General features: G+C 34.9%; 2 long non-coding RNA genes and 1 pseudogene across 3 annotated transcripts; 2 read left to right on the forward strand and 1 right to left on the reverse strand.

The window, feature by feature from the left end:
* Window positions 1-13,534: 13,534 nt before the first annotated feature.
* Window positions 13,535-40,959, forward strand: LOC111097211. Its single transcript, XR_005362851.1, has 4 exons — window positions 13,535-13,688; window positions 15,483-15,539; window positions 40,606-40,696; window positions 40,920-40,959. It is a non-coding gene; the product is annotated as an uncharacterized LOC111097211 (long non-coding RNA).
* LOC111097210 lies at window positions 32,421-35,344 on the reverse strand. Of its 2 annotated transcripts, none has more exons than XR_005362849.1 (4): window positions 35,207-35,344; window positions 33,729-33,948; window positions 32,743-32,809; window positions 32,421-32,592 (listed from the first exon to the last, which is right to left on the reverse strand). It is a non-coding gene; the product is annotated as an uncharacterized LOC111097210 (long non-coding RNA). The 2 variants fall into 2 exon arrangements; XR_005362850.1 differs by having other exon boundaries at window positions 33,729-33,870; window positions 35,207-35,338.
* Window positions 40,960-64,161: 23,202 nt separating the features above from the next.
* On the forward strand, window positions 64,162-64,485 carry LOC106559156 (annotated as a pseudogene).
* The last annotated feature ends 2,152 nt before the right edge of the window (window positions 64,486-66,637 follow it).

A 66,637-nucleotide genomic window follows, 5' to 3' on the forward strand; every position in this document is an offset into this window, starting at 1 on the left:
CTGCAGATGGCACTGGTGTTACTTAGATAAGAAACATTTTGTGTTCAGCAGCTTTTAGTTCATTGTGCACAATGGAAAGGCTCATATGTACTAGGAAATTAAGTAAATGTCTTGCAGTTAGTAGTCACTTATCTGTGCATGATTGAACCCCAGCATAGCTCAACTGGTCATTTTGGAGGTCTACTTTTCAATTAATGCATCACATGACAAAATCCAATAGAGTACTCTTTTTGACCAGGGAAAGGGTCTACTACTAAAAGCACATTTCAAACTTCAGGCCCATCCTCCCAGTTGCATCTACATGAAAAATCCAGCCTTGTCTGAAAATGCATAAATAACAAGGAGTTTAGAGGGAGGTTATATGATTTTTTAAAGTAAAGAATCCTAGGAGATTTATTCTGAAAATGTTAAGAAATTCAACAAAGACTTATTGAACGCTTATTTGAGGCAACGATTGTACCAGACTGTTATGGAGAGTTCAAAACTAAGTATAACATGCATCTTCTCAGGTCTCTCCAGCTAATTGCAAAAATAGATATTTGCATAAATATGTGAGGTATAAATGTGTAGGTCCATTCAGGCCATTATAATAAAATACCACTGATGGGTAGCTTATAAAGAACAGAAATTTATTTCTCATAGTTCTGGAGGTTGGAAGTCTGAGATTAAGCTGTCATTATGGTCAGGTGAGGGTTCTCTTCTAGGTCACAGACTTCTTGTTATATCCTCACGTAGTAGAACGGGCTAAGGGTCTCTTGGGAGCCCCCTTTATAAAGCACCAATCCCATTCTTGAAGATTCCACTCTTATGACTTAAGCATGTCCCAAAGGCTCCACTTCTAATTCCACCCTCTTTAGAAGTTAGGATTTCAACATATGAATTTTATAGGTACACAAACATTCAGGCCGTAGCATACAAATTAGTTTTATAAGTGCAATAGGAATAGGGAAGGAAAGAGTAAGGAAGGAATGTTGAAGTGGACTTGAGGTGGACCATGAAAGGAGGGCCTGCCTTCAGCTAAATGTGAAATGGGAAGGAGCAAAATAGAATTCCCAGTGAGAGAACTGTAACAGCAAAGCAGTGAGCAAAGCAGATTTAGAGAATGGTGTTCTTTTTGGATTTATTGATTTATTCAAGGACTGATATTTTCTATGCTCTGTATTAGGTGCTCTAAAACCTAACTGTATGCCACTTTTGTCTCAGTTAAGGCTTCTATAACAAATATACCATAGACTCAGTGACTTAAACAATAAACATTTATATCTCACAGTTCTGGAGGCTGGGAAGTCCACAGTCAAGGTGTTGGCAGATCCCATGTCTGGTGAGAACCTGCCTGCTGGTTTGCAGATCTTCTCATTATATCCTCATAGTTGAGATCAGAGAGAAAAGAAGAAAGCTTTTATATATATATATTTTTTTATAAGAACACTACCTTTAGGGGATCCCTGGGTGGCTCAGCGGTTTAGCACCTGCCTTTGGCCCAGGGCGCGATCCTGGAGTCCCGGGATCAAGTCCCACGTCGGGCTCCTGGCATGGAGCCTGCTTCTCCCTCTGCCTGTGTCTCTACCTCTCTCTCTCTCTCTCTCTCTCTCTCTATCATGAATAAATAAATAAATATTAAAAAAAGAACACTACCTTTATTGATAAGAGCTTCTCCCTCATGAGCTAATTATCTCCCAAAAGCCTTACCTCTAAATACCATCACAGTGAGAATTAGGCTTCAATATATGAATTCTGGGGGGACACAAACATTTAGTCTGTAGAGACGTTTTAGTTCAGTGCTCTTGGGTTATTTGAACTCTTTGTGCCTTTGTTTCCAATCAGTAAAATGGGGTAAGAGTATTTACCTGAAAGGGTTTCTGAGGGTATTAAGTGAGCAAACACATATATAGTACCTAGCCATAGTAATAAATATTGCTTTAATCATAAAAATAAATGTTAGATGTTATTTGTGTTTTATGCTAGTGATTCTCTAAGAAGAATTCTAATTCTCTCAGAAAACTTAGAATTAAGTATCCTTACAATTTAACATACAAGAAAATTTAGGCTTAGAAAAATTAATTAACTTGCTAAAGATAATACAGGGTACTTTCTTTAAAAATAGAAGTATAACTGACAGTTTAAAATTGTATATATTTAAGGTGTATAATTTGATGATTTGATATACAGTGTATTTGAAATAGTCACTATAATCAAGCTAATTAACATGTCCATTGGTACAAGCTGCATTTGAAACAAGGCTAAACCTATTCTTTTTTCTTCTTCACCATTCACTTTTTCATAATTAAGTTGATTGTAATCAGTCTCAGTGGTGAGTGGATGGCAAGAAGCTACAGTAGGATTTAGAGATTGTAGAGACTCAGAGTTGAGGCTTCTAATGCTTGGTTGAGGGTTTAAACTTTGTTATGCAATGGAAAATAATTTATGGGCTATCATGGACATTGCCTGTCTCCCCTGGAAATAATGAAAGCCAGTTGAAGTCTTCAGAAATCAATTAAGTGAGGTTGAAGGGTAATTTAAGAAAAAATTATTCCAATACCAAATGTTCAACAGCCATTCCTTTATCATTTGGGGTTCTGGTCTAGGTGAATGTTCTTAAGATATCAGGCTGGTCTTATCCAGGGATATAGTCAAGAGATCTGAACATGAGAGAATATTTAACTTTTAGATAGAGGCTGAGGTAGAAGATTAATCTGAGTGGTTAGGGGAGAACCAGGAGATATTTTGAGAGCCATCGATTCAGATAATAGGAAATGTTCAGCAAAGAACAAAGTGTTGACTTCTGTAAGTGATTGAGCAAGCAAAAGACCTGACATGATTAGACTTCCTGAATAAGTGAACATCTGTAACAGTTGGCAGAACAGATTTAGTCCAGTGTTGGGGTTTCAAACTGATGGGTGAAGTAAAGGGAGATTGAGAACAGTAAGTGCGGACAAGTATAGATTAGACTGATAAGAACAAAGTTTGGAGATAACAGAAAGATAGTTGTAACAAGAGAGAAGCATTATTACCCAAGGGGAAGTAATATCACTGAGGATTTTCCTTTATTAGAGAGAAGGGAGAATGGTAGTAATTCAGGGGATAACATAGCAAAAGAGACTAAAAAGGGACAGCTGGAGAAGGAGAAGAGCAAACAATTGGTTATTTTTGGATGAGTATGAACATGATGGTCACAAGAGCATCAGAGGAGTGATGAGTAATGTCAAATGCAGAAGAGAAATCAACTAAGGTATCAGTGGAGGAAAGAAAACAGAAGCTGTGTGGAGAAACTTCTTTTGAAGAGCTTGAGGTGCCTAGTTCTGAAAAGAGATGAAGCCTCAGAGGTGATGGGTTTTTTGTTTGTTTTTGTTTTTAAGGATAGGAATGTGTATATAGTTTTTAAGGAAGATGCCAATAAAACTGAAGCCAGAGGAAGAGATTAAATGACGAAGTAAGGTCAGAGAATGATAATCAAGAATCAGGGAAGGTTTAGTCATCCAGTGCAATGAAGATTGGAAAAGAGAAGAGTGACATGGATATATTTATGAACAAAGGTAGAATATTGAAGGAGCTTTTTTTTTTTTTCTTCACAGAGGAAATCAAGTGACCAGGGACTATGAAATACACTCTGAATTCTCATATATAACACATTAAACCCTGACTGATTCCCTAGCTTTCATCTCCTGCTCCTTTCAGATTCAACACAACACCATCTAGAACTCTTACCATGCTATTTATATACTGTGTTTTTACATGTGATGCTCCCTCTATTAGAAAGTTCTTCAGATAATTTAACACCACTTCACCAGTTCTTCAGATGCCTCTGCTGTTCAAGCAGAGTTTAATGTCTCTCTTGCCTCTTGAGCTCTATAAAACTCTCCCAAACAGACTTTATTAGATTGTCAGCACCTTAGGAACAGGGACCATTTTCCAGTTACCTTATTGTTTCTAGCTGCTGGCACACAGTAGTTGCTCAATCAATATTTGTTGAATTTAATATATTTTCCAAACAACACATTTGTGTGTTTTTAAAAGTATTTTGTTAGCAGTTGGAGATGATTCCAATATATATACTTCCAATTTATAAAGCTAAATTAGAGGCAGATTTGATTTTAAAACTGGTGGAAATGGTAATTTACTGGCTAAATCACTTTTAGGTGCATACTGTCTTCGTTTGACTCATGTGTAGCTGCCATTTTGTGTGGATCATGGGACATTAAGTGGTGTTAAATTATCAAGGGCAGAATTTAATTTCTGAATCTAAAACTTAGGCTTGCCAGAACTATGTTCAATAGATACCTATCAAATAGCTAGTAGATTTTATTAAATAAATAGACGTGCATACTCTTTATGGGTAGACTGTCTTTTTTTAGGAAGTCATTTTACATCCCTCTGTCTCATTTACTTCTCTCTCAGTGAAGTGATTCCATCTGTTAACTTCTTTTCTACAATATAGTTCAGAATTGATCAGGTTACATTTGATTAGTAATTTTTACTTACAGAAGAAAAGTACTATATAAATAATTATTCAGCCAAAGGAAAAGTTCTTAGTCATGTGCTGGCCTTTCCAGTGGATGACTACACATGGATAATACCTGCACGAATCATCTTTGTATGCAGTCCTTTAATAAATAATATAACAGGTGCTTTTGTTTTGATTTAAATTAATATGCATGTATTGTCTCTGTTCTTTAAATGATCAGTTCTCTCTTCTCTCTTATTTAGATCACTTTAGATGCTTCCATCTCCCTTCTTCCATAGTTTGTTCTACTTCTCATCTCAGTCCAAGATATTACTTCCTGATCTTTGTATTTCCTTCCTCAGCTCATAGAGTTTCTCACCACCTGGAGTGCAAACACTGTCAACATGTATTGATGGCTTTCATATTATGTGTTGACAGTGCTACTACTCAGGAGTGGGGATGTGGTCAAAAAGACAGATATGACTGTTAATCTTTTCCAGAGTATATTGCTGATAAGAAACATTCACAGGAGACTTTTCTGTTCTTGTTCTCAAGGTAACTTTGGTGTGTACACCTCACTTTTTTTCCCCAAACATATACTTTTGCTAAGTTTCTGAAAGCTTTGCTTGATATCATATCCTAGTGTTTTGCTTCTGTGAGTTTTACTTAGCAGGCATGCAAAGAAATAGTGGTGTTGACATTATCTATCTTATTTAGAATATTTTATCCAGAGCCCAATCTACTGTGTAATTTAATTTAATTTAATTTAATTTTTTTGTAATTTAATTTTAAATAATAAGTTGAATACAAATGGAAATAGTGTCCTGTCTTATAAAATATTTCCTGGAGCCCCTTTCTTGAGATTGCTGTGACTATCAAAGTACACTATTACAGAAACATAACCTTATGTACCACTCCATGTTTGAATGTGCATTGGGAGGGCAGGATCCAAGATAAAATGCAGTCACATTGTATTTTAAGTTTTTCAACCATAAAAAATTATGTCTGTAATGTGATTTTATATAAAGATTGTACCATGATATTAAATAAAATTGATTTCTTAATTAATATATATAAATACAATTACTGCTGTATTCAGACTATAGAGATCATGAGCAAAGAAAAATGGATTAAATTGACTAAGCATGAATAAAGTAGGAAAAAGTAGCATAGAATTAGAGGAAAATAAAGGAGAATATGTTTACAATCTTTAGTTGAAATAATTATAAGACACACTGTAGAATATTTAGCAGAATAAATAAATATAATCATATTGAAGTTTTAAAACTTTTGTTTAAATTGGACACTATAAAGTCAAGACAAGCACTACTGAAAAAAACGTTTACAACTTCTTTATCTCTTCACTTTCTTATTCATTCTTCCAGCAAACATTTATTGAACCTACAATATGTGCCAGATGCTGTTTTAGGCCCTGGGGATCTAACAGTGAACAAAGCAGATAAAAAAATCTTCTGCCATCACAGAGTTTACAGTGGATCATATTCAAAATATATAAAGAACTCCTCCAAACAACACAGCACAAAAACACAACAGGAAAATGAGCAGAGGAAATGAGTAGGTAATTCAAAGATAAAGTGCATAGAACCAATGAACATTGCATGCCTAAAACCTCATTGTACCTCTTAAGTACAAATTAAAACAATGAGATAGTAAATGTTCCTCAGAAAATTGTAAACAATTAAGAAAGATTGAAAATCCAATGGCAGTGGTGTTGGGCATAGGATAGTTTCAAGCATTTTGGTATTCGGGTAAGTTAGTAGTCCTTTCAGGAAACAATCTGGTAGAACCTTCCACGCAACACCTCCCAAGTATGTATCTACTATGTACTGAATGTTATTGTGTCTACAAAATTCATATCTTGAGATTTTTGCTTCTAATGTGATGATATTAGGAAATGGGGACTTATGGAAGTAATTAGGGTTAGATGAAGTCATGAGGGTGGATCCTTTCAAAGAAAGACATGAGGGAGCTTACTTTCTTTGTCTCTGCTATATGACATCACAATAAGAAACATGCTCTCTGGGATCCCTGGGTGGCGCAGCGGTTTGGCGCCTGCCTTTGGCCCAGGGCGCAATCCTGGAGACTCGGGATCGAGTCCCACGTCGGGCTCCCGGTGCATGGAGCCTGCTTCTCCCTCTGCCTGTGTCTCTGCCTCTCTCTCTCTCTCTCTCTCTCTCTCTCTGTGTGACTATCATAAATAAGTAAATAAATAAATAAATAAATAAATAAATAAGAAACATGCTCTCTGCAAGCCATGAAGAAAACTCTCACCAGAATCTCACAAGATAGCACCCTGATCTCAGACTTCCAGCCTCCAGAATTGTGGCGGAATAAATTTCTCTTCTTTAAGCCACTAGTCTATAGTATTTTGTTACGGCAGTCTGGGCTAATATAATATCCTAGGAAAAAAAATAGTGTATAGTCATGTTCATTGAGTTTTATGGCATTTTTTCCAATGGTAAAAAATGGAAGATGACCAACCAGAAAACAATAAACAAAATGACAGTAAATACATACCTATCAATAATTACTTTAAATGTAAATGGTTTAAATACTCTAATAAAAAGACATAAGGTGGCTAAATAGTTAAAAATCAAGACTCATTATATACTGGGGACAAGAAACTGAAGACCTAAAGACAAATGTAGACTGAAATTGAGGGAATGGAAAAAGGTATTTCATGCACATGGCTGTGAAAAAAAAGCTGGTGGAGCAATACTCATATCAGACAAAATAGACTTTAAAACAAAGACTGTAACAAAACAAAGAAGGGTATTACCTAATGATAAAAGGATGAATTCAAGAAGATATAGCATTCATAAATATTTATTCACCCATTACAGGAGCACCTAAATATATAAAGTAAATATTAATAGACACAAATTGACAGTAATATTAAAAATGGAGGATGCATGAGGGAAGATGAATAGATGGACCACAAAGAATTTTTGTGACACTGAAAATACTGTGTATGATATTAAAGTGGATACATGCCTTTATATATTTGTCCAAACCCATAGAATGTGCAACACCAAAGAGTAAACTCTAATGTAAACTATGAAATTTGGGTGCCAATTATGTGGCAGGGTAAATTAATCAATTATAAGACATATACCATTCTGCTGCAGAATGTTGAGAATAGGGGACACTATGCATGTGTAGGGGAAGGGAGTATAAGCAATATCTCTGTGCCTTCTGCTCAATGTCATTATGAACCTAAAACTGCTGTAAAAAAATCAAGTCTTTAAAAAAACAGGAGAGAATAAAACAAAACAAACAAAACAAAATGGAGGTAACTCAAATATCCATAGTGGGTGGATTTGTTAAAAGAGAATAAAATAACGCTGAACTGTTATAGCAGATCTCTATTACTGACATGAAAAGATTATTAAGAAAATAGTTAAGGAAAAAATATCATTGGTGTATAATTCTATTTATGTAAAATAAATATAAGTACACAAAGGTCACATATTTTATATGTATATATGTATTTATGTATTTTATATGTGCATATATCAATACATATTAACAGTAAAGCTAACAGTGATTACTCATTTGGAAAGAAAAGGGGAATTGGATAGAAATCCAAGGAACATTTACCATTATTTGAAATTCTATGCAAGGATTAATTTAATAGTTATATAATTAAAATTATTTTAAATAAAAACAAATTCAGAAAACTAAAAAAAGTCAATGAACGAAAAAGAAAATTGGCAGCTGAGAGTAATATGGGGATTGAGTGCTCCAAAGTACAAGAACATAGTGCCTAGTCAAGTTTTTCTGATGTACAGATTATATATTGAAGAGTGAGAAGAAAAAAACCTGAAAACTGTGCTGGAAATGTTTGTGTAGGCTTTTTAGGGTTGGACTACAATGTGTGGATTAAGTGTAAAGCAGAAGTATGAGGTTATTGGACCTATATTTTATGAAGTTTTACCTGTTGTACAAGATACATTGGAGACTAGAAATGAGGGCTAATGTGTGTGTGTGTGTGTGTGAGAGAGAGAGAGAGAGAGAAAGAGAGAGTGAGAGAGACAAATTTATTACATCTTACAAAACAAACTTACAAATACACTACTAGTGGTCAAATAGAAATAACTGGACACACACATTTCTGTGTCCACATAATTTTTCCATCTACATAATTTTTCCATCTTGGCTACTGCTATATTTTATATACACTTAAGGAGAGACATTTCATTTATGTCCAATTATGCTTATTTCAAGATGTCAAAATTATTAGAAGTTAGCAAAACTTTTATTTAGTTTTCAAGAACACTTGTGCTTTTTTCAATTTCCTTGACTTCACATTCTTAAGAAACCATGAACCTTATATCAGGTCAAAAAGACAGATGATACCTACTTCAGCATCTATCTCAAGATATCTTTCTGACTTCTTTAACTAAAAAAGATGGGTATTGAGAAAGTCATCAGTCACTACTGCCTTTCCTCTACTGGTGATAGAGATGGAGTCAGTCAACCTGAGCACCTGCCTGATCAGAGGACTAAAAGGGACTTTTGACATGGGAACAAATTTCACAATATAGTTCTCCCTCCAGGATGCATCCTTATTTTAACTGTGAACTCTCCTTATTGTTTTTAAGAAGGAAGTTGATGTTTCTATCTCAGGGGAACTGTCTACTTTTTTCTATGCTGTTTTTCATCACCAACCCTTTTTAAGGTTATGTCTTATAATTTTAACACAAAACCGCATTTCCCAATTGCATTCTCACCTCCTATAACATGATTTTATACTTAATTAATTAATTAGTTGGTGCACAGTGTTACATTAGTTTTAGGCGTGTAACTTTGTGATTCAACATCTCTATTAGTTACGCCATGCTTGCCACAAGTGTAGCTGCCATCTCTCACCATATAAGGCTATTAGAGTATCATTGACTATATTCTGTTTGCTGTGCCTTTTATTCTCGTGACTTACTCATTCCATAACTGGAAGCTTGTATCTTCCAGTCCCCTTCACTCATTTTGCCCAATTCCTATAGCTTCCTCCCCTCTGGTAACCATAAGCTTGTTCTCTGTACTTATAGGTCTACTTCTGCTTTTTATTTATTTATTAATTTGTTTTTTAGATTCCACATATAAGTTAAATTATGTGTCTTTACATAATTTAAGACAAATTATTGTCTCTGTTTCACTTATCTCACTTAGTATTATACCCTATAGGTCCATCCATGTTGTTGTAAATGGTAAGATCTTATTTTTAATGGCTGAATAATATTTTATTGTGTATATATATTATATTTTCTTTATCCATTCATCCATTGATGGACATGTAGGTTGCTTCCATATCATGGCTATTATAAATAAATAAGGCTGCAATAAATATAGAGGTGCATATATCTTTTCAAATTAATGTTTTCATTTTCTTTGGGTAAATACCCAGTGGTTGAACTATTGGATTATATGGTAGTTCCATTTTGAATATTTTGAGGAACCTACCTACTGTTATACACAGTGGCTATATCACTTTACATTTCCACCAACATTGCACAAGAGTTCTTTTTCACCACATCCATGCCAACACTTGTTTCTTGTCTTCTTGATTTTTTAGCTGTTCTAACAGGTGTGAGGTGATATGTCATTATGGTTTTGATTTGCATTTCTCTGATGATTAGTGATGTTGAGAATCTTTTCTTAGGTCTTTTTTGGCCATCTTTCCTTGGAGAAATGTTTGTTCATGTCTTCTGTCCATTTTTAATTGCATTATTTGCTTTTTGGTGTTGAGTTGTGGAATTCTTTATATATTTTGGACATTTATCCCTTACTGGATATATAATTTGCAAATATCTCCTCCCATTCAGCAGGTTGTGTTTTTGTTTTGTGGATGCTTCTCTTCACTGTGCAAAAGCATTTCATTTTCATATGTGAAAATATATGAATAGTTTATTTTTACTCGTTTCCTTTGCCTTAGGACACAGATCTAGAAAATGTTACTATGGCTGATGTCAGGGAAATTATTGCCTATGTTCTTTTCTAGGATTTTTATGGTTTCAGGTGGCACATTTAGGTCTTTAATCCATTTTGGGTCTATTTATGTGTACAATGTAAAGAAGTGGTCCAGTTTCATTCTTTTTCATGTAGCTCCCAGTTTTCCTGGCACCACTTATTGAAAAGACTGTCTTTTGCCCATTGTATATTCTTGTCTATGTTGTCTTAGGGTAATAGGCCATATAAAAGTGGGTTTATTTTCTGGGCTCTGTATTCTTTTCAATTGACTTATGTATCTTTTTGTGTTAGTACCATACTGTTTTGAATTTGACAGCCTTGTGGTATATGTTGAAATCCAGAACTGTGATCACTCCCATCTTTGTTCTTTTTTCTCAACATTGCTTTGGCTATACAGGGTCTTTTATAATTCTATACAAATTTTAGAATTATTTGTTCTAGTTTTGTGAAAAACACTGTTGGTATTTTGATTGGGATTGCATTGAGTAGTATGAACATTTTAATAATATTAATTCTTTCAGTCCATGAACATGAAATATCTTTCTATTTATTTGTGTCATCTTTAATTTATTTCATCAGTATTTTATGGCTTTCAGAGTACGGGTCTTTCACTTCCCTGGGTAAGTTTATCCACAAGACTTTTATCCTTTTTGGTGTAATTATAAATGTAGTTGTTTTCTTAATATCTCTTTCTGATACCTTGTTATTAGTATATAGAAACACCACTGATTTCTGGGTGTTAATTTTGTGTCTTGAAACTTTTCTGAATTCATTTGTTACTTTTAGTTTTTTTTGATGGAATCTTTAGGGTTTTCTATGTATAGTAATATGTCATCTGCAAAGAATGACAGTTTTACTTCTTCCTTGCCAATATGGATGCCTCTTATTTCTTTTTGCTTTTTCTCTAAGATCAGGAACAAGACAAGGATGTCTACTCTCACCAATTTTATTCAACATAGTACTGAAAGTCCTAGCCATAGCAATCAGACTAAAGCCTGATGTTAAAAGTTAAAAAGGGAAAAAGAAATCTGTTTTCTGTAGCACATATTTGCTGCTACATACTTGCCAAGTTTTCAAAAGTGATATTAAATTGGGGATGGTAAATGAAAATAGTGTTCTATTGATCTTTTTTTCAAGTTCACTTAATTTTCCTTCTCCTCTCCATTATCAGCCTCCTACCTCCAACAATACCAGTTCCTGCTGCTCACACTGTATTTAATTGGACAGACATTTGTTCAGTGCCTACTAAATGCAAGTCCCAGTGTAAGAGCGCCGTCCTGTCTTAATTATAGTTGGCAATCCACATTTAAAAACATTAAAAAAGGAAAGCAATACAGTGGCCAAGAGTTCTTAAGCATAGGATACTTTCATCCAACAAATACTGAACACTAGGTACTATGGACACAAACATGCTTTAGATGGCAACTCTGCCTTTGAGGGGCTCAGGTATACAGGGAAGCCTAAAAGTAAACATGCCATTTTAATACAATATCATAAGTGCTGTAACAGAGGTTTTTAAAGATTCTGCATGAGTTCAGAATAAAAGTAGACTCAATTCATGTGGAGAGAGATCAAGGAAGGCATCATAAAGGAGATGACACTCAAATGACCAAGGAAAAGTGCAATGAAAAGGGAGAAAAGGCTATTCCAAGCAGTGTGCGTGTCATGTGTCAAAGTAGAGAAAAGGAAAACATTTATTACTTAGGGAAAAGAAAATTGTTCAGTGTAGTTAGAAAATAGAGGTAATAGAGGGGAGTTTGGGGAAAAACTGGGGATGTGGAAGGGCTGAGTGAGGTACTCTGCTGGTGGGAATGACATCACTGTTTTTAATGTTTTACATATATGTTCTCTAACATTTACTTATCGCAAAAATTCTGAGTATTATTACCCCCATTTTACACAAAAGAAATCTAAGCCCAGATAAAGTAAAAACAAAACCAAAAATATCTCAAGTTATGTAGACAGAAAATGGCAGAGGCAAGATTTGAATTTAGGTATAACCCGGCCTTAAACTTTGTATTTTGATTCATGGAAGAGAGGACAGTAAAGGGAAGTCTACTTGTGAAGAGGCTTGTATGCAGTGGAGATTTAAATTTTTTGTACATGTAGTAGGAAGCCAAAGAAACATTTTAAGTAATAGGATGAATAGTCTATCATATAAAAAGAGGAAAACATGGTTTTTCCAGGATTTCTTTTGCTAACATTAGTCCTATACAGTCATTGGTATTAGTTAAAGATTTTACTAAAGTCATATAATTGGGCAGGAACAAAATATAATTAAGTTGTTCTATGGTAAGTAGATGTAGTCATCTACATAGAACTAAACTAAAATTATCATTTAATTTAGGAAAGCACCCTGGAAAGGACAAAAAAACTAAAGCTAGCTGACTGCATGATTTTCAGTATGAATATTCTCAGCTCCTTGAAATTTAAATGAATTCAGAACAGAGACCAACTCAAATAAATGTGTAAAAGCACTGCTTCTGTAATTATTTAGGGTTAATGTCAACACAAGATCCAAATAAGCCCAGTATGATATAATGACTGTCTTAGCCAGGTTTTTCAGACTTGGTGATAAATTCAAAATCTGTATAAATTTAAAGCAATCTATATAAATTTGTTAGCATCAGATGGAAATCAGTAATTACTTCCTTATATGTACTGATTTTTATCTGAAACAAAAGGCATACTATAATCTCTTGTGCTATAGGAAATAAAGTATAAATCAAGAAGGGTCCCTATATTAGGCCCTATGATGTCCTTGAACTATGTACAGAGAAATTCAATTGATGTTAAAAGCATAATGGTCTGTTATGTGACAAATGCCTTTCTTTTCTTTCTTTCTTTCTTTCTTTCTTTCTTTCTTTCTTTCTTTCTTTCTTTTTCTTTCTTTCTTTTTTCTTTTTCTTTCTTCTCTTTCTTCACTTTCTTTTCAATAAGTGAAACCATTGATAAGATTGATACATTAATCTTTTCATATTATCCTCTATTGCAAAGTATGTATGTTATAAAGGAAATCTTAAAATATAAATTGACTTGAAAATAATTTTTTCAAAATGCAAAAGTGAGGAAATAATACGTTTTTTCTCTGAATTTCAGATGATGATTGTAGGTTGAGTAGACTCATTCAAGCTGATTCTTCTACTTTGAAATCTGAGTCTTCCACTTACTAACTAGGTGATCTGAACAAGTTAACAGCTCTGAGGTTGAGTTTCCCCAACTGGAGAATGGGAATGAAATTCCTTTCCTTTTAGACCTGGTAAGAAGGTTAAATGTGTTAATGTGTAGGGGATGGTAGAAGCTCAGTTCATGCATGGATGCTCCCCACCTCCCTGTTTATGGAAGGCTATCTGGTTGTTATCAAAATATGCAGTCTTCTGAGAAATATATTTGTTTGTCCAAAACAAACTAAAGATGATTATAGGTGTGAATCTTAGACTTTATCTGAATATTCAAATACTGTTTCATATTCATACTACTTATTCGAAAGTCAGAGTTCTGATGCTTCTTCCTTCTTTGAAGCAGTTACAGTTTATCAAGAGATTTTTAAAAAGATAACAGCTGGACAGGTGGTCTGCTCACGAAGAGATCCTTACATGACACATGACTTATGAAGATGCCTTCTTTACTCCCCAAATCTAGTTTGAGATTCTTGTTATGTATAGACAGCTTGTCTAATTGCCAATCTACAAGAATAAAACAATCTTACTGTCACCCTTATGACAGTTTTGAAACCAAGCCAAAAATGTTTCAAAGATGCCCAGGATAACTCTGCCAAGAACTAGGATGAAGGTCTGTCTTTTTCTTTAAATTTATTTATTTTTTCCCTTGCAGCTGACTTGGGGATCTGCAATTTACTGGTTGCCATGGAAATGAGTCACATGTGTGAGTTCCCGTGGCAAAAATGCCATCCTGTGAATGGTGAATATTCACGGTGGCACCAGGCTGGATCATCTCTGCTGAGAATAGTCCAGCTCTAAAATGACCAGAATCTTAGTAGTCATAGCTGTAGCAAAGGGCACTGTTTAAGTGAGTTAAAAAACAATTGCCTAATAAATTTTTCTACTGACTGGAATGGGCCTGGTTAGACAGTAAGTTCTCCAGTGCTGGTGTGTCATGGTACATATTTACATTTTTACCAGGACACATTGGTTTCTTTTTTCAAATAACAAATGCACTATTAATAAGAATACTGACTTGATATATTAGTATTAATTAGTTTTTACTCAGTCAAAAGTCACCTTTGCAATTTTTAAAGCAATCATGAAATAAATCTCTTTGTAATATACTTGGTTAGAAACCAATATTTGTTTAGTTTAGTTGAGCTGTCCACAGAAAACCTCACACTAAAGGAAGATTAATATGTTAAACTGTTTTCATCATCCTGTGGGTTGTTTTTCAAACTTTACAAAGAAGAGCTTTTTAAGTTTTACTTTTTAACGTATTTCTCCAATCCTCATTCTGCTCACCTGTTTTCTTACCTCTTTTACTTATTAAAATAGATAGCAGACAGTAGAATGGATGAAATAATAAGGAAATTGCCAATGGTATACATTCTGAGGATGTACATTTAGAGGTCAAGACATTAAAGAAGTCACATTTAGATATTAATTAGTATTTTTATCATGTTTTAATACACTTTGCACTTGGCTTTCTCTGATATGACTAATAAAATAGATTTATTTTAATGGCTAAGAATTTCTAGTTATAGAAACACAAGAAATTTCCTATTGCTTTGACAATTTCAAAAAAATTTTTAAACTTTACTATTTATATGTATGGCTGGAATTCCCATTCTGGTTCTGTTACAATATTTCAGATTTCAATTCAACACCTTTTCCAAGATTTATAAATCTAGATAGTTATTTTCTACTGTACTCTGACCACTTTGGATAACTATGCTTATATGCCTTATCTTTTGTATAGCATTTTCATAGGTACAACTTCTTTTAATTCACCACCCACATTGTATATGTGGTATACGTGTATGTCTATCAATATATTATCTTTCAAAGATTACATATGAACAACACAATTTTTTTCTTGTTTCTAGCTGCCTTGATCACAGAAGACCTAGAGATTCCATTTGAAGTTCATAGATTTGTCTTAAGTAAGTATGCAAGACAAGTGCTAACAGGAAAAAGGTAGATTCACTAACCCTCAAAGATAATATCCCTAATCCCCCATAGTAACATGAAAAACAACTCCATTCCCCAGCTCCCTACACTACTTAGTTTGTGCAGAAAAAAATGTCATGATGAACAATTTATAGGTTTTTGCCGATTGCATGTATATGAAACCAGAGAGTAACTGGGTAGAATCTCAGCGGAATAAGGTAGAACAGACCAAAAACAAAACTGACACTGGGAAGAGGGATAAAGGTGAGAACTTAAGGGAAATGCTAAAATGAAACCAGAGGGAAGTATTGAAGAGGGAGAGAGAAACATTACAGAGTGAGAAAAGATGTAAAAGAAAATGAACAGATTGCAGACAGAATCATTCTAGAACTGAACATATCCAAGTGTCAGGCAATACATTTCTAAAAATATATTTTGGAGTGCAGTAATTTCTTTTTAATACTGGGGTATTCTCAAGTGTAATGAAAGATGCATGAGATTGAGTGTCACTTGTACTCTTAGTGTTCATTCTTTCTGTATAGACGCAAAGGAAACCACAAGGCTGAAAAAAAAAGGTAGAAGGCAGTTTTTATAAAAGGGACAAAAAGAAACAATGTATTGGTGTTACTGGAAAATGTATTTTAGGAATACTACTCTTCCAATTTCTTAAGCATCTGTACTTTGAATTGTAGGCAGCTTTGATGACATTGTTGCCAAACATTGATTGGAAATCAAATGTCTTGCAGCCTTCAATTATATTTCTTTTTTTTTTAAAGATTTATTTATTTATTCATGAGAGACACAGACTGAGAGAGAGAGGCACAGGCACAGGCAGAGGGAGCAGCAGGCTCCCCGCAGGGAGCCCAAAATAGGACTTGATCCCAGGTTCCGAATCCTGGGATCCTGGGATCATGACCTGAGCCACCCAGGCATCCCCTTCAATTATATTTCTAAAAAAGCAGAAGAACTAAATGTTGTGACCTAGTGAGATTTATTCCAGATGTGCCAGGCTGGTTCAACATTTGAAAATTAATCAATGTAAATTGTCATATAAATTGACACAGCAAAAGCATTAGACAAAATCCAGTAGCTATTCATTAAAAAAACAAAAACAAAAACTCTCAACAAATAAAAAAATAAGGGGAAAATTCTCAATTTTCTTAAACAATCTACAAAGGATCTACATAAACATCATACTTCCTAGTAAGAAACTGGATACCTTCAAGATCAGTAAGAAAGCAAGAATGTATTCTTTCACTACTCCTATTCAGCATCTTACTGGAAGTCCTACATAGTGCAATATGACAACAAAAAGAAATGAAAAGGATAAAGATAGGAAAAGAAGAAATATAATCATCTTTATTCACAGATGATATGGTTATCTATGTAGAAAATATCAAGCAATCTACCAAAAAGCTCCTGGAACTAATAAGGAATTACTGAGAGATAGCAGTATATATGTTTATTATTATTATTATTTTGGAAAAAAATACCCTTATCTATTAGAACAGTTAAGAGTAAAAAAAATAAAAGATTTTATTTTACTTTTATTTATTCTTTCTCTGATGTTTTTTCCTATTAGAAAATGTAGATCTGAATTTCTGACTTAAGCGTTTTTCTTTTCTCTGAACTTTTAACATTTCTTTTTTGGGCAGATCTGCTGATTATGAATTCCCTCAGTTTTTGTTTGAGAAAGTTCTTATTTCTTTCTCACTTTTGAATTGAGTTCAAATGTTCTTTTACTTTCCCCTTAAGTCAAACCTTGTAATTTTTGCTGGAATCTGGACATGGTATATTGGGTAACAGAAACTAAAGTAAATAGGCCATTTGTGTGTGGTTTTATTTTAATGTGACAGCAGTTGGACTATGTTCATACTTTCTGTGGCTGTTGGTATCAGAGATTTTAAATTCCTCCAGTGTCCTTGTTTTTGTCTCCTCTGTTGTTTTTGGGTTTCCCTAAGATCTCTTTCTTAGAGTCTGAGCCTTGCAGTTCTTTCAACTCTAATTCACTATTATTATACTATTGATGTGGTAGTAAGGACTGGTGGAGAGTAGCACTCTATACTCTTATGATCAAATCTTAGTCTTTTAGTGGACTTATGTTCCTGGGGTGACTTTTACAGGTGTTTTATCTCTCCCACTTAGGTGAGACAGGAAGACTAGAGAGGGCTGAAGTAGGGTATTTCCCTTCTGCCTATGTGAGATTGGACTCCAGTAATTTTTCATTAGGGATTAAGCCTTTGTTATAGTATATTTGAAATAGATGCTTTCCCCCTTCCCATATCAAAGACATGAGATGAATATTCTTGGTTCCTCACTGTGAGAATCTGGTGGCATTCCTGGAGAGAAAATGCGTAAAAGTGTGGTGGCAGGATACAAGATTAATATACACATGTCAATTTTTTCTCTGTATACAGAAATGAACAATTGGAATCTATAAATATATTTTGAAATGTAGAAAATACCATTTATAATAAGACCAAAAATGTACTTAGGTATATATTTAACAAAATATATGTAGGATGTGTATACAGAAACCTATTAAACTGGTCAAAGAAAATTTAAATGGAGAGATTTTTTAAATTCATGGATTGGAAGCAATTCCACTGCTGGATGTGTGTTTGAAGGAAATGAAATCAGTGTCTTGAACAGATAATCTGTAGTCTTGTGTCCATTGCAGCATTATTTACAAGAGCCAACATTGGAAAGAATCTAAATAACCATTGACAGTTGAATGGATAAAGAAAATATGGTGCCTCTATATACAATGGAATATTATTAGTCATAAAAGGTGATCCTTCCATTTGTGGCAACATAGATAGACCTGGAGAGCATTGTGCTAAGTAAAATAAGTTAGGGAAAAACAAATACTATATGATCTTGGCTTATATGTGGAATCTAAAAAAACCTGAACTTTTAGAAACAGAGAACAGATTGGTGGTTGACAGAGCATGGAGATGGAGGAAATGAATGAAGGTGGTCAAAAGATAAAAACTTCCAATTATAAGATAAATAAGTTCTGGGATTTATAGCATGGTGGCTATAGCTAACAATACTGTATTGTATATTTGTAAGTGGCTGAGTAAATTTTAAAAGTTCATATCATATAAAAAACTGTCACTATATGGGTGAAAGATGTTAACTAAAGTTATTGTGGTGATCATTTTGAGATACATATATATACACACACACACACACACACACACACAAATATACACACAAGATACTCTCATATAAATATATGGTCAAGGGCAGCCCCGGTGGTGCAGCAGTTTGGCGCCGCCTGCAGCCCAGGGTGTGATCCTGGAGACCCGGGATTGAGTCCCACGTCGGGCTCCCTGCATGGAGCCTGCTTCTCCCTCTGCCTGTGTCTCTGCCTCTCTCTCTGTGCCTCTCTCTCTTTGTGTGTGTGTGTGTCTCTCATGAATAAATAAATAAAATCTTTAAAAAAAATATATGGTCAATATGTTGTACACCCTAATCTAATGCAGTGTTATATGTTAATTATATCACAATAAAACTGGAAAAAGAAGTATGTGCTTTTTTACTATAGTTAGCCGAAGTATAATTTTATATAACAGAGACACTCTGATATTGATTTCTACATCATTAGAGAACTAATAAAGTTTTAGCTCTGTGGGACCAAGACAATTAGTTTTGCTCTCCTAGGCCTGATTTCTCTTGATGTGAACTACAACGTTTAGACGTTCTCTTCTGAGTGCACCCTGAACTTCTTGAAAAGATTATCCCATTTTAAGGTAATGGTAGCAGACATTTTTACAGCATTCACCATAGGACTGTTTAATGTGTTTTAAGGTGTTAGTTAACTGACTTAATGCTCACAACAACTCTACTGGATGGTTTTTATTAATATTTCTGCCCACAAAGGTGGGAAATTATTTTTACATTCTGTAAAGGGCAAAGTAGGGCCTATGTAATGAAGTGCTAACTATAGGGTTCTCCATAAAGATATGACTCTGATTTATTGGTGTCCATATTACTAATTTACTACATTTTTAGTTTGTATATGATAGTGCTCAATGCACAGGCTTTAAGTAGCAATTATGTTCAAAAGAAAGCTTTGTTTCCTCCCAAGTGTTCAAAATAATGCCGCTTGTCTGCTTCACAGACCATTTCAAAGAATGACCAACTTCTGCTTGCCACTGTCTCTTTGCTGTCTGACCTCAGCTTTCAGTGTTCTTCAACATCCTGCTCTTTGAATGTTCTGCCCCAGCTTCTATGGAGGACAGGAATTCTAACCTGTTTCCTGTTATTGGAAGAACAACTTCTTGATTGAAGCCCAAGAGGAAAACTGATTTCTCAGGCCACCCCCACCCAGGCCAATAGACATCAGTACTCCTTAGTTGTGTCCCTGATACAGTTTTGAACTTAAAAATTTTGACTTATCTAATGAAAAGTGTTTGAACACAGATTTCTAAGATACCAAATGTTAATAAGAACCATCAAATATCTAATAATGATTTCTTTGCTTGATAAAAGATCTCCACAGGAAGGAGATTGGCAATTTAGTACGTGGCACTTTTCCCACTGAGCCAGAACTAAGCAAAACCCCAGGAATTCAACCCACCTTGGGAACAGGTATCTTTCCACTGAGAAAAAGGACAAAGGAAGTATTTATTTATGGTATTAAAACTATTTTTTTTGAAATGCTCAGGTGTTCTGGTTAAAATCCAGTTTGGATAATTACATTCTTTTCACAGAAATTCCACCTACAATTATAACTGCCAACTACAATTTTACCAACAGTTTGAATTCTAAGTGGTCGCTTTTTGACACACATTGTTTTTGAGTTCCATTTTGCAATGACTGGCCAATTGCCCGCCCCTCCTCTGTAGCTAACTAAGATGAAACACTACAGGAAAATACTTTGGGATATAATTAAATGATTTGAAATGAATGGCACTATATTAAAATGATGTAGTACTTATTACAACACAATCTGATTATGTAAACTCTCATAGATTTTGGAATCTTTCTGATGATGAATATCTTTTGACTTTTTCATTAGTGATAACTTACAAAACTTGAATTTTATGTACTATATTTTTTTGTTCTAAAAATACTTATGTTTTATGATTCTTCTTTTAAAAATGTAAGTCTATCACCTGCCTGACGAAAACATATTCATGTTGTTGATATTCATTCCATGTAGCATGACATAATATACTTGAAAGATAAAGCACTTTACATGGAAAACACAGAATACTTCACTACACATATCAAATTCCTTCCTTAAACTGAAGAATAAGTGAAAGAAAGTTTGTTTTTGTTCTCAAAGAACTTATGATTTTTAAATTGAGGGAATCAAAAATACCAGCAATTTTTCTTAAACCTAATATTCAGAAGAGATAAGTTATATCTTAAAGGTAAAAGCAGTTTTGAGAAATAATCTCATTACTGTCCCTCTGTTTCTTCTGTTCTTCTATCCTTTTGCATGCCATTCTTATCCCTAAATTTCAGAGAAACGCATTCTAAATTTCTTATTCTTTCTTCCTACCAGTCTCTTCTGCATTAGTATTCATGTTTTCCTTTCCTTACCTCGCAGCCTCCTCTAAAATTGAATGTATGTAATGAATTTCAACTTTCCATTAATGCCTAGACAATGGATAATAATCACTATTCAGATAAACCAAACTAAATCTTTTGGAAACACTGAGAACTTTAAAAAGTACAAAGCATTAGTCATTCAGTGAAACTTATTGTGTACTCATTTTAAGATAGATATTTAGAAATGTTAGATGCAATAACTTACTTTACTTTTATTTTACCAAGCCCAAGCCTGTGTCAAAGGGTGAGCTTGATCCAAATACCTTCAATCCTAGCCTAACACAATATGAAGCATCCACCACCTTTATGGGTAGTTTTTGAGTGGTAGACTTTCAAAAATGCAAATATATAATGTAATAGGAGCATGTATTAACATCTGTTTTACTTCAGTAGAATATATAAGGGGTGGGACATGTGACAGGTAAATTTTAATCAGGAAGGAGTGTTCTGGAAAACTACTCTGAGATTAGGAGTTTATCTGATGAAAGTACATGTTTGCCTAAAACCACAGTGGGGGATCTTAGCAATTTGGCTTTGAGGTGAAAGATAGCTCACACATGAGGCACAAGGTGTTAAAAGGGGAGAAGGGAGGAAGGCTATAAAATCAGAAATGTTTGGACACTGGAGATGGCAAAGATATAATTGAAGTGGATTTTGCTGCCTCAGGTTTGTCTATTTTTACAATAAAATAAGTTCTAGCAAACACCTTAGATGGCAGTGGAAAAGAATAAGTCACAGAGGGTTCCCCTCATAACTTACTGAGTTTTATAAATGAAGGAAAGCTTCATTTCTCTCAATTCTGACTCAGGGATCTTAGCTGAAAATGTTGCTTGTCTCTTTTAGGAAATATAGAGACAGGATGGAACCATACTGTATTGTTAAATACTGAAATTTTAACAAAAAAGGCAAATAAGAGATTTATTTTTTGTAATTTATAAAACATTTAAACATTCTCATTTTTTGAAGATTTTATTTATTTATTCACGAGAGACACAGAAAGACAGAGACATAGGCAGAGGGAGAATCAGGGAGCCCCATTTAGGACTGGATCCGGGACTCCATCCGGGACTCCATCTGGGACTCCAGATCACTCCCTGAGCTGAAGGCAGACGCTCAACCACTGAGCTACCCAGACATCTCTAAACATTCTCATTCTTTACATACTCTCATTATCAGTAGGATATGGCATTTAGATTGATTTTCAAGGATCATGAGTTATTTGCATTGAGCCACATATATTCCTTTCCCTTATCACTTTTAAGGACAAGATCATGCATCAACAGCAGGTAACTGATTTTCTGAGGGCAACCTTTGACATAGAAGAAAAGCAAAACTAATTGATTTGTGAAGGCATTGAACCCAAGACCTTGACCAAGTTCTGATCTATAACAAAAAGAAAGCATTGAGAAAGACAGCTATTTCAATTATTCTCATTATAGACAGTGGCTTCAAAATGTATTTTACAGAACCCACTCCATTCTCTAAAGATGATAATACCTCTCCAAACTCATAGTACAGATACTGAAAGTGCTAGTCCCCAAAGCTTTAGAAATAACTGTTTCTTTTTCTATCTAGGGAATGATTGTTCTCATTCTAATAAGTACCTGATGATTTCATTAATTTTATTAAAGGAGATGATATGATTCCTGGAAGGGATATGACTCTCTAAGTTGTGTTGACTGGTGAATTTTTTCCCACATATTTATAAGGACACATTACTATGATACTTGGTTTGAAAAAAATAATCTTCACAGATCATTTTATTTGTTTAAATGTGGATAACACTAACCTACTCAGATTAGTAGGGGGAAAAATACTGACAAGAGTGGTGTTAAATCCCTTTATATCATCTAAAAGGAGATGATAAAAAGGTGAACATTACCCTTAAATTCTAGTGGTATATTTGCTTTGGCAGAAACAGAACTAATCTTTATGCATTGATTTTATCTTAGATTATGTAAGTATGTACATCAGAATCAAAAGCTGCTTTTCATGGCTCCTCCCATTAAATTTACAGGGTATTGTCTAAATGTGTCAAACTGGTCAGATATTGCCAATTCCATCAAAGAATCTGATGAGATTCTGACCATTTGAAAGTAATTAAAACAGAGCAGTAAACACAAAGTTCTTCTACTCCCACAGCAGAATGCTACTTTTCTGAATGTAAAGTGGGTATAAAGGACAATTGTGTGGCATAGGAGAGTATGAATAGAGTTAGGAAGTCACCACTTTTATGCTCCTGCCCAGCAAGCACTGGCATCCAATAAGAGGTCATCCAATAAGAAATTACTCAGGAAGTCTTTTCATCCCTGCAGGAATATGGTTAATTATAAAAACTGAGGCTGACACTGAAAAAGGCTAAAATGTTCACTGTTTTCCGAGCAATGCCTTTGAGTGAACACAATTATCACATGAGACTTCCCACTTTACAACAATAACGTTTTAGTCTAACAACTGTCATACACACAACCTAATGCAACCTGATTCTCTAATGGACAAGTAAGTTCTCCTTCATTGCTCCCACAAATTTGACAGCTCAACATAAACAGGAATTTTATTGGAGGATTGCCATCTTGTTCAGTTACCAGACCCGTGAAACTGCTTTAACAGATTTGCAAGAAGCCTATTGATCTGCTCAGATTCATCTTCTGGAACATGCACAGCTTCTGTCTTCTCTGCCATCTTTTCTCCAATATGTCTTTGTTTCATTTTCCTGGGGGTTTCCCTTTTCCAAAAATATCCATTATAAAAATGACCTTCAATAAGTCCATTTCAGCACTTTGCCATCCATACAAAAAAATCCATTATTCATAGCTCTAAAACTCAAGGTTAAATCTTCATTAAGAAAGCCAAGCACTTCAAAGCACGGCTGCCTTACCTTTGTATTCTTGTTTATATGTTGTTTTTGTGTTTTGAAAAGATTTATAACTTTCACCTTATTTTACTTCCTTAAAATTAAAATATCCATTAAAAAATAATGTAAGTTTGACTCTAACCATCACCTTCTAGTTTCTTCATCTCCAAATACATATATATACACACACACACATACATACAGACATACAAATATCATATGAATTTTATTACATAAGCATTCATAGTAGATAAAAAGCTAGAAGACAATAAACCCTACATGCATCTAATAAGCACATGTTCGTTCTACTTGAACTGTTAGATTCAAAAGCATTTTCTTGCTCCTCAACTATTGTTTATAGTCCTCAAATGAAAAAAATTCTTGAGAAAAGGGAACTGTGTGCACTGGTGGTAGGAATATAAATTTGTGCAGCCACTATGGAAAATAGTATGGGGGTCTCTCAAAAAATTAAAAAGAGAGTTACCATATGGTCCAGCAATTCTACTGCTGATTATTTATTCAAAGTTAAATGGAATCACTATCTTGAACAGATATCTGTGTACCTATATTCATTGAAGTAGAAAAGACATGGAAACAACCTAAGTGCTCATCAATGGATTAATGGATAAAGAAAATGTGGTACATATATACACAATGTATTCAGCCGTAAAAAAGGAAATCCTACCATCTGTGACAACATGGATGGACCGTGAGGGCTTTATGCTAAGTGAAATAAGTCAGAGAAAGACAAATACTGAATGATTTCATTATATGTAGACTCTAAAAAATCTGAATTTGCAGAAACAGAACAGATTAGGAGTTGACAGAGGGGTAGGGAACAAATGGATGAAGGTGGTCAAAAGGTATAAACTTCCAATTATAAGATGAGTAAGTTCCAGAATATAATACAGTAGAGGGACTCTTAAAAGTTCTCATTGTAAGAAAAAAATTTGTGAGGAATTACTTTGATTAATCCATATTCTGGAGTCAACAATTGTTGGGTTAAAAAAAAAAACAATTGTTGGGTTATTGATTTTACAAACTTTTCCTAGCCATCCTGCTTAGCTGGAAAATCTAAGACACTAACAAAATATATACTGTTGATTGTTAGAAAACAAAAACAACCAAAAAACCAAGAAAACTTTATAATATTCTTAAAATGCCATTTCCATAAAGCTTCAATGATAACCTACCACCACCTATCTGAGATAACTGAATGTATTTTCTACTTTGAACTGTCAAATAAGTGTGTATCTCAACCATCCATCTATTCACCCATCTGTTTTCTTATTCATTCAATTCAATCCAATTCTAGTTCATGCATTGCTAGAACCATATCCAGCATTTAGGAAAACATGTACAGTCCTGGCTCTAAAAGAGCTTGTGGTCTATCACTGGGGATGGATAGCCATTCCACAAAATCAAACTTATTGTAATTATAGAATTGGACATTATTCTTTTTGTTCCTCTGCGAGAATATGAGGACATTAAGAGCAAGTACTGTGCCTTCTTCATCTCTGTATCCTTGTATAGTCTAAAATATTATTTGCACCAAACAGCTATTCAATTAAATATTAAAATTTAGAAGGCTTTGTATCTAATTCCAACCTAATTTTAATGAAAATTTTTGACTTAATGATTTTTATTCTTCCAGGACAATTGTTCTGCTTGAGAATTCTAGTTGTTAGGAAATTTTATTAGATAGAAACTGATTTGGCCTAATTTTAGCTAATGTATGAAAGATTTCTGGTGATGACTATGGACATCAGAAAAAAACCACTCAAATATAATTAAACTTCCAAAGAGTTATATTTTCTGTGGAGATTTATTTTATTTTATTTTATTTTAATTACTTTTTTTTTTTCAATTTATCTATGATAGTCATACAGAGAGAGAGAGAGAGAGAGGCAGAGACACAGGCAGAGGGAGAAGCAGGCTCCATGCACTGGGAGCCCGACGTGGGATTCAATCCCGGGTCTCCAGGATCGCGCCCTGGGCCAAAGGCAGGCGCCAAACTGCTGCGCCACCCAGGGATCCCATCTGTGGAGATTTATTAAAAAAAAAAGTAATTGTTTCATTGTAGAATACAAGTATTTATTTTTATTTTTATTTTTTTTTTAGAATACAAGTATTTATAGAGAAATTTTCTCATGAGTATCCAGCTTGATGATGAAAATTCCACAAAGCAAATATCTGGAATAAGCATTCAGAACAAGAAATTGAATTGTAAATATCTATGCAAATACAAAATCATGTGATGATTTTTATCCTAGTTGGGATCAAATGACTATCACACTGCCCTTCATAGATAATATTTTATAAGATTGTTCTAAATTTTTAAATACAATCTGCCTGAATTTCTTGGGCTATGCTCATTTTAATGCTTGTACTATTACGTAAAGTAAAAATGTGCTTCTTATAGTATGTGCTTTCCCACAAAATCAGTTGAACACTTAAATCTGTGCTGGAATCCTTTGCCCTCTTGGCCTTCTGTTACTCCTATTTTGTCAACTCTCATGACTGAGTGAGCCTGAGTCTGATTCTTTTTTCAGAGCTTTTGACTATTACTGGATCCACCACAATTTCATGCTGGGTATTCACCATGCTGAGAAATTCTTCATTTCATTTTTTGTTGACTTCTATTTTGTTACTGAAAATGACAGTTTCCAGTTGGTTTGAATTCTGCTTCAGCTCACAACTCTAACTTTTAGTAATTTATTTGTTTTGTATTTACTGAAAAGTGTGAATTCTAACTTTTACATTTTATTCTCATTTAATTTTTCTTCTAGGTGTTAATATTCAACTTGTCTGTTTTATTCCCTAATTACGCAGCAATTCTAGTTCTTTACTCAATTCTAGTTATTTTTGATGTTTTGCAGTATTCAACATTGTTATGCCTCTACAGCATGTGGATATATTGGGTACAGAATGACGTGCTCCTCTTTTCTTTCCCTCTATTCCTTCTTGCATGTTTCTCCGTCCTTGGCTTCCATCATACTTCATATATCCTGGTTTTTCTGCTAATTTTCATAGCTCTGAGGATCTATGAAAGCTCCAGGGCACAGCTCTGAGGAGGAAAAAGTGGTGCGTTTATGGACATTCTTAGGATTCACAAGGAAACCAACTATGTCCTTGGATGACATTAAGATGAAATCTAATGACTTTTGGAGAAGTTTTCTTCTGTCTTCCAAACTAAAATATCTATAAAACTTTTAAACTCTATAACACATAGTTGGTGCTTAACAAATATTTTTGGCTTAATAAATACACTGAGATTCTCTCATTTTTCTGTCTCTTCATATTCTTTTTCATTACTTCATTTATTTTTTTTTTCCTCTCTCTTTCTTCTCTATCTTAATAATATTTCTCTTTTGGCAACTTTCCCAAGATCCATAAATAGGCTTAAATCCCCTTCCTTAAATGTAAAGGCACAGAATAAATGCGTGTAGTTAAGTTTTTCAGTTGCAAAATAATGGAAACCAATTCTGGTAATTTAATTTGATTGATTGATAGGGAGTGCAAGTGGGTAGAGGGGCAGAGGCAGAGGGAGAGAGAGAATATTAAACAGGCTCCACAGCCAGTGTGGAGCCTGATGTAAGGCTGATCTGAGGACCCTGAGATCATGACCTGAGCCAAAATCAAGAGTTGGTGCTTAATCGACTGAGCCACCCAGGTCCCCCTGATTAAATATTTAAAAAATTACCTATGAGTCTCCAGAAGTCTCATAAAATCAAGGGGAATCATGGAAGGCTGGAATCTGGTTGAAAAAGACTTATTTACTACCCATAAAAAAGGAGTACAAAACATAAAACAAGTAATGTAAAATAATTTTCCTTCATACACGTAGATATAAGCTTATTTTCTTTTTTCTTTCTTTTTTCTTTTTTTGCTTCTCACTTGGAAATTTTATTGGTCAGGGAGAAAGGAGGTCAAGCAGCCCCCCAGCTTCCCACCCAGGGTGCCACAAGCTCTCACTGCTTCCTGTTGCCATTGATGGAGCGGTTCACGTGCTCTGGGGATGCCAGGAACGCCTTGAGCTTGGGCCTGGTGCTGAGGCATGCCACTCTAAGCTTACTTTCTACTCAATATTTCATACTCCATAAACAGACAACTTCAAAATCTGGCTTATAATCAACTTCCCTTTAGTTCTGTTGTGATTCTACCTTGATATTCTGCAACCTATAGCCCAAGTTGTTAAGTTTGTAATCCAAATAACTTAACGTAAAGTGGCAGAAGAAAGAAAAAAGAAAATTACACATATAAAATTATGTACTTTTAGATTAATTAATTTTCAATTACTACTTAATAAATTTTAATGATTAAATATACTAACTATAATATATTAACATATATATTTTAATCTGTATAAAATGCATATGTATATGTATATGTACATAAACATTTGACATATTGAGGGACACAAACACATTTTTCAGCTTTTACTCTTATAAATAGTCATGAAATTACAGATGCTTTTGTGATTTCTTCCTCTAACACCCTTGATGTTCTCCATGATTTCCCGAGAAATGTTTTGTGGTTTCTGGCTTATATCTTGGTAGAAAGAAGAAGCTTTTATAATAGCCTTTAGAAGAAACATGGATTCACATCAGAATCATCAGAGATGAATCTAGAATCTGGCACTTACAAGCTTTATAAACTTGGGCGTTACTTAACTTATCTGTGTTTTAATTTCTTTATACATAAAATGAAGATAATAGTAGCACAAGTTTGCTGTGAGGATTAAACAAGTGAATGCATATAAAAATTAATAACAGTGGCTGACACATTGCAAGTACTCAAGTGTTAGTGATTATTATTAGTAGTAGTAGCAGCAGCAGTAGTAGTAGTAGTAGTAGTAGTAGTAGTAGTAGTAGTAATTCTTCAAGGTTCAGGTAGCTAACGGGGATTAACAATATGAGGGGTTCAGAGTGTCACTGGCCAATAATGAAATAGTCTCAACTAAAACTTCTTTTTATTTCTTTATTTGGGGACCATTTTGACAAGTGGACCACTGTAACAATATCACTTTCTATGAATTTGTGTTGACTCAGAGTAAATGGTAAATATCTGAATGTTTTGGAGATGTTCCTTTCCTTAGTGCACTGTAACCCTAGTGAATGGGTGCAAGCTCCATCAAGAAAGGCCAGAAGAAAGATGGCAGAACATACTTTGATGTTATTTCAAGGGCCTTCCTCAAGTTATAACCTTCCCTGCATTCAAGGGGACTATAGGAGTGTAAATTGCCTTAGGTCTCAGAATTGGTTGAGGAGTCATGGCTCTCAGTTGTGTTATGGATTAGGTAGTATTTTGTTCCTAAAAAGCTCATGACCCCAAAAGTTCCTGTTGTTGAAATGTTCTGGTTACCACAGTGGCCATACTTCTTATCATAGTAGCAAGCTCACTTGGTTTCCTCTGGTTAAGTATCATTACTGGGTTCCTTTCAGTACAAAATCTTTTATATCACCTTGAAATTCTTTTCTATACTTTTATTCTATTATTATTCTCACTAAATGTCTTTTGTTTACTGTTTTATAGTGGCCATTATTTTCTTTAGGAGGCCAAATTATTTCTTCAAATTTTCTTCTGGTTTCGTATATCACTTTTAGAAATCCACCATTCCTCTGAGTCTTCATGCTCCACAATAGACTTCTTTGCTTTGCCCTTTTGTTTTATCCTTTTTGAAAAAGGAATAGTTTTTCCAGACACTGTGCTTATCAAATTGGCTTTTCTGACCACTTGAGTGGTGGTCAAATCCCCTTTTAGATCTTCAGCCAGTCATCAAGTTGATACAAATGGTATGTAGTCCAACTCCTCCTGTAAGTGAGTTTTAATTTCTTGTGGTTCTGCTGTGATGTTGACAACTGCTGAATTGGACACTCTCAGCATGAAAATGATAATCCCCAGAATGTTCTTTTAAGCCTCTTTTGATATTCGTTCCCTATCTACTAAATTAGTCGTAGGAAATGTGCATCCTGGAATGCCAAATGGTACTTCTAGTCATTTCTCCATGCTTAACCAGTTTTCTGGGAACTCTATCTCCCCTTGGACATATAAAGGGAAATATTATCTGAGGTGTGGGCACAATTCTTGATGACTTGAAAAGCTACAGCTTGGTCAGTTTCCTAGTTAGTAGAGACCCTGAGTTTCTGGTCTAGGGGCAGAAGGTGAGGCATAGCTTGTGGATTGGCATAATATAACATTTAAAAATTTGATCCTGTGAGGCTTGTAGTAGGTAATGGGAAATCCTCCTAGATTCTGACATTAAGCTGAGCATCAATCCTAATTTGAATGGATGGTGTGAATTTCCATTATTTTGGTCTTCATAGATGTTTCAGTGAGAATTTAGGAAAGGCTAAATCAGTCACATTTGCCACTTTAAACCAGAAGCCTTCATTCATTGAAATATTTGGATAAAATTTCTCAAAATATACTTCAGATACACAATTTTAAAAATTACATTAAAAAGTGTTTTGCACGGTGCCTTGGTGGTTCAGTGGTTAAGCGTCTGCTTTCAGCTCAGGTCATGATCCCAGGGTCCTGGCATTGAGCTCCAAGTCAGGCTCCCTATGCAGCAGGGAGTCTGCTTCTCCCTCTGCCCCTGCCTTTCCCCTGCTTGTTCTCTCTCTCTCAAACAAATAAATAAATAAAATCTTAAAAAAAATGTTTCACAAGGTAAGCTAGGACATTTGAGTTATATTGAAATAAAGTTAAACATATCTGTTTGAAATGAAGCTTCCCTGGGTGGCTCAGCGGTTTAGCACCTGCCTTCAGCCCAGGGTGTGATCCTGGAGTCCCAGGATCGAGTCCCACATCAGGCTCCCTGCATGGAGCCTGTTTCTCCCTCTGCCTGTGTCTCTGCCTCTCTCTCTCTCTCTCTCTCTCTCTCTGTCATGAATAAATAAATAAAATCTTTAAAAATAAAATAAAATGAAGCTTCCCAAAGCTTTCGCCATGTTAAGGTATATAGAGATGTATATAGGGAATCCCTTGGCTAGGGATAGAGTATGTATTTTTTGTTGCCCCAACTTATTTGAACACAAGTCCCTCCCACTCCTTATTTTCCATAAGTCATCTTCTGAGAATAGTGTTTTATAGAGCATATTTGGGAAAAGACAGTTAATAGGCTGTTTTTGTTTTCTGGAAGTTGCCTACATCTTACTGGAGCTCTTTACTTTGTTGTTGACTGTCCTTGAGAGGAGAGGGAGTTGAGACCAGAGGGCATGAATTCTCAGCCAGAACTTCTCTCTTCTCAGGCTTATCACTTCAAAGAGTTTGCCAGTAAGTGGAGTAAATATCTAAACAGTTCATGTCCAGCAAAAAGAAATACATTTTTTCCATTTGCAAGTAAATTTACTCCTCAGATGTTTGATTGCAATGGAAGTTCATACACATATACTTCACTTTGTATCACCTTGTTTGTGACCTCTATTAAATTTTCTCTGCTGATTTTACTCAGTTGCCAAGTCAGGATAAAATTTTGGTTGTTGAAGGAAAGGGAGTAAAATATAGATAGATTAGTATTATTGTGTTTTGTTTTCTGATTCCTTTTTTCAGAATCCTAGTAGTCTGTAATTAGCTATGACTAGACTGGGTAGGTCTGTTTCAGGAGATCTAAATTGGATCTCAGCTTTACTGCCTTTGGAGGCTGCACATCTTGAGAACCAAAAAAGATTCACTGTCTAGATTAGTATTTCTCTACTTAAACTGTACTGTGAGCTGTTAGTCTCATTAACCAAGAGTTGCAAACTTTAGGGAATACATAGGTAATAACACTTATGGTGAAAAAGGCTTTTTTAATTCTCTGACCAAGAATAATATCTGTCTAAACACACTGCCTTTTAAAACATTGTGTGAGAAACAACAAAACGGCCCTAAATCCCCTTTCCATGCCACCTCCTGCCCTTGCACACCATGGCTAAGGCCCAGAAGACACCAGTTGACAACTACTGATCTGAACACAACACAGTGAAATGGCAAGAACAGGGAGAGAGGAGATGGGTAGTAATAGCTATAAAGTATAAGGAGGAAGATGGAGGAGGTGGATGAAAATGGTAAAAGCTTACTTCACCAACTACTAGGAACTGCCAGTATTGAATGCTCAGAGTAACTGTGGACCAGTTGGATCTTGCTGAATGTGAGTCTGTAACTTTGGGAACCTGGCCAAGACTGTAGTAATCATTATATTTAAAAATATTTACCACAAGGTAGACACCATCATTGTAGTGCTAAAATGTTTTCCAAGTGCTGGTAGGTTATGTTTGAATTCTGTTTCTTAGCTCAAGCTAGTATACCTAATGTGTCAAAATCTGATGCTTTCCAGGATCTTTAACAAGATTATCAGTAGCAAATATTTTATCTGTTATTTATGTAGTAATTATAATTAATTTGTAAGCTTCCTGTGAAGGATTGTATTAGACAAGATTCTTGGTTGCAAGCAAAAATTCAAAGCAGCTTTATTTCAACTAGAACATATTTTGAAAAATACTGTGGTAGATCACAGAGTTGAGTGAAAAGCTGTAAGAACCAGGAAAGTTCTAGTAGGCTACAATTGGATTTCTACTAGAATTCCCTTTGTCATCTATCTTCTCTGATTGATGTGGGCTTGGTCCCATACTTATCTTCAACTAAGAGAGAGAAAGAGAGAGAGAGTATTAAAAAATAATGAAAAAGAGATGTAGAAAATAAAAAATTATAGATATTATATATTATTCAGTTTTAACATAGTATTGTATACATATGGCCCCTCCATAAGTATTAATTTGATTTTTTTATACCTCTTATCGAGAGAGATGCCATTCTTGAAAATGTCTCATCGAAACTTGTGTCAAATCTAGAGGAATCCTGGAAAGATGCAAGTGGTCATAGGATGACTATTTTAGTTGAGTGAATTTTGGTCTCTGGCAGTCTGAAAGCATGGCTTATGTTTTAGGTGAGAGTCATCACTGTCTGACCTGGCATTGAGTAGGATGGGTACATGGGGAAGGGATCTAGTACCTAATATCATTATGGTGCCTCCAAAGATAGTTACTAATTTCTACCTAAGTGCTTCTAGTAATAGAGGCTTCTTGTTTTAAGGAAGTGCATTTTCTTTAATAGCTATATTGTTACATTGCTTCCATATATTGAACCATATTATTATCTCTTAGATTTCTAGGGGCTTTATGTAATCAAACGTTCTTTTATGATAATCATTCTTCAATATTTGAATATTGCTCTCAAGTCCTTTGAAATAATCTCTTAAGGTCATTAACCTTCTTTTTTTTTTTGCCAACCAATCATTTGTGAATGACACTTTAAAATTTCTCCATAAGTACTTAGCAGTACACATTGAAACCTTGATAATATTTTGCCTTATTAATCCTACTTCTAAGAGTTTATCCTAGGGAAACAATTACGTATACAAAACTATCAGACTTAAGACACTTTGTGTGGAAAAAAGAAAATAATTTATAACAGTTGAAAGTTATAATGGCTTAAATGTTAAATAATAATGAGTTGGCTAAGGGAGTTTTGAAATGCTCATATGACAGAATATTATAATGCCATTAAAATACTACATAAATAGATCTATTGACAGGTGATAATATTCATTATATAAGGTTGTTTCATTTATCTCTTCCTGCATAATAAATCTCTCTAAATCTTAGTGGCTTAAAATAAAAACAATTTATTTCTTCTGATTCTGTGTGTTAGCAATCTGGGTGGTTCTACTTGTCTTGTCTAAAATCACTTACACATGTCTAATTATCTATTGGCTTACCTGGGCTAGAGAATCCAAGATGGCCTCCCTCATGAGCAGTAGTCCATGCTGTTGATTATGGTGCCTCAGTTCTCCAAGGCTCTAGATTTTACAGTGTCATGTCTACAACATTCTCTGGGTTGAAGCAGGTCACAAGACCAATCTAAATCCAAGAGATGAGGAAATAGACTATACCTCTTGATGGATAGAGCTATAAATAATTTATGTCCATGCTTGTGATCTATCACAAATAACACATAAAAGAAGCAGGTTATAAGTAGCTTGACTCAGATTTTCTAATGTTATTGAAAAACTCATAAACATAGGGATAATAGTTCTTGAATGATATATGTACAAATATAAAAAGTGAATTTTTAATGGATGATAGGATTATGGCTATTTTTTGTGGGATTTTTCTATGAGTAATATTATTATGATTATCTAATATTTTCTACAACTAATCAATTGTGTAATGAGTTTAAGAGAGTCATCTTAAAATACTATTGTTATGTTTTTTTATGTTTTTATCCCTACTCCTCTGCTCTCTCATCAGTGCTTTTAGGGTCATTTTTCTCTTCCTCAACTTAAAAAAATCTCTGCAAAAGAGGAGATTCAGATACAACTTACAGATAAAAATGGGGAGAAGAAGAGGTAGAGGGCAACTTGAAGAATGGAGAAAGAAGTGGAAGGTTTCTACAGTGGAAAAAAGAAGGAAGGTTCTTCACAGGAGCACCTGAAAAGCCCTAAATTTGGACCTTTCATGCACCTGTCATGTGTGGACAACCATCTGAGATACTTACAAATCACTTAATGAACAGTATATGGTGGAAAGAAGAGGGAAGGTCAAACTGTGCTCCCAATCAAGGGATTAGTATGTAAAAAGAATTAGAAATTTCCCTGTGAATGAGACAAAAGAGGAGGCATAGGGGCATGGGGGCATACAGCTATTTTACATATATGCTTAAATTATTAAAAAAAAGAAATCTGTACCTAGTCGTGACTCTCCAGTAATCAGATCAGAAGAAATCATTAAGATAGCTTCTATTTCTTCCTCCAACTATAGTCTTCCTGTCTAGAGGCTAATATTACTCCATAATCAATGTTAGATATAGTTTAACTGGGCATATCAAATTGCCAAATTATACTATCATCTAGTTCATTTTCCCCATCTTCAGTAAAACATCACAAAAGTGATCTTTGTTAAATGCCTTGTAGAGATTGATATGTACTCTGCTTATGGCTTTCCTTTTGTTAGATTACTAGACCTACTTAAATAGAATGAGGTTACTTGCATATCTTTTTCTTTGTTGTTTCATTCTGGGTTTCAGTGATCACCACTTCCTTTTCTAAGTGTTCACAAATCACTTTAGTGCAAATCTCTTTAGTAATTTTTATTAATCTCTTTAACAGTTCTTGCTAGAATGTTGGGAGTCATGTTAGGCTCACCAGATAGCAATGAACAAAATTATTATGTAAGTAGGAGGACCAAACTCACCTACCTGAAACAATTGCTAGTACCTATGAGTTGTCTTGGTATATAAGGTCTCCCTTTCCGTCCTGTCCTACTTCCAACTTCATGTGTTTAGGTACTCTCCATTATGTGGGCCAGCTTTAGATCCATTTCCTCTTGAAAGCCCTCTCAGCTGTTGCTAGGCAACACTGATCTCTTACTTTCAGAAATTTTGATTGCCCTTAATGTCTATACTCTCCAACTTAATATTTGATATATTTTGCAGTGCCTCATAAAGTAGGGGCAAAGTCCTTCTACTATATCTGTGTAACAAGTTTATTATACACTACAAGGGACCCACCAATAACTAGCAAACACTCATTGACTTGACTGTTAAAAATTATTGTTTTCACTTAGAAGTTTACTTTTTTCTGAAAATGTTTATCACCTTCTGAGTTCTGTAAATTCTCTCCTTTCTGATTATTCTGTACTGTCCTCTTAGCCCTTCTTGCCCTGTGTCTGCCCTGAATTTGTACTTAGAGGTCCTAGAGTTTTGCCTTAGTTTTTTCTTCTGTAAATATATTCTTTTTTTTTTGATATTGATAACTTTATGAGAGTGGAGTAATATCTCAGCAGTTGGTGATGATGTCCAACATCCATTCTGAAACTTTAAATATGATACTTTAGGATTTGAAAATTAAGTTAGCTTGCTATTTATTAATCTCAGCATTCAGGAGCTTATTGCAAACGATACCAGTGTGTATTTCAAGTGCTTACAGGCAATACTCTGAGGAAAAGCATTATTTAAATTGAAGTAGCCTGACTATGGTTGAGGTACCATTTAATGCTTACATGTTTCTTTACCAATCATATTCACTTACCTCAAATATTTAATGCATCTGTGTAGGTATGTTTTATATCGTTTGTGTGTGTGTGTGTGTTTATCTTCCTTTTTGTCCTCCTACCCACTCTTTTTTAGGCGTATGTTGTCAATACTTTGGCTGATAGCCATAGTGGCTATTGACCACCTGAAAGGTGGGTAGTCAAAATTGAGGATGTGTTTTAGGTGTAAAATACACACTGGAATTCAAACTTTTTAGTAGAAATACGTAAAATGCCTCAATAATTTGTATATTGATTACATGTTAAAATAATATTTTGATAATCAATTTAAATAGAACAAAATATATTAAAATTAATTCTACATGTTCCTTTTTACTTTTTTAATGTGTCTGTTAGAAAGCTTAAAAATTCAGATCACATCTGTGGCTCAAATTAAATTTTTGTCAGACAGTGCAATCTTAGCTTAAAAATTAGGCTAACACATTTCCTTCCTTCCTTTCTTTCCACTCTCCTTCCTTCCCTCCTTCCTTCCCTCTTTCCTTCTCCACTGTGACCAGAAACACCCTATGCATAATAGTACAATGAAAGTTAAATGGTCAAACTGGTCAGAATTTTGAAGGAAGATTATTTGAAATAATCTTATGGGGATGAAAGTGAATGTTTCCTCAATGAACAGAGGAAACTGTTCTGTTCAGACTTTTCATCTCATATTTTAAAGTAGGTCAAAAACCAACTAAATTATTTGGTCAGGATCTGCAAAGTTTATCATATTTCCCCTTCCATTTGGAAAGTTGTCTGCTTACAAAACATGTAAATCTGAACAAAATGTAGCTGAAGCTCTCAACAAATATTATTCACTACAAGTTCAAAATTATAGCTGAAGTTTCAAGGACCAATTTAAGTATAGCTATTATGAGAGATTATTTACTGGATCAAAATGTTTTATCTAGTACTGTGCTATCTGGGAGTTACACAATCCTTTTAGTGTGATCAATGATGCACATAAGTTTGCTACTTTGGACTCTGTCCATTTTCCTTAACACCAAACAAAAATAAAAGCCTTCAGCCAAAGGGAGACATAAAATAATTATAAAAATGTATCTTTTGGTCAAATATTATACCAACAAAATTCTTTCAAAATTTGTCATCTAGCAGTTCAAAAAATTGTATACTGAAATTCAGAATTGTTTTGTTTTTATGAAGAAGAATTGGTGCATTAGTATCTGATTTTACAGCTTCTAGGATAACTATTCAGCAGTGTTGAGAGAAAATAAGAACGACTGAATTTTAGCAGTCTCTGTTCAGCCTTCACTGACAATTGATCCACAACGTATAATTTTCTCCAATATGCTATACAAAAGGCCAAACCTGGGAAAAATAGGATTAATTCATCAAAGGAGCAACAAGTGGAAATATTTCTACTTCAATAATAACAAAAAACAAAAAAAGGCATTTATATTTTTTCCAACTGTTTCAAGCAAATTAGTTTAGTTTGACTGTGAACAAACATAACACCTTTTCTAATAATTTTTAGAATTATTTTCTTTAATGACATTTCCCTATCTCTTCCAAAAGAAGCTCTTGGGAACCAAAAGACATGAATACTATTTGGGGATTTTATTCTTGCCTATAACTTTTCTTTTTTTGCTAGAATATATTTTTTTAATAACCTGTTTAAAGATGAACTTCACAGTGTCCCTTTGGGACTTTGTCTGCAGACAGGGTTCTGGACTGGGTTTGTCAAATCCCAGCTCATCTATTCTCACAACTCATGGAATTAGCCATTCTAAATAACAGATACTAAAAACAAAACAAACAAACAAAAACCAATTAGTCTTATTTGCTGGGTGAAGTCAATAAAGGATTTGGTGATTTTACCCTTTTCCTCCACCATGGGTTCTCTCACTTAATGCATAGGTGGGATGATGTATCTGATGATAGATGGCAGTGTTAATGGCTCTCTTTGGTCCACTGCCCTGCTTTCTATGGGATTCAGATGAAGGTGACAGAATTGGTTTTCAGGATCTTTTCTTCCCAAAGTATGCGAAATAAGTCAATTGCTGCAGTCCTCTTCTGTGAATACTTGTTCCTTTACTCCGTGGGAGGATTTATTACTTAGGGTATATTAGAGTAAGCCAAAGTAATGAATTCAGCCCCAAATATCAGTGGTTTAATAAAACAAAGATTTTTTTTCTTGTTCACATTTTTGTCCAATGAAGATCAGTGGTGATGGTGTGGGATTCTACTCCATGCAGTTGCTCAGGGATCCACTTTGTGATATTTCCATTTCAAAATGTGGTTGGCTGTATAATTGTTACAGTAGGGGAAGAGCAAGCTGGAGAGTTGTACATTGGTTTTTAAATACTTTGACTGGAAGTGACACATCTCCTTCTGTTCATGGCCTATTGGCCAGAAGTAATCTAACAACCTGCCTAGGTAACTATAAGGTAGCTGTGGCATGTAGAGGGACACATGCATATTTGGTGAGCAATAAATATCTTGACATAATATTCTTTTCTGATCATAATATTCCCTTCTACCTTGACTTTCCTGACATCAAATATCTCCTCAAAGGAGGCTAAATTCCATCCAGTTATTGCATGAATCTCAAAAATTAGGATGATACACATTAATCTCTACATCAGGTCTTAATGTACCCCTATCAGTGTAGAGTTCTGTCAATTAAAAAGATAAGTTATCTTCCTCCCACAACCCCACCCTGAAGTAGTATAACATGGCAGGATAACTACAGTCCATACTTCCCTTTTAGAAATAGAAAAGATGGAAGACATGACAGTCACTTGTCTATAGCGATTCTGAAATCCCACCTGCAGACTCTGGGAGGGTGGGATTCCTATCCTGGGTGGAGGAGTATTCTCTGACTAGACTCAGCTCTCCTGGCACAGCTTCTTTGTCCATTGTTCTCAATAGCTTTGACTGTGCTGTTTGTGAGCTTCTTCTTTTTATCTTCTTGGGCCACTTCTGAAGTAGGCATTGAATAATATTACCTTTTGGGAGAGTGTATGGATTTTGAAGCTTAATTCCTTTCACTTGAAATTTGGGAGACTGAGTCATTTTTAAATCTCTGTCATAAGCATATAGTTTCCTTGGTGATCCACTCTCTTGAAAATTTAATAGGCTTTTATTAGAATCCAGTCAGGTACATAATCTAGTAACTAAATTGACCATTATGTTTGAGATTTACTCCCCAGATTTGCTGTCTTTCTTTGCTTTTCTTCTCTCACATACTCATCTCAAATTCCTTTTCTCTTTCTTGATGATGGATACATTGAATCCATCTAGAATAGATAGATGGCCCCACCCTTAATGTGGTTATTTCCCCTAAAGCATTTTATTTTTATTCTTTTAAAGATTTATTTATTTATTTTAGAGAGAGAGTGTGTGTGTGTGTGGGGGAAGAGCAGAGGGAGAGAGAATCTTAAGCAGACTTCCCACTAAGCATGGAGCCCAACTCGGGGCTTGATCTCATGAGATCATAACCTGAAACCAAAATCAAGAGTTAGGTGCTTAGCTGACTGAGCCACCCAGGTGCCCCTCCCCTGAAGCATTTTAATTGATTGATAAGTTTTATTCGGCATTATCTGCTCAATTTTAAACTCATTATCTATAGTTTAGGATTTGAAAGCAATTGGATTATACACTCTACAGGGTCCTTTTTTTGTTTTTGTTTTTGTTTCGGATGTTCTCTTTTCTCTTACATTTCTTCCTTCAATCAGTAAATTATTTCTTAAGAATCTTACCTTTTTCAGGTACTTACATGTCAGATTCAACCCAAAATAACCAACACACACTAATTTTCTTTTTTTTTCCAACATCTTCCTCTACAGCTCCTTGCTTAGTACTCAGTTGTCTGCTTTCCAAGTTAGGTCCTATAACTACCAAATATTTTGCCATTGCTTAGTAAAGATGGCCATATTTTTAGTCTCTGATATCAGTTTCCTTGCACCCCACTCCTGGCATGAATTCTGCATTCACTAGATAGGCTAGATTATGCTGTATTGATACATCTACACTAAAATGTCTGGTTTAACACCACACTGGTTTATTTCTTGCTCATACTGGATGTCCAGCAAAACTTCATGCCCCCATACAATGTAGTTACTAACAGACCTAGACTGACCAAGCTTCCTTCATCCTCTAATGCTACTATTTCAGTATATGATCTCATGGTTGCTTCAAAGGGAAGAGGAAGTTATCTACTGGCTCCTAAATGTAGGGGAGGTGGAAAATAAGAAAAAGAAAAGAGGTATTTGTTTAGTAGTAAACATCACGGTGGAATAAATTCAGAGGGGTTCTTACCTAGTCCAACATAGGCAGATGAAAATTATTTATGAATTAAATAAATAATTAAATTATTGTTTGATTATTATTAATAATTTAATTATTATTATTAAATTAAATAATTAAGCAATATATTACTGATAATGTGTTATCATCAACTTTATGATACCAATCATAATATATTAAATATCAAATGTATTTTATTTCTCCTTTTCTAAGAGTATATCCCTATAGCAGTATTATAGCAAAAGTTTTCCATGTGCAGTGTGATACTTGCTCTTCTTTTTTCTTATTCCCCTTTAGATGAACTATTACAAACAGAACAGTATTTTTTTTACCTTTAAAGATGGAGATGGTGGTGATAAGTAGAAGGAAGACTGCATCCTCTTCTCAGGTACTTCCTCCTCAAGATCAGGGAAATCATAACATTTACTTTTGGAAATAGTTTGAGAAGTAATATAATTCAAATTCTTTATTTTAAACTTGTGAGAAGGGAGAGACTTAAAGTGATTAAGTCACTTATCAAGTCACCCAACTAGTTTGCTGTCAGGAACTGTGAAAAGTCTAAAATTTTACCCTATTTGCAAGTTATTTAGCTTGTATTCTGCTGTTTATAGATATTGGTAGAAGACATACGGGATCCCTGGGTGGCGCAGCGGTTTGGCGCCTGCCTTTGGCCCAGGGCGCGATCCTGGAGACCGGGGATCGAATCCCACATCGGGCTCCCGGTGCATGGAGCCTGCTTCTCCCTCTCCCTGTGTCTCTGCCTCTCTCTCTCTCTGTAACTATCATAAATAAATAAAAATTAAAAAAAAAAAAAAAAGAAGACATAATACTCCTGCATCAGGGACAAAGGACTTTATATCTCACAGCAAAAGCAATAGCCAAAATTTCATGTTTATTTGAATTTGTTCTCTATGTCCCCTTATTTCCATTCCAGTAGCTTAGATGCCTGCTTTTCCAGTGGAAGTCCCCAGAGACAATGGTCATAAATATGTTCTACATTAGAAGTCTGGGGAGGTTTAGGAGGCGGAGTTGGAGCACAACATCCTAACCTTCTGGCTTCTAGGACCCTGGGGCTAATGGACAAGAGCATAGGTGCAGAGCAAGCCCTCTCCTCTTCCACCTTTGCCCCAGGGTAGCCCCTAGATTTATTATAATGCATTTGCACTCCCCCCAGAAGGAAAGACTGCTGAAAGGGTTCAGGTACAAACCTTATAGGATCAAAAATACCCCTCCTAACCTGTGGGAAGGGTCCCCCAAATGATTGGAAGCAGGCTGCATTAGACACTACCTTGTTCACAATGCAAGACCCCACTCACATAAAAGGAAAAGGAAAGGATCCCTGTCACCTCAGGGCAGTTGCCACCCCTGGGCCTGCCCACTCTCCCACCTGGAGAGTGCACTATCATTAATAAAGCTGCTTTCACTTTGGACGCTGATCTCTAATTCTTTATTGCGTCAGTGCCAAGAGCTGAGACGTAACGCCTTTCTCCCTGACAGATTGTTTTATAGGAGAGGAACACTGAACTCTCCACTTGGGGATTCAATGCTTTTATAGTGAGCAGGAGCAAGCTGCTGTTTGTCTGAAGAGAGGCATTACCTCATTTTTTCAAGGCTCCTTGCTGCAAACATCACCCTGATAAATGGGCCTAACTGGATCATTAGAGCCTTTCATTTTTTGGCATACCTAGCAAGAATGTGAGAGGTGCTTAGGGTTTGTTCATGGTAGATTGCTGCTTCCAACAGTTGGAGGCAGAGTTTACACTAGAGCTAGCTCTCTCAATTCCTGGTTTACTAAACTGCCCATAACACTGTCTCTAAACACAAAACCTTTTTAAAAAAATATCTTCATTCTGTTTGAAGTGTTCTTTATTAATTATCTTCCATTTTGGAAAGGACCCATATTTTCCAGTCCTATTTACGTATTTAATTTTTTTCCTGTTAATGATCTGTTTGGTAGACCAGTATTAGGCAATATGACCCTTAATTATTTCATATATAGTAAGACCTAGTCAAGGACCAACAAATTTGTGCCAGCAAATCTTGAATTATAAGAAATTTGTCTTTTGAACATATCACATTTTACTTTTAACTTGTTTTATACTTTCTTTTCACTAGTCAACATTTATAAATCTCCTACTTTGTGTCAATCTATACTCAGAATGTAGGTTATATGATAAATATATATATGTCTTTCCCTCCTAGTGCTTATAAGACCCTGTATAAGAAAGTGAAAAATGAAAATGAAGAAACATATGCTAAGAGTGGAATGAGCAGCGCAGCGCACAGGTTTATTTGATCCCAGAAGAGTCAGAGATTTCTTGCTATTTTAGGCAGAATTCATAGATGAAATGGGGAAAGGAAGGTAATTCTCAGGGAAGGGGGAGAGAATGAATTCTGCATTTTCTCTGATTTTAGAAGTAAATATTAAAGGATATTTCTTTAACAGCAAGCATTTAGGCACTTTTGTCATCTGTTTTATTCACTGCTCAATCTTTAGATCTTAGAAAAATGTCTTGCCCATGTTAGAAACTCATATGTACACTAATGAGTGAAGAAATGGTGGTTGAAGGTGTGCACGATTTAGACTATTTGTCTTCAACATTGATCTTTTACAGAGACCACCCACAGATACAGTATACAGTCCATACAGAGACAGTTTCTTACTCGCTGAGTTTTCTCACATGCTTCCTGGCCCTGAGAAAAGGGACTTGATGTCACATGGCATTACAAGAGGTGTTTTTAGCCAGCTACAAAACCTCCTCAGTTGCACCAAATCTTTCTTATTATCTGCACTGAGGGGCCTGTTGGGATACCAGTCGTTTGAATCTTGGTATACTCATAGTGATTTTTTATCTAGCCTAGCTTACCTTTTCAGGTAGTGGTCTCTGCCTCCCACTTCTTTCACCACTCACTCCTAATTGCAGGTTCAGAGGTGTGGAGGCCCCATAAGTGCTGATGGAGAGTGGTGCAGCGAACCCACTGTTGTAGCAGTGGATATAGCCTCCTTTTATCCTGTTCATCATGCATACTAAAGCATGTGGCAGAGGCTTAAGGACCAGGGATAGCTTCAACACCCATATAAAATGATAGTAGATCCATGGGAAGGACACAAGAATGGATCAACTTTCTGTAGTTCCTTGGGACACCTGGCATTCCTTTTACCTGTTACCAATTCCTGATATTCCCCATGTTTGTTACCATGTTGCTTTAGTAGTCTCCAAACTACTATTATTATATAATGTATAATATATAATAATATCCTTATATATTATTAGCTGCTGAAACATAATATTTTTAATTTGTATGGGGATAAAACCATCCTGAAGCCATATATATTCAACTTTCCAACATCGGACTTTCAAATATATATTCAGAAAAATAGGAGATTGCCTATCTTTTTGTTCTTGGACCATAGATTTTATGAGTACTACTAATGATAACTGTGCAACTTTCAAGTGAAAACTTTTAACTGAGTGAAGATAGACTAATAATTAGAGAAGAAAAAATAATTAGTGGGGATAGGAAAAACAAGATAAATTAAATTTAGCAACTACTGGGATGCCTTTAGAAGTATTTGCCATAAACATCATGGAGTAGGCCATTTAGAAATATTAATTAAAAGGAATCACTAACTAAAAGTGTTATATTGTTGTAGAAACCTTTTCTTAGGTAATGAGTGCTACGTTTTCACATGGCTTTTTATAAAATTTTAATTTTGCTCATGATTTATGAATGTAGTGAATCTAACAAAGATTAATGTGACTCTTACCTTCCATGGAAGGAAGCTATTAAATTAGATGTTATAACCTATATATTCACTTCCTTACGCGGAGAGAGTCATTCTGTAGAAATGTCCTTCTGTTTAAAAATCTTCCTGTTGCAATTATGTAGATTTCTGAAGGGAAAACAAAATGGGTAGCCTGAGAGAAATTACAGATGGTCCAGCACTGCACAGAGAGATGTGAAGCCAAGTATAATGCCAGGCAGTGCTTACTAGGATCATAGTGGAGGTAAGAACGAACGAAAGAGTGCCCTCACTCTAAATCTTTCATGCGTAGGTTAATTTTAGGAACTCATGAACTTTGTAGGCCTGTCCACAGTTTGGAAGATGGGAACTGGACTACAATGTAGCTTCCCTATTGGATTTAACCTGATCTCAGGTAACACAGAAGTCAGAGAGCCTGTAGGTGTTAACTGAATGAAATGTTATGATCTAGCTAAAGGAATGATCAGTAGGTATCAACTTTTCCATTTCCATATGTTAGCTAAAACCCTATAACCCTGACAAAGCTCAGCTCTTGAGGGAATCCCAGATCCAAAGATGATGGTGTTAGGATGTGGGAACTTTGGGAACTGCTTACATTAAGGAGGAGAGCCTTCATGAATAAGATTAATGCCTTATGAAAGAGTTCCCAGAGAGATCCCTAGCCCTTCCATTATGAGAGTAAATGGTGACAAGTTGTCAACTAACCCAGAAAGAAGGCCCTCACCAAAACATGACCATGCTTTTACTTTGATTTTGGGCTTCACAGACTTTAAAAGTATGAAGAATAAATATTTGTTGTTTATAAGCCACAGTATTTTGGCTGCAGTATTTTGTTATGGTAGCCTGAATAGACTAAGACATCAGATAAATTAAGAATCTGAAACTAGATATTTGTCAATGGTGCTAAAGGATTATGAATCAGATCTTATCTGGGTAATGTAGTAAAATATCACTAGTCATTCATTCATTCATTCACCCAGTGGTCCTTAGAAGTACCAGATATTCTGCTGGGCCCTGGGAGAGACAAGCAGATTAAAGACAGTCTTGGTCCTCAAGGGCCTTCTGATTTAAGTGGACAATCATTTTTTTTTTTTCCTTGAGAGTTTTATATATACAAAAGAGGGCTACTTATGTGGTACTGGGGACTGCCTGGTTCTTGGCTTTCCCCATGTAGCATACCTATCCACTTGAGCGCTTTGTTAGTCAATGCGCTAATATACAAATGTAACCACAGTAAAGTTTGATCAGCAACAGTTTTAAAATTTTTAGTGTGCTCTTATTAGAAGAAAGTAGATTTTAACAAGTTCTTTTCGTTACATACCCTTCCCAATTGTTGGTCATTCATCTACACAATTTAATGTAAGAGCAGGTTTCACGGTTTAGTAGGGGAATGTTAGGAATAGTTAGTTGTAAGCTAGACATTCTTACCTCTACCAACAACAAAATTACCATTAAGTTATGCAGAAAATGTTTGCAAAAAAGCTTTCACAGAACTCATCTCTAGAAAAGTAGAATTACATCATTGGTGGACTGTTGACAAGGTGCTGGTGATCCCTGAAGATTGAAAAGGAAATTTATTTTTTTTTTAAGTAACTAAACTTTCATCAGTACTTTTATGCAATGTGTATAGGTGGAGGAAGCTATAAAGAGAGCATAAAACACATCCAACAAACAGTTTTTACTGATTGGAAAAGTAATAGTACAGAGAGAGTGAAAACAAAACTAAGAGGTTATTAGTTAATAAATATTTACTTAGTAACCACTATGGGAGAAAAACACTGTGCTGAGCATTGCAGGGGATATAAAAATGACCATGACCTTTGATCCTTACATTCCAGGAGGTTGCAGTCACCAGGTTTAGGAATATGCCAAACAGATACCATAATAGGTTAAATGTTTCTATGACAAAGGGAAAAATAAAAGGCTAAAGGTTCAGGAAAAAGAACATCTGGTTAAGTATGTGTTTGGGGCTTAAAAACACTGTGGAAGGGCAGCCCTGGTGGCGCAGCGGTTTAGCGCCGCTTGCAGCCCGGGGTGTGATCCTGGAGACCCTGGATCAAGTCCCACATCAGGCTCTCTGTATGATGCCTGCTTCTCCCTCTGCCTGTGTCTCTGCCTCTCTTGCGCTCTCTCTGAATAAATAAATCTTTAAAAAAAAAAAAAAAAAAAACAACACTGTGGAATTAGTGAAATGGGATTTCTGCTGAGTTTAAGGATAGATGACATTTAAATCAGCAGAAATGGGCAGAGGTGCAGAAGTAGGAAATCACATTTGAGGAAATGGCCAAAAATTCTGTTCCAGGGATTGCAGGGCACACTATGGGAATAAATGACTGATGAAGCTAGAAAGATGGTACTGAAAAAGATTACACGTATTTCTTATTTGTGTTTTTCTTTTCTCTTATTTTTACCCTTTTTTTTTAATCTGAATTTTTCCTCCTTTTTTTCTTGAACTTGCAGGGAAAAATCTGTCTTCTAAACAATTATTTTAATTGTAAGCCCATTATATGCATTTTATCCAAGTGTCTATTATATGTGATTTTCAAAAGTCACAGCAATGACTGATGAAGCTAGAAAGATTGTACTGAAAAAGATTACACATATTTTTTATTTGTGTTTTTCTTTTCTCTTATTTTTACCTTTTTTTAAAATCTGAATTTTTCTCCTTTTTTTCTTGAACTTGCAGAGAAAAATCTGTCTTCTAAACAATTATTTTAATTGTAAGCCCATTATATGCATTTTATCCAAGTGTCTATTATACGTGATTTTCAAAAGTCACAGCAATGAAATTGTACTCCTAAGTCTCTAGTGTAGCAAGTCTTAGAAGATCAAAAAAGGGAAAAGAATAAAAGCTAGGCTTTGAATATATGGATGTGAAACCAGGTGGTTTTCCATAGCAACATTTTTCCCCATAGGTATGCAGTTTTGATGCGTTGCCTTTTAACTTCTAGTGGATTAAAGATAAAACCTCAGAGTTGAAACAGATCAGTAATTAGATTTTTCTCAGTCTCTTTATTTTAAGGAAGAAAGCAGGCTACTCTCTATCTTGAGTTACTTTATTTTTGGCTCACCTTATAGTTGTTCAGATTTGAGACATTTCATGTTTAGATTAAGCATGCCTTTGGGCAAATTTGATTTTTATCAGAGTAATTCCAAATCATGTTGCATTCACAAAGTTAGAGGTATAAAAGCTTATTTCCGATCACCTTTAATAGGATAATATTGGTGCCTTTTGTTAATTTTTAAAAGTGAGATCTTGGATAATGTAATTATTATCGTTCTATCATAGATCAGTTATGTGCAAGTGCTTGCTACTTAGAATTATGAAAAACCACAAATGGTTACCAAAAAGTATTACCAAAGCTTGGTGTTACTTTGGTGGCTAATAGTAAACCTGATTTTAAGTCCAGATTATATTTGCCTTATGTATAAGTTTATTTTTTAAATTTTAGAATGATTATGAAAATATCAGGTTAGATAAATTTTCTTTATCATGGTATTGGAATCTTTTTTTTTAAACAAAATTTTTGCATGATAAGAAATTGTCAGTGTGTTTCTTATTCTGTTTCCAAAATCAATCATCCATCCTAATTGTGTTCTGTTCATTTATACTAATGATTATAAAATAACATGCTGGAAATTGTTTTATTTGTTCTATACAGAGCAAGGAAAGAATGCTGCCTGAATGTATGCTCTTACTTAAAGTTCCTCCAAATTAGTGGCACCTGGGTGGTGCAGTTGGTTAAGTATCAGACTCTTGGCTTCAGCTCAAGTTGTGACCTTGGTTTTGGCTCAGGTACTGATCTCAGGGCTGTAAGATGGAGCTCCAAATCAGGCTCTGCATCAGGTGCAGTCTACTTGAGATTCTTTCTCCCTATCCCTCTTCCTCTGCCCTTCCCACTCATGCTGTGTCTAAAATAAATGAATAAATCTTTAAAAAAAAAAAAAAACTTAATAAATAAAAAATAAAGTTTCCTCCAAATTAATTAAATGAAAACAATTATAATTTTGTATGATTTTAATATACTTACTTTGTGGCTTTTATTACTAAGATAAATTTGTTTTGTACTAAGTTTATTAAATTTTTATTTAGGCATTTCTTTTAGCCCTTCCTAGGCTACTTAAAACATTTCTCTTTTTGTTATTCTATTCACTAGTTAGGTTCGATTTTATAATATTTGGTTTAAACTTAAAATAAGAACCTTGACTTATAATCCATATTTCTTTTATTTCTTTTTTCTTTTTTTGGTTCAGTGAAGAAATTCTTTTATTATTAAGATGCCACCTCAGCATTATGTTGAAACAAAAAAATTCAGGAATTGTTCATTTTATTTATTAAGCTGATAATGTCTTCACAAAAGGACGTTTCTGCCCAAAGGAGTATCACTGACATAAATAACAAAGTGCACTCAAACTATTTCCAGGGGAGGACTGAACAAAAGTACATATGACTTGAATTTATATGAAAAATAATTTAATGACTAATATACTTGTCTATATTAAGAAATAGATTCACCAGCCTACAGGGTCCATCATGGAGGAAGTAAATTAGAGGTCTCTTTAACAACAGTATAAAAAAAAAAATAACTGTTTGCTCCTCATATAAAATGATTTCCTCTCTTTGAAAAGAATAAAATGAAAGTTCCTCTCCATAATAAGATGAGTCAATCCAGTCTTCCACAATTAGTACTCTTGTTTAAAAAATGGAAGCAACTCATCATGGTTGAATTCCTAGATTGCATTTCTTTCTCTCATCAGATTTTAGGTTTGTTTCTGCAGATGGAGAAATGCTCAGGTTTCATGTAGTTGCAAACTATGTACTCAAAAGTTATTGATAGCCCCTTTCTTTGTTCCTATGTTGAAATTGGAGTGCTTAAAGTTTATAAGGATGGTTTAAATGTTAAAATTAAGAGCGCAGAGATGGTTAGAGATCTAGGCAGATACTCAGTCCATAGAAATAAAATTATAGAATAACATTTTTTGTGGATGGAGATTTCTTATTCCAGTAGTACTCTTGGGTGATTCAGTTTCCCGGAAGCTATCCTTTTTTTTTTTTTTTTTTTTAAGATTTTATTTATTTATTCATGAGAGACACAGAGAGAGAGAAGCAGAGGGAGAAGCAGGCTCCACACAGGGAGCCTGATGCGGGACTCCATCCTGGGACCACAGGATCATGCCCTGAGCTGAAGGCCGATGCTCAACCACTGAGTCACCCGGAAATCCCTAGAGGCTATCCTTGATGTAGTTGTGGAAAGGCTGGCATTCTTGGAATTTCAGCCATACAGTGCAACTGGTATTAATGGAAAATTACAGAGAAGAAACTCTCCTGTTTTATATGGCTAAGCTCTGGTAGATAAATATTTTATAAGTTCCAAGGAGTATCAGTCATAAGTATTTACCATTACTGGTATGGAATATTGCTAAATATAGCTGACTATAGCTCAGTATATTTGACAGCACACAATAGGAAAAGTAAGCTTTGAGGGTATTTTGTTTTCTCTTGATTGATTTAAATTCACAGGTATAGCTTTCTTGTCTGTATCAGCATTCCACTGAATACAAAGATTGTTCAGTGAAAGTGCACAAGACCAGCATGCCTAACGTTCCCTGCTCAGTTGAGAAAACCATGATGCAGAGTTGAATAGACCTTTGCCCCTAATTTGTATCCTTTGGCTTTTGCCAAATTCTTATTCCTAATAATTTCCAGGGCTTATTGGATAAATGGACATTTAATATTCCTTTTTGATATAGATGCTTTAGCTATGACAATAATTTCTAATTAAAAGCATACATGTACTATAGTTCAAATATAGTCTCAAGAAAAAGATTCTAGAAACATTTGTTTGGACTTAAAAGTCTAGAGACTTTTTTTTTTTGGACCCGGTGACTTACCAACTGGTTTAGACATTTCATGAAGTGAGTCCACATTACATTTCTAAATATGTCATTGTTTATTGGAAGGAATTGAAGTGAAATTATTTCTCTTTATCATTTGCCTTCTTGTTAGTACACTCTGGCCTCCCACTCTAACTTTTAAAGATGTTACTTTCTTATTAGTATCTCATAGTGCTTAGCAGAGGGCATTGCATATAGCATGAATATTGTTGAATTAGTGTGAAAAAAATGTTTAAAAGTTATGTTACACCTTTTTGTAATGGGTGCATTTAGAGGAGACTGGTTGACTCATTTTGGAACATCAAATTTGGCTATTCCAGATAATTTTTAAGATTGCCATTCAGCCTCTTATTTGAAGTTAACAGTTGAAGTTATTCCATCCTGTATTACACACTGACTGCAATATGAGAGATTGCTTAGTATTTTGTGGAGAAAGGAAGTAATGCATGTTTTGGACATATAATGTTCTGGGCTGCAGTAGTGTTTCTGCCACATTAGTATAGGGGCGAGTCCTTAGAGTAATGTGGTAATGTACCAAATCATGAGAAGCCTTCTTTTTTTATTGTTTTCGTTGGCTTGGAAATTGTAGCTACAGTGACTTACATGCAGTTGGGTAATTATCCTGTTAGTATCCTGTTTACTAGTCTGTGTGTAGTATAGATCTCTTGGATATTATAGCAATTTTCAGCGTGAAATGTGAGAAGACTAAATAGTAGTACTTTAAAGATAGATCTTGGTATCTGAGCACTTACAATAGTTAGTGTAGCAAATAATGTCTTTGCTTTATCCTATCTGATAAAGCTTTTGAATTCGGCCTATCTTCCATGTCACTGTAAGAAGGGTTTTCATCACACTTTCTCTCTCTCTCCCTCCACCCCCCATTCTCTCTCTGTGTGTTTTTTTCCCCTCCTCTCTGTAGTTTAGGAAACTTGGCTTAAAAATAATAAGTAACAAAATCATTTAGCTTATTAAAATATGAGGAAACAGAATTTCAGTTTTAATCTCAGTGACTGCTAAATCAATAATTTAAAAAAACACTGAAATTAAAGGGAAAATTATTTAAATTAATGAGCCCATGTCTTTCTTGAATAGGATAAGTCATCTAAATGTGGTAATTGGTTGTATAGGGTTTTTTGTTTGGTTTGTTTTTTGCTTTGAAAACTAACTTTTTGCTTTTTTATTTCCATGCTATTTGGGGAGGGGACACTAAATATTTTCATGAACTAAAAAGTAGATTCATAAAGAAAAAATTGTCCTAGCTAATAGCCAGTTGAATTCTGCACTATTAATGTGGGAAGAACAGGATTGTATTTGCTTAGTCTTCCACATAAAAACACTTTGTTTCTTCAAGCCTTGTGAAGCCAATGGGATTCATCTTTTACATATAAGTGGGTTAACCACAATGCTCATTGAAAACAGCTTGCTCAGGCTACTGTCAAGCCTTCCAGCCAATATAAATGCCTTGCAGCCAGATATAAATGCAGCCCATGCATTAAAAAAATATTAAAACATTTAATGGCACAAGCTTATAGATGGTATTCAAGTTTCATTCAGGCTCTGGTATCTGAAAGTCTCTTATGACTTTCCTATTTCCTTTTGCTTCAGGACATTGAAATAAGCCTGACTCAGAGACAAGATATGCATATTTATATATGTTTTATAAGAACAACTAACCTTGAAAAAATGCAGAATAACTCAGAGAGGGCTGAATTATGCTTACTTTTCAAATTCCCAATAGTCCTTTATTTTCTGAACAGTGATTTAAAGTCCTTGTGAGTGAAGAGCTTTTGAAAGGGGCATTTATTAATGTGCTCAATATATTTATTTATGACCAAATATATTTTAAAAACAGCATGTGTCCTAGATTTGGAAAATGTTGTTAGGCTTCTTTAGTGTCATTTTACTTGCTCTGGAAGACTTATAGTCTCAGTAAGTATTTTAATTTTGACTGGAGAAAAAGGCAAGATGGTAAAAGGAAACCCACTAAAGCGTTTTTAGCGTACAGTTGTTTATTCAGAATTCTCATTACCAGAAGTCTCAAATAGCATTTCTCTAAATCACACATGCAATGATAATTGATTTTTATAATGGTAAGTTTTAGTTATTGCTACATATTGAAGAGCCTCTGAATCATTTAAAAAACATTATGATTAGATTAGTTTTAGTATCAAGTGTTTAACATTATATCTCCTTTCAGGGTACAATGTATCATTCACAGAGATGCAAATTTGCCTTTCAAATTTTGCACATGCCTGAGAAAGCTGTGCAGGCTGGTTAAACATCCCTTATGTTAGCACATACTAGATTGAAAAGGATCCTCTTCTCTCTCGAATGGCTTCATCGGTATCAAAATATTTAGAAACATGGGTCTGGAGAATAGCTGAATCCATCCTGATCATATCTGGCTTTAAGAAACCAGGTCTTTGGCCCAGTTCGGACTGTCCTCTGCATTGGTTCCTCATACATCTGTCTCCCTTGCTTCCTTCTTTCCCCAGTGCATTCATCACAACTTTGAAAGATAATATTTTTAAAAACATACTTTAATTTGTGCCACACTTCTGCTTCTGAACCTGCACCTGCCATGTGTTCCTTCTCTGTTCCCCTCTCCTACTCAATTTAAACCTATTTTTTTTTGTCGGCATCTAAGTTTGAGGTGGTGGTCAATGGGAGATAGAGAAGAGTGTCACGAGGGAGAAAAAAAACTGAGATTTGAAAAGAGAAGATGAAACAATTAAAAGAGATAAATTTGGATTCTTGGACACTCAGGATAAATGATTTATAATAATTTATAATTTATATACTTTGTATTATTCTGCAGGTTGGAAATATTGTTTTGAGATTCTCAAGATGGTTGTCTAGAGAATGAACTGGGCTATTTCCTTTGTTAGAAATTATGGATGATTTTGCTGCTTTGGAAACCCATGAATGATGACCCAGCTAATATGTATCTCCAATATTATTGATATTTTAATTTTCACTTATGCATAGTTACATCTGTTATCTAGAAAATATAAGACAGGCTGACAAACTATCCTCTAAAATCTGACTGGGAAGGATCATTTCCCTCTTAGTCTCCCATGAGCTATACCCCATGCATAAATAGATAAGTTATAGATTTTGGAAAGAGGAACTGTACTAACTTGTTATTTTAGAGGTTGTTTGACTTTCACTTTTTCCATACTGCAGCTTCCTTGCCTAAACAAAAGAGGTTAAACTTTATTGAATCCTACTTTATGTTAACTCTGCTTACATTTTAAACCATGTTTATTGTAAAATAAAACACAGATACAGAAAATCACCTCAGTCAAATGTATGGCTTAATGAATTGTTATAGGGTAAGCATCACCCAGGTCAAGAAATAGAAATTTCCCAGCTACTCAAGAAGCCCCTTCTATTTACACCAATCCAGTTATTGGCCATTGTCCTGACTTGTATAGCAATGACCTCCTTGCATTTTTCTTTTCATAGTTTTGTCACTAAACATGTATCATTGAACACTAGAATTTAGTTTACAGTTTTGAAAATCTGACATAATTTTAAGTCTAAAAAATCTTTATGATCCTCTTCCACTCCTTTTGTTTCTTTGCAATATATCTGTTAAAAAACCTGGGAAATTTGATACGTAGAATCTCCCACCGTCTGGATTTTATTGGTGCTATCCTTGTTGTAGAGTTCAATATATTTCTTTGTCATAGATATTTTTTGCACATTGTCTACTAAATCCAGAGGGTGGATCTGACTTAGGTTTGATTCTTTTGACAAATCTGTAATAGGATTTGGTATGATTATAGGAAGTACGAGCCTACTTTTCTCTCTTTTTGTGATTTTAGCAACCATTAATGTTGAAAATGCCTATATAAATCATTAATTGGCATTTATAAATGGTGTTTTCTAATTTTACCATTTCTTTTTTTCATTTATTAATTAGAATATTTTTATAAAGAAGGATTTTAATAAAGAAAAACTTCCCTATACCTCCCATTTGATTACCTACTGGTACAGTTCTCTATCATAATTAGAAGGTGACCAATGCTTAAAATATTATTATGAATTCATGAATTTGAATGTAGTTGACAGATTTTACCTCATTGCAATTTGTATCATTGTTGAAGCACAAATGTTACGTGATTGTGATTAACCCTATTTAATCTTTATGCTACTAGTCATTATTATCTTGCTAGGGATGGCCTTTTCATCAACTCTTTTTTTTTTTTTTTTTGATAGGTTTAATTCTTTCATCTTCTATTTCTCCTATAGAATGTAAGCAACCTTGTGTAATAGAAGTGTTGTAATAAAAGAAATATGTTTATTGTTAAAAACTATTTAAAAATTAAAAGAGGGGTGCCTAGATGGCTCAGTTGGTTAGCATCCAACTCTTGGTTTTGGTTCAAGTCATGATCTCATGGGTTATGTGATGGAATCCCACCTCAGACTCCACACATAGTGGGGAGTCTGCTTGAAGATTCTCTCCCTCTGTTCCTCCCCTTACTCATCACTCTCTCTCTCTCTCCCAAATAAATAAATAAATCTTTTAAAAAATTAAAAGAAAATAAAATTGTCTTATGACTCAGAACTAGCTAATGTCACACTTTGGTCAATAACCTTCCAGAATTTTCTAAGCATAAAATATAGACTTGAAATCTTAGTTCTTGTTCTATTTTATGATATATATGATGAATTTATTTTCATGTGAATCAATATAGACTCTGTCATTACTTTTGATGTATGGATATAACTTAATGGACACTTAGTTTCTACTTTTACATAAAAAATAATGGTACTGAATAGTCACTGAAAATAATGCTATAAGAAATAATTACTTTTGTATTAGAGATGCAGGACATTTCCTGACCCAATGATATATCTTTAGAAATTTTTGAATAGGCAGTGAAATAAGACATTACACCAACCCCTCTCCCCACAACAAGGATATTAAATTGGGGTTTTATAAAGCAGCTTAACCCAAAGTTATGAGATGAGTAGTAATAGTCACATTTCCTCCTTAACAATTAGGAATTGTGAACTAATAAACTGTGCTAGTCACTGATAATATAAGTTGGGAGTTGTAGTTGACCATATTTGACCATATGCAACTTGAAGTTTACAAAGAAATAATAAGTCTATTGAGAGAGGAAAAAAATACAGTAGACATACAGAGCACCTACTATGTGCCACTCACTGTTCTAGCTGCTTGAGATACAATAAAAAATAAAACAATGATCTCTTGTTTTTATAGAGTTCTATAAACTCTGTAAAAACTCTGTGTTTATAGAGTTCATCTCCAGTACATTCTGGAGATGAGAGACAATAAGCAATTGACATTTTAAGTGAGCAATATAGCATATCACAGTCATATGGAAATAAAGAAGGGAGAGGGCAGATTAAGGAAGTAGGAACACAAGTTGTAGGGATGGATGATGTGTCTTTTATGAAACAAATGGAGAAACTCATTGTCCTGGTTCTGGTAACTCTCCAGTTATTGAATCCTGTTTAGCTATACTCATTTATAGTGCTTGGCTTCTGTGACATTGAGGTTTCCTTTAATAAATCTTCTTTTTAATATTAATTAGTTTTAATCTGTTTCTGATCTTTTCAACTTTGATGAAAACATTCTTACGTACTAATTTTTGGACACTTATCCAATTATTTTTCTAGGATAAGTTCTTGTAAGTGGATTGATGGATTAATGAGAGTTCATATTCAAATTTCTCAGATATCTTTTGGCTGAATTTGTGTCTTAGTTTCCCAACTTCTGGTAATATTAAGGGGGATGATAAGTATCCATGTGGCATATTGCCAAACATATAATATATCAGGCAGGATCTAGTCAGGAGCCAGAAACCACACCAGTCATTTGATCAAGGGAAATTTGATATAATGAATTTTTTTATGAGATAAAAGGTGAGTAACTATTAAAAGAGATAAAAAAGAACAGTAACATCTATAGAGGTGGCATTTTTAGGGAGCAACTACTACCCTCAGAGCTGGGGGGCATGTTAACAAGGAAGGAACTGAGGAGAAGGTCCTGCAAGGCTGAGATTCAGAGCTTTAAGGAGAAAGTACGGTTGCCACTGGATAGGGCTGTTTACCACTATGGTGATGAAGGAGCTTGCCTTGAAAACTGAGAGTCACCATTTTTATGGTGGTTTTTGTTGATGGGCCTTTATTCCTGAATTTCCAGGAAAACCAGTAGCCACTGACGTCCTGCAAGTCCCGTTTCCCACTTGGAGCTTGGCAGTGTCCCTCCAGGACTCTGGAATGGCCATAGCTAATAGTAAGCCAACTCGCAAAATAGAAGTCTAGTCTGCACAGGGAAGATAAAGTGGGTTTGAAGTTGGGAAGCAATACATTAATACTGGCAAATGTGGTCAGTGTGTTCTGACTATAATTTAAATCCATTAACAGAATAGTTTTGATGTAATAGAAGATAAGGCAAAAAAATCCTTTTGCTTTTCTCTATATGAAAAAAAATAGTGTATTTGGGTACAATCCTATTTGATATGAAGCTATTTTGAGCATAAGAGAAGTTTCTAATATTTTAAAAATTCCATCTCTGGGCTATAATTCTGTATCACTATCTGGTGAAGTGATGGAATGGTTTGTTTCATCTTTCAGTTTTACCACCTGAATGAAAACCAGATAGTGCTTGAGTCCAGAGAGAATTTTATTGATTTGAGTTTAATACTGTGTATTAATCTTGCTGTGAACAGCCTTTCCTACTCATCAGATTCCCTATATACTACTTACAATTATTTTCCATGTATAACCTGCAAGCCTTTTCAAATGCATTTGTCTCATGGGAATCCAAAAGCTCTAGAAACATTATAGTGTGTATTTCACTGGTTGCAATTTCAAGGTGCAGCAGCACCTGGTGAGACCATCACAATTCATATGCTGTCTCTTAGGGAATGTACTAAATTGTCCAATGAACTAGATATTTTTTTCTGTATTTATTTCTCTTTTTTTTCCTCCACATTGCACCTGCTCAACAAATTTACTAATATAAAGAAAGAAAATTATTCTAAAATGGTATTTGACTACAAGTGTTATTTATATAGATTAGTAATCACTGATGATTTTTTAAATGAGTAAAAGCCTTCCTCTTATTAGCATCCCACAGTCTGAATTCAAACTCACATAATATCTCACTTAGATTATTAGGTTAGCCTACTAAATTGTTGCCTGTACCCTATTCTTATGTGCCCTAAATATGCCCTCCATTACTTTCGTCTGTGAGGCCTTTCCAAAAGACCTGATCTTGTTCCATAACAGCTTTTCTCCAGGATTTAAAAACTCCTAGTTTTTCTCCTTTTCAAGGAGACCATCATCCCCAACTGCTCACCCCCATATATTTTGTGTGTCAGTTGCCTGAACCACTGGTCATTTTGTACAAGTGCATGCTATTTTATGCCTACTGGATTTCTACTCATCCTTCCAGACCCAGATTAAGGTTTGCCCTAAAGATGCTTTGGAAAGAAAGAGTTCTTTAATCTGTGCTACAGTGTTTTATTGTGGTACTCATTCAGACATGTCAAATATTTGAGCACTTACTGTGTACAATAGTAGAGAATAGAGCGTGTTGAGGTAAAAAGGTGGGAGATTTTAGGGAGAATGACTGACTTCTCTGAAGTAATGTTGAACAGAGAGGTGAATGAACAGATGGACTGAAGCAAGTGGTTCAGGGTATATAGTAGTACAAAGGCCCCGAGATAGGGATGTGCTTTGGTATAGAAAATAACATGGAGAATGCTTGGCAAGAGAAGAGGGAGCAAGGGGAAGTGGTTAGAGAGAAAGATGGATACTGAGGTGGGATGAAGGCAGATCACATAAGACCTTGTAGGCCATGAAAAAGATTTTGGGTTTTATTCTGAGTGAGATGGGATATGAAATATTGTGTAAGGGGATGTAGGGTTAAGTCCTTCTCCCCTGCTTGCTTTCATAGTAGAAAAAAAATAATTCTTTAGAACATGAGAGCATGGCATTTTTCAGTTAAAATTCTTTTCACTTTTACAGCAAAACCTATTGGGCAAGAGTGGGTTAACCTGCTTTTTTGCCTTTTGTGTGTAGGAGATATATTTAGGTGAAAGGAAATGATGATTCTTGGAAAAATCAATTTCTTCTTATCAAATCTCTGAAAATGAAAAAGGCTCACAATTTTCAATTCCTTGGAAAATAGCCTGTATTCAGTAGTAGTTTTTGATCATGTATTAACCCATATTGATCAAATCAAAGTGTTGCAATGGCTCATTGTTTTTTGTTTTGTTTTGTTTATCACTTTATGTCTGAATACATGGGCTGTATTTATGATTTAAATTACTCTTTAAAAATTCATAGTAAAACCTTAACAGAGGCAACAAAAATAGAAGTATACAATTGTTTTCACTATGGAAAGGACTTTTTAAAAAGAGAAAAGACCTTTATCATTTTATAGAATAAACTAATGTGCAATTTGCATGACTCTTTTGCAATTTAATGGAATTTTAAAAGTAATATAGAATATAATGTATCTGGAATTTTAAACGACTTTTAAAAATAAAAAGGATGTTTTAAAATCATGGACAGCCTTACGATTAAAATCAAAGTGTATGTTAGAAATTATATGTGAAGGTCAGGGTATGGGAATCTCAATAGTGCTATAGTTCTAACCAATCAAAGTGGATATGGTTATGTCATTCACTTTATATCATGGGACCCATTCCAGTTTTGATATGAATTTTGGAAGTATAGTACCAAAACTGAAATTGGAATCTACATCTACAGAACTATATTGATTTCCTTTTAATAACTGAGGATTTTAGATGACTTAACATCTAAACCTACCACATAAATTGATCAATAAAAAATTTGGTTTTGACAACGTTAAAATAATAACAAAAAAGTTCAACTACATAAAACTGTACCAAAGAGATTTAAAGTGCATTGGAATCCAATGGACAAAATGAGTGAAAGGGTGTGGGAGATACAGGCTAGGAATGAGTGTCACAGAAATAAAAGGTGTGAAGGCCGAGAAAATTAAGGCCATTCCACTTTAAATTCAGCGTTAGCACAAGTACACCCATCCCAGGCCCCTGTGAATCAGAGGTGAAATGTTCATTACTTCAGTTACAGGAAAAAAACAGCTTACAGCTTGACGCTCTAGGATGCCCCATATTAGGATGTGAACAGAGCCCAAACCAGTGGCAGAAAGCCCCATATCCGAATGAGAACAGAGCTCTCAATGCCCTTGAAAGCCCCATATCAGAATGTAAACAGAACTTGAGAAATTCCCCATCCCTTCTGGAGGTCCCCTAGACCAGCCCTTAAAACTAAGCTGAAACCCACCTCGGGGTCCAAGTCCCTGCTCCGCTGTGTTGGGTATACCCAAGCTCGAGCTTGTAAATAAACCCTCGTGTGTTTGCATCATTGTCGGCTCCTTGGTGGTTTCTCGGATTCGCAATCTTGGGCACAACAAAGGCATGGCAGAAGGAATTCAGTCAATGATATTTTAATACTGTTGTATGGTGCCAGATGGTAGCTGCACTTGTGGTGAGCATAGCATAATGTGGAACTAGTATATTGTCACCTGAAACTAATGTAACATTGTGTGTCAACTATACAAAAAAAAAAAAAAGCTTTGTAATGTATTAAAAGGAAAAATATAAGGCTCCAAATGGATATATAAGGCAACTATGTTTAACAAAAAAAATTTTTTGAATAATGCTAAAAATGATGATGATAATGATGATAGAAGGAAAAAAAGAAGAATTTAATGGGAGCACAGATTTGACGCAAGCTCGTGTTTCTACTCCCCCAAATCTTATATTCAGGGCAAGGCGATAGTGATAAAATGGGTCTCCCCATATGTTTAAAAGTAATCATACCAGAAAAGGAGAGGCAGAATGAGCCAGAATGAAACTTTCTCTAAAAATATTTTAAAGAGTTGCTCTTCCCTACACTTATCATATATTAGATGTAGGTTATTCTGTTTTGGATACTTGGTGTTTTGTCAAAAAATAGAATATTTCTGTTCTTTTAAAGTTTCCTATTTAAGGCTTCCATACTTCCCAGAATTTCACTGGAGTTCCAGAAGATATTCAATATAAAACTAGATGTTTTAAAAAGTTGCTGAATTACTGTCCCATTCTTGGTCAAGTTAGACAAAGCCCACGTGATTCAACAGACACCATTTCATTTACAGTTCTTTCTGACATTCCTTTAGTGTATGTGTGTGTGTGTTTGTGTGTGTTGTTCATTCTCAAACAACCAAAGAAAATATTGAATAAGAATGATTTGTGACTTAGCCCATACACTCAGTGTGATAACTTTTGAATAAAGTGTAGTGCAGTGAATTTGACCAGAAAGACAGAACAACAGAGAGAAAAAGGACTAATAGAAAGAAAAAGCCTATGTTCAGGACACTTTGATGTGGTCCAGCTGCCTGGCCAGGCAGTGTGCAAGAGTCCCAGGAGTTCCAGATCCTCGTTAGCCAGCTGTCAGAATACTACCAGAAAAATCAGCCTGCCTGAATGCTTTTGTTGTGATGCATTCTAATTCTGGTGTGCCACACTTTGTTCTGGCCTCAAAGTACTTGAGACAGTTTCAGGACAATCTTGGAGACGGAAAACATGGCTGGGAAGGTAGCATTTGGGGAGGTGGTGGTAGATAGGTTCTGTCTGGTAATTTTGTATCCTAAGGGGCATATTTTTGCTATGCCTGTTTAGTCGCCAATTCCCCTTATTGTAGTCAAGGAAGAGAGGACAGGAGATTCAGAAATATTAAAAATGCATGGACAAATGTTCTCATAAAGAGACAGTAAAAGTCAGGATCTGTGGGAACCAGGAATGGGAAATTCTTAAAAAAGAAATTATGATAATCTTGTAAGACAGTTAATAATCAGAAGCAGGAATGGGATTATTTAAAGAAAGAAAGAAACATTGAGAAAGAAATAGATGAACAAACATCCAATTTTCTTCATAGTAAGTAAAGCTTCCAAGGTCATTTTTCACATTTTGTGACAGAAAAATTCATCTGTGATGTTAGAGCCCCTTACACAGGAAATTTTTAGACTCTCTGATTCTGCATATTCTGAACATTGATGGTTCCTCTCACATGGCTTGGCCCTTTAGAGATATTCTTGTAACCACATTTCTTCTGCTAATCAACCCGGCAGGCTTTGGAGGTTATTAACACCGGCCTACTTTCAAAGTCCTGAGCTGAAACCCCAGGGTATCCAGTTGTAGAGAAACCGAGAGAGAAGAAATGGCAGTGTTTCTATCTCTTTATGGGGAAGAAATCATCTCTGTTAATTAAATGAAGAGTTTGAAAGGTGCTTGGAGAATTGTTTGTAGCTCTCCTGCGGACAGAGTTTTCTTTGTCATATCTTTGGAAGTCAAGCTTCCAGTTCAGGTTTTTCCTTTGCGAATTAAAATTTGAACTTTTGTCACTAAGGAAAATTAAATTTTTGCTATCAAATCTCTAAGTATAAGTAAAAATCATAGATCTCAAATGTGGATTTGGATTATCTATCCTACTCATTTAATTAGAACTCTAAGGAAATGGTTTAGAGATCAAAAGTAGTGACATATATCATAGTCAAAAGCCCAAATTTTAACTGGATTTTTTAACTGTCATTGATGTGATCTCTTTTTGATTATCTGCTACAAATACTGCGGGTTGAAACTGCTATGTGCAGTTAGCTAGGGCACCAAACCCTGAGCCTACTACAGAGTTCGTTTGTGTTGCTGCAGGGTGCTGACTTGTTTATAGCGCATTACCATTTTGCCCTTTAAGGAGAATGGAAGGGCAGCTATGCGATACCAAAGTAATTCTTCCACTGTTTTGCTGAAGAATGGAAAGAGCTTGCATTTTGGAGCCAAATCTGGGTTCAAATTTCTGCCTTCTTCCTAGTTGTATGGACCCTAGGAAGGTTGCTTATTTCTTCAACCCTCATTATAAATATGAGAAATTTGTATACTGGTTGTATCATCTGAGACACTGCCACGTACCTGGTAGGCAATTTTTAAATAGTAACTACTTTATTATTTAGGCATTGATTATTAAACTATTGGCACTTTGAATCTTTTCTTAGACTTGAAGTCTTCTAGTGATCATATACATCTTCATTCTTGACTCAGGTACTTAAGGATTAAGGCATTTGGAAGAGATGGGTTTACTTTACTGTGTCTTCAACTTATTTGTATGCAAATTTCTAGGCAGAAGGCCATTACATTGTTTGAGCACTCATTATCTCCAAGGTCATCTTCTCAAACTGCACCCCTCTTCCCCAGTACACTTCTTATCAGGGAGAACTAGATCTGATTTGTTGTACTATTGCACAAAATGTTGCTGACTTCTTTTCCTTCATCCTCTACCTCAGAACTCAATACAAACCCTACTCAATACCACCTCAGAACTCAATACCACCCCCACTCCACTCACACAGTAGACTGACAACTTCTCTCCTTCATAATCTCTTTCTAACTGCTCTCTTTTGCATTTGGAGTCCCTAAGTTAAACTCACTCTCCCCTGGCTGTTGTCACCTGCATTGATATAAATAGTAATTATTCAAGGTTACATAAGAGTACCTTTTTAATAGCCTCTAATTCTTCCAGCTGTTTTATAACTTGGATCCTGCCAAAGACTTTTAAAGTTGCCTCGATTCTTTTCACTTGAATATTTAAAATACGTGAAACAAAAATTTCAAACAAAAATATACTTATGATATTCCATATTAAAATCGTTTGTTTCTGATGTTGCAATTATGTATCATGCTTCAACTAGGTAGTAAATGTATAAATAAAGATGCCTGTTTTTGTAGTGCTGTAAAAAATAGAATAAATTTAACAAGGAAATCAATTCTGGTTATTGACCAGACTTTGGAAAGGGTCTGTATAAAGCAGGGGTTGGCAAATTATATCCTGTCAAATCTGGCCCACTGTCTCTATGGGGCTTGCAACCTAAGGATGGTTTTTACATTTTTAAATTGTTGAAAAACATCAAAAGTAGACGAATATTTTTTTAAAAGTAGAATAATATTTCACAATACATGGAAATAATATAAAACTCAAATTTCAGTGTCATAAGTAGTGTGTTGTTGGAACAGAGCCAGTCTCGTTTGTTTCCACATTGTCTGTGGTTGCTACTACGCTGCCTCAGCAGTTGAATGGTTGCAACAGAGATTGTATGTATGGTCTACAAAGCCTAAAATATTTACTATCTGACCCTTTATAAGGAAAGCTTGCTGACTTCTGATCTAAAGGCTTCCCTGTATTATCTATTTTATGATTTGCATTATACTTTCCTAAGTATTTAGACTTCTTCCATGTAATTAAATGATTTGTCTAACACCCAATGTAGTGGCAGAGCTTGGGTTTCACATATCTTTTCAACAAAATTAACATTTTACATTTAATGAAAAAAAAAAAATGTTCATGTTAGGAGAAGAAAAATGTTTATTTTAAACATATAGAATAATTTTTCTCTTTCATCTATCCAATAGGATTTATTCAAACCCAGGGATTTTTCAAGTAATTTATAAGGACCTTATCCTTGGATTATTTACAATATAATAGATTAGGAAATAAATACATTCATGAAATAACTGGTGAAATATAGAGTGAATCCATGCTCTCAAGCTACAGATTTTGTACACACATGCACAGTGAATGCAGCAGAAAAGGTAGTATGAAATGAGGTTAACCTGGAAAAAGAGTTTAAGAGTAGTATTTTCCTTCCAACTTTCATGATGAGTGATTTTAAATTTTGTCATAAAAATTCAAAATGACATCAAACATAAAATGGAAACTGTTAAACTAGAATAAATCATTTTATGTATTTTCTTTTATACTTATCTCTGAATAAAAGATACTCAATAAATGGTAGTTGTCATTACTATATGATTATTTTCAATGGAAAACAGAGAGAAAATTCCTGTAGGTAAGGAAAGAATATTTGAAGAATAAATGATGTTTTATAATTATATAAATGGCATATATTATCATCTTATAGTTAGGCATTGACGATCTTCTTTTGGCTGAAACTCAATCTGATGCGGTATAAAAAACTGTACTGTGGGCGGTGGCAGCAGTTGGGAGGTGGGGGGAGGGCCGAGGCAGATGGGAGGAACATCAGCGCTGGGCATCCCACTTCTGGAAGCTTCTCGGTGTATCACACAGCCAGTGGGCACCTGGCGGGCGGCCGCCTTGCAGCTAAGATGCCCAAGAGGAAGGTCAGCTCCGAGGAGGTGATGGCGAAGGAGGGCCCCAAGAGGAGATTGGTGAGGATGTCAGCCGAATCTGATCCTGCAAAAGTGGAGACGAAGCCAAAAAAGGTGGGGGGAAAGTATAGTATTCAGACAAGTGCAAACAAAGGGGGAAAAGAGGAGCAAAGGGAAAACAAGCTAAAGTGGCTAACCAAAGACTTATACCTGCAGAAAATGGAGAAACTAAAAATGAGAGTCCAGTCTCTGATAAAGCAGAAGAGAAAGAAGCCAAGTCTTAATTAATACCATATATCATGTGTTATCAGTGGTCCTTGTCTCCCTTCTTGTATAATCCAGAGGAACATTTTTTTTTTCAAAGATTTTATTTATTTATTCATGAGAGAGAGGCAGAGAGAGAAAGAGAGAGAGAGAGAGAGAGGCAGAGACACAGGCAGAGGGAGAAGCAGGCTCCATGCAGGGAACCCGATATGGGACTGGATCCCAGGTCTCCAGGATCAGGCCCTTGGCCGAAGGCGGCGCTAAACCGCTGAGCCGCCAAGGCTGCCCCCAGGGGAACATTTTTTTAAACTGTTTTGTAGATGTAAGTTTTTTAGTGGCTCTAGAATCATTTTTAAGAAGGAGAGAATTCCACCTCATCCCATTTTTTAAGTGTAAATGCTTTTTTTTTTTTTTAAGAGGAGAAATCATTTGTTGGTTGTTTCATTTTTGGTACACCCCCAAATAGTGGGATATTGAATATGAGAGGCTTTGATTGTCATGGGTGTTCTCTTAACATCCCATGGACAGGGTAGTTTTTATGTCCTATAATACCAAGCATACTAAATGGCAATTTGGAGTCAGTCGTGCATTTACTGTCTTGGGCATTTTAAATTACTTCTATCCTCGAGCTGTTTTCAATAGAATTGTTTCCTAAAGAAAGCCACTTCTTGATCTTGGCTCTCCCTGTCAAAATTTTGTGGACTCTGAAACATCTTAGTCGTGGTAGTCCAGTTTTACTAGTGACTTAGTTAATGTGCTGTCCAAGACTGAAAATTTGCATATGTAGTGTATACTATATTAAATTAATGGGACTTAACAATATAAGTCCCCCCCCCCTTTTTTTTTTTAACAATGTAACAGTGCATTGACAATTGAAGATATTGGTACTTGATCAACTGTTAAGGAAAATTTGCTTCCCAATTTTAGCTGGAAGGTCATTGGAAAACCTTTTATTTATTTATTTATTTTTAGAAAACCTTTTAGAAAAGAATCAAATCTATGTGATTTTCTAGATTTTTGGTACATATGTTAAGAACTATATATGAATTGAAGTGTGTGTAGTGATCTTCAGAACAACCAAGGAAAACCCTCAATTTAAAAAAAAAAAAAAACGCCCCTATACTGTAATGTAGCAACAGATATTATAGAAGCTTTTTATTAAGGGTAATTTGAAACATATGCAAAAGTAGAGAGAATAGTATAATGAACCCTTTGTGTAGCCATCACCTAGCATCAACAATTATCATTTTCATTTTTAAAAAGCCCCACCTGCCACTGGATTATTTCAAATTATGTGCCTGTAAATAGTGCCTATATGGATTTCTAAAAGGTAACCACTTTAAAAAATAACATGATTATAGCTAAAAAATAATATTAAGTCAGCATCCACATAAAATACATACATCTGAAATTAGTCACCATGTCTTTAAATCTATACTTTCTCTATCTTTTTTGTCCATGGAATATTTCTTGAAGAAACCAGAGCATTTGCCCTGTAGACATTCCTGCATTATTAATTTTGCTGATTGTACCACGCTGGTGTTATCAAACACCAGTTTGATAGAGGATTGAACCAATTCATGTTCAGTTTTAGAACAGTTTTAGAATACTTCATATGAGGATCCATCAGGAGGCCAATGAATATCATGTGTCTTTCTTTTTATGTTTTAGGGGACTTGATGATCATTGCCTAGATCCATTATTTAATTAGGGTGACATTATAATTCCATGATTTCTTTTTATTAGTTGGAAAACTATAAAGGGAAGCTTCTCATCTTCTCTCACACACATATATATTAAATGCACTACTTTATGTTTTCAACAAATTGCAGTTACTATTTTTATTATTGCTCAAAATGTTCCACTTAAAAAACCTTTAGTTTTGGATAGTGGGAGTTTAGCTACAAAATTTTAAATATATTATTAAAAGATTCCCTTAATTTATGTCAGGAGGGTTTCTTATTTTTAATTTTTTTTTCAGGAGGGTTTCTGTGTATGATTTTGTTTAAAGTTTAATTTGAATAGTTTTAATACTTTTTCTTTATACAATGCAATGAGTTCTTCAGTGCTTATCATTATTCAACTGAGAATTAAATATTTCAATTTGAGTTTTGTGCTAGAGATGGCAATCTCCATGCTTCTAAGGGCAACTTTTCTTGAATCCTGTGATATGTCACCTGGGATGAGGCTCCCTGCTCTCTCACTACTT

Source organism: Canis lupus, chromosome 8 (assembly GCF_011100685.1).
Source record: "Canis lupus familiaris isolate Mischka breed German Shepherd chromosome 8, alternate assembly UU_Cfam_GSD_1.0, whole genome shotgun sequence".
Lineage (NCBI taxonomy): Eukaryota > Metazoa > Chordata > Mammalia > Carnivora > Canidae > Canis > Canis lupus.